General features: G+C 41.1%; 1 pseudogene; it reads left to right on the top strand.

Moving 5' to 3' along the window:
• Positions 1–25,949: 25,949 nt before the first annotated feature.
• Positions 25,950–62,160, top strand: LOC148035014 (uncharacterized; annotated as a pseudogene).
• Positions 62,161–72,089: the final 9,929 nt, after the last annotated feature.

The following is a 72,089-nucleotide window of genomic DNA, read 5'->3' as shown; positions in this document are numbered from 1 at the left end:
TTAGACAAAGATGCAACAGGTGTAGATAATCTATATCCATAAATGACTTCAAACGGTGCTTTCTTTGTAGATGTGTGCGGTGTATTGTTATATGCAAACTGTAATAAATGCAAATGAGTGTCCCATGTCTGAGGTTTAGAGATAGTATATGCACGTAAAAGATCTAGAATTGTGCTGTTTGTGGCTTCTGTTTGTCCATTAGTTTCTGGATGAAATGCAGATGAGAAATCAATCTTTGTGCCTAGATTAGCAAACAGGGTAATCCAAAAATTGTTACAAAATCTAGAATCACGATCTGAAATGATAACTTTTGGCAATCCATGGTTAGTAAAAACAGTTTTCAAAAATAATTGTGCTGCTTGTGATGCTGTTAAAGTTTTCTTACATGGAATGAAATATGCTTGTTTACTAAATCTATCTACAACTGTCCAAATCATATCATGGTTAGATTTAGTATTTGGTAAACCAGTAATGAAATCCATAGAAATTTGTTCCCAAGGTTTAGATGGAATAGACAAAGGCATAAGTAATCCATACTGTTTACCATGATGTCTCTTAACTCTTTGACAAATCAAACATTCAGAAACAAAGTTAGATACATCTGCATCCATATGCGGCCAATAAAAATCTTCAGTTAACATACGTAATGTAGATATGATACCTCTATGACCTTGATATGGGGGACAATGAATTTCATTCAAAACAAAAGATCGGAATGGAATAGTAACACACAGTCTCTTTTCATAAAACATAAATCCATCATTATATGAAAATGAATCAACAGGAATGAAATTATTTTGAACTAATTTATTCCAATCAGAATGAAAAGTAATATCCTGGTGATATGTATCTTTCATAGCAATCAAAGAATCAAAAGATATGACAGAAATATTATGAATGGCAGGTCTTCTACTCAATGCATCAGCCACTACATTTTCTTTTCCAGGTTGGTATTGAATGATAGGATGAAAACTTTGAATAAAGGAAGCCCATTTGATATGTCGGTCAGAGATTTGGGGTTGGCTAAGTAAATGTCTAATACTTTGCTGATCGGTCTTTATCATAAATTCTGAACCCATTAAGTAGTGTTTCCACTGTCTTAATGCTTGTACAACTGCTAATAGTTCTTTGTCATATGTGGAATATTTCAGCTCGGAGGGTTTCAGCTTACAACTAGAATATGCTATAGGATGATTGTCTTGCATAAGTACGGCTCCTATTCCTGATCCGCTAGCATCGGTCACAACTAGAAAGAATGGTCTATTAAAGTCAGGCAACTGTAGAACAGGCGCATTGGTTAATGCATGTTTCAGTAAGTCAAAGGATTTCTGTTGATTTTCGGTCCATTGATAAACAATTCCTTTCTTGAGAAGTTTGGTTAATGGTAAAGCAAGTAATGAAAAATTACGTACAAACTTCCTATAGAAACTAGCAAGACCAAGGAATGAGCGTAACTCATGCACGTTTTTAGGAACAGGCCAATTCAGTATTGCATCAATTTTCTTAGGATCAACTTTAATTCCTTCAGATGATACAATATGACCTAAATACTCAATTTTTGTCTTAAAGAATTCACTCTTTTCAGGATTTGCATACAGTTGATTTTCTTTCAATAACTGAAAAACCAATGACAAATGCTCATAATGTTCTTTCTCATTTTGACTAAACACCAAAATATCATTTAAAAAAAACAATTACACAATATTGATATTTCAGAAAGATACGGTTCATCATTCTACTAAAGGTAGCAGGTGCGTTAGTCAATCCGAATGGCATGACTAAGAATTCGTAATGACCAAACTGTGTTCTGAATGCAGTTTTGAATATGTCAGATTTATCTAGCCTCACCTGATGATAACCAGACTTAAGGTCAATTTTACTAAATATAGAAGATCCTTGCAGTTTGTCCATAAGGTCATCAACTCTAGGAATAGGATACCTATTCTTTACAGTGATCTTATTTAAAGCTCGATAGTCAATACACATACGATAGGTATTATTCTTTTTCTTGACTAACAATACAGGTGCACCGAATGGAGAACTGCTAGGTCGAATCAAACCTCTATTTAGTAATTCCTCAACTTGACTCTGGATTTCTTTTTGCTCTATCTGGTTGTGCCTATATGGTGCTTTGCAAGGTGGTTGTGTGCCAGGGATCAAATCTATCTTATGGTCTTCTGGACGTGAAGGAGGTAAACCTGGTGGTAGGTCTTCTGCAAAACAGTCCTTAAAATATGCAAGAAATTCCTTATGCCTAGGGTGCATATGATTTTCCTTTACTTGCAATTCATTTACCCAAATGAGATATGATTTACTACTCTTGCGTAATGCACGTTTTGCTTGAGTATGCGAAAGCAGTGGAAAAACATTAGGTGCATGCATACCATATAATGTAATAGATTTTCCTTGAAAATTAATATTCATTGTGTGTGTGGAATAATCTATATCTGGATTATGCTGGTGTCGCCAAGGCTCCTAAAATAATGTCACTCGACTGTAATGGAACAACTAAGAAATTTCTTCTTTCAGTGTATGAACCAATTTGAATCTCTAAATCTTGCACTTCCTGTGTACCATTATACCTAGTGCCTAAAAATGCAGCTTTTATGCGATAATGCGTAGGTACAGTCTGTAATTTCAATTCCTTTACCAATTTTGCTGAAATAAAATCATGAGTACTACCATCATCATGCAAAATAGTCTTTTCCTTTCCATGCACCAAACATTTCATAGTCAATAATGAATGTGGAGTAGGCATACCTGGCAAAGTATCGGAAGTAGTAATGGTGTCGTCCTCATCTTCAGTGAAATCAGGCATATCTTCATATTCGTCTTCGTCCATGGCTCCAAGATAGTTGATATGAGTTGGTGGCTTCTTTGAATGACAATTTGCTGCGAGATGTCCAGGCTGGTGACATTTATAGCATACTATTGGCTTGGCTTTGGTTACATTATTTGCAATGGCGGGAAGTCTAGGTACATTTGGATTTGGCTGTGGAATAGGCTTAGGATTTGGATTGACATTGGATGGTAATGCAGGTGGTTTAGCCCAATTCTTGCGGAAAGATGATGAAGAGAAACGACCTGGATTAAATCTTCTAAAATTGGAATTGAATTGTTTAGATCCATAATTACCATTGGCTTGGAATTGCTGTGGTCGTCTGTCTCTACTGTGTAACTTATCTTCAGTGTCGTGAGCTAGTGAAATGGAGTCTTCAAGGGTAGCAGGCTTGAACATGTTCACTTCAGCGTAGTAATGTCCAAGAAGTCTAGACATATACTTCCGCTTATGTGTCATCTCTGGTACGTCTTCAAGCATGCGTAGCTGTAAGAGTGCATTCCAAAAACGCTCTGTATACTGAGGAATAGGCTCATGATCCCGTTGTTGAAGTAGATCCCATTGCTTGATAGCCTTCTCATGAAATTGCGGTGGAAGGAAATTCTGCATGAACTTCTTCTTGAAATCTTTCCAAGTAGCAGGACATTCTATGCTCTTGTGTACTACAGTCCACTAAAGTGATGCTCTGTCTACGAAATGATTAGTAACACACTTGATTTTATCTTTTTCTGGATAGGTTTCCTCATGGAAATAGTCATCAAACTGACTAATGAATGATAAAACAGTCTTTCCTTCTCGTATGCCATTGAAAGTGCGAAATTTGAAACTTCGTTTACTTATCTTTGATTCCTTGCGAATGGTTTGAGCTTCAAGAGTGGCGTCGATGGTACGTCGAATCAAATCTTCAGCTTGAGGTTCTTCTTTGTCGGTAGACGCTCTTTGTAATTTTGCCAGTTGCGCTTGCAATGCTTGCCTAGCCCTTCATTCTTCTTCCAATTGCATCATGATTAAGTCCAGCTTTTGCTCCATCGTAGGCTCAGGTAGGTCGTCTTCAGCCATAGGATCATCCATATGTGGTTCCGTCATCCTGTAAAACTCAAAAGACCTTTCTCACTCAAAATCAGGTTAGCGGGATGAGCGTAGCTCAAATTCGAGGTTACAAGGCTATGTGTTTTTGGGTATTTCTTTCTCAATCTTCAGAAAATCTGTGAATTTTCCTTCTTCGTATGCTGAAAATGCTTCAGCAAACCTGCGTATGGGTAGAATACCTTCCCACGAACAACTTTGCAGTTCAGAGTTTCTGCACAGGAACAACCCTTCTAGGAGTTTTGAGCACAAGTCAGTTCTGACTCCAGTTGACTAGTCTGACTTGCAGAGTTGCGGGGGCGTTTTTGCCGCCGCGATTCTCGGGGTGCTGCCGCTTGCAAACAATTTTTTGGAATTGAAGCTTTCTTAAGCTTCTAATAAGCTTATTGATTATTAATATTAAGCTTTGAAGCTTGATGAATGAAGTTACTCTGTTTATCCACGACTTTGGTGAAGGAGATGAATGCGTGGTCCTCCGCCTGTACAGCCTGGTCCTTCGCGATCTGATAACAGAAACAGGGGTTCTTGATCGGCCTGTATCAACGGTTCGCGACGAGATTGACTGTAGAGCCCGATCGTTCCAGGAGCTCCGCCTTCGCACGAGATGGATAGCGATTGGAAGCTCTTGATCTCAGCTCCGCTCTGATACCACTGGTGCGCTGATCGGTCGCAGTATGCTCACGTAGTGAATCCCGGAAGGTCCCCAAGAACAATGAACTCTACCTTTTTGCACAAAATACAATGTAAAAAGCATGAACGACAAGAGCAAGAGACCAATTGGGTTCAATCTCCCCCCATGCCTTGTGTGAGCGCTTCACAAAGAATGTATTTTATGTATATTTCCATCTTCATGCTCAATAATAGCCCAATTTACAAAAATATGACAAGCTTTTAGCTTTTGAGTTTGCTTTTACAAAAATAGGAAATAAAGCTAATGGACGGTGCCCATAGAGTCTGGCACGCCCAACACAATGTCCAAATAGAAATAACATATCCGTGCGCATAGACGCATACAAAATAATAATAAATAATCGATGCCTCAATAGACATGACAAAATAAAGGCGTAGCGCCTATCAAAATATAATCCATAGGTCGAATACTCGCTAGACTCCAATGCTTTCCTCCGCCACTGCTACTATCTCTACACATCAACTGAAGCATTCACAATCATTAGTAAAATAATACAATTAAACCGACAAAAGTGAATACCTAGCAGTCTTCAGCTACATAAATAAATCAACTGGTTAGAAATAAATCCTAACCTTAATTTATTACGAGTGCGCACTCTAAACTCATAAACGTTTATTAATTTAATATGCATTTTGCGGAATCACCCGCTATGGAATCACCCATGTACACACTAAATTAATGAAATGCCCGAAAAGGACAGGCGTCCCCATCGACTTCTCGCACAAAGAATCCACTTTGTGTATGAGCCCCAGTCATCAAAGTTTACGGAATCCACCGTAAAACCTCACGGAATCCACCGTGGCATATGCCTCATGGCATCATGATTATGTACATTTGAGACAGTATCATTGAGAGAGAGAAAAGTGAGAGAAAACAATGTATCTACATGTGAGAGAAGAGAGAAGGACTATGAAGAAAATAAAGAAGAATACTATGTGATGTATTTCCAAGAAAAAGCGGTGTCTTTCTTTGGTGTTTTATTGTTCTTTTGATGGAGATTATGAAGATTATGAAGATTATGGTTGATTCTATCAAATCCGTGGGAGATCTACATGATACTACATGAAGATTTGTTGTGCATGGTGTTCTTTTCTTATTGTGATCATACAAAACCTATTTTCTTGTAGTAGAAACCCTATTTCCTTGGTGTTCCTCTTGGGGCTCCATGTTTTTGGTGTGCAGCCGGGGAAATACTGCCATCAACAAGCACAAACAGAGGCTGAAAATGCAAGAAGTGGCACTGTGGAAAAAGAAGTAAATCAATGGATAGTAGAGTTCCTACCACTATTGAAGAATTGCAAGCCTTCATTGCCAAGGCAACATTCTACAAAAGATTCATTCCCCAACGGAGAAAGCACAATGCCATTTTGATGAAGTCCCTCTTGACGGTCTGTTTTCACTACCCTCTGAAGCTGTAGAAAGTTGCATCACAGTTGCAAAGTTCCTCCCACAAAACTAAAGAGTAGAACAGAGAGAATGAGTATCAATGGAGGATTTGGCCTTCATTGAATAATTTTCAGACATCATCAAGTGGGAAATAGTCAAGAAGCTTTAGGAGTCGTGGCCTGTGGAGGCTCACAAAAATAAGAAGGAATAGAGCTGGGACTTGTTCGTAGACGCTCAACAGCAAGATACGTGGGATGCTTGGTGTTCTGACAATCTTTTGTTTGTCCAATTGGCAACCCATTGGAAGTTGGTAGACAGAGTGTTCTTTACAACATACACTATTGAAACCATCAGGAACTGGCATTACTATGATGATGGTAAGAGAGTCTTCCAGAGGGTGAAGCCATCTTTTATCCCTCTGTGGAGCACTAACAACATAGTGGAGCCAACCCCCCTCATGAATGATGCCATCCGGAGACAAGCAGTAGAACGACTTCAGAGGTATGTGAGAAGAGAGAAAGCAAGAATCAAAGCCAAGAACGAGCTAGCAGGAGAAGCCGCCTTTGATGCCCTTGCAGAACTCTTTACAGAAGTCCCAATGGCACATCAAGCCCTTCCTCCTCCTGCTGGAGGTCCACTTCGAAGCCAGATCCGTCCTGGAAATATTGATGATAGGCCAGTGAATGTAGTCCCATTGCCCGTTTTTAAGGGAGAGTACAATGAAGACCCCGATCTTCATGTAGCAGAGTTTATGGTAGCATGTGTGGCTAACAATGCCAAAACCCATGAGCATTGGTTAGCAATATTCCCCGCCACTTTCAAGGGCACGGCGTTTCAGTGGTATGAGAGACAAGCAGTAGGAACTTTTGGCACATGGGACGACCTAAAGTTGGCCTTCCTCACTAAATTCAGGCGTGAAGGTTTTGAAGAGCGGATGCGAGAGGAGTTCATGAATTTAAGTCAGTCCTCTGGAGAAAGAGTAGAAGCTTATGTCTTGCGAATGGAATCCATCCTGGAGAGATGGACTAATCATCATTTGGATGAAGCAATCCAAAAAGGAGTGTTTCTCAGGGGCCTACAACCAGAAGTTCGCAAGCTCGTGGAATTGAGAAGACTAGTCAATCTGCAAGCTGCAGTGGAAGGTGTAAGATTGTATGACGAAGTTGAAGCAAGGCTGTCAATGACTCCAGGAAGGGGAGTCTTACCTCCTCCCATGCCTGGAATGGTATACCCACCAAATGCAGTCCCAGGGACAGTTTCCTACTCCTATCCCCAGATGCAAACAGTGCCGCAGTATAATGCACCTAATCCAATGTGGTCACTGTAGACGACAGTGCCTCAGATGATGGTTCAACCACAACAACAGTGGCCTCAACCAGTTCCTCCAATGGCGACTCAACAACAGTGGAATCCTTCCAACTGGAATCAACAATCCCAAGTCTCAACAAGAGCTCTGAATCAAAGCCAGAACAGAGGACCTTCTGGATCTACCCAACCAATGTATGCAGTAATTACAGACACTTCCCAAAACCCTACCACAAGCACTTCAAGAGGTGAAAATCTGAAGGACTACTTATCCAACTCAGTTGCAAGGATCAAGAAAGAGCTTCTGGATGTGATTACAGAGCAGCTTACAGACGTTGAAGGTGAATACGGCCAATATATCCACTCCTGCGGGAGCTGGAAGAGATGTGATGCGCTCTAATACATGGGGTAGAAAGTGTCATCAAGCGGGACATTTAGCCACTAAATGTACCCGAAAACCAACCATTCCTGGAGCCTTCTGTTCCTACTGTTTGCGGAAGAACCATACAAAGGATATTTTCTCTCTGAAAGAGATGCATGAACGAAGACAGAAGGATGAAGACACAAGATCAACTTGCTGGAATCTAAAATGACAACCCAAGATATTGGGCCAAAGCCTAGAGACTTTGGTCCTAACTTCAGACCCAGAAGATTTCCATCCCAAAGTTACAGAGAAAGACAGTCTCGCGGTGGTCAGAGATCATAAGTGGAGTGTTACAGATACGGAGAAAAGGGACACATTTCACCAAATTGTCCAAATCCCAGAAGGTCAGTGGATTAAAAGCCCTTATGCAGTCGATGCAAAGGAGAAGGCCACACTACAAAAGACTGTCCAAGCCCAGTCCTAGTGAAAAACAGTGCTACTGATAATCCGTCCAAGGCCCAAGAGCCTACCTCCAATTTAGTGGAATTGAAAGTTGTTGCCATCACGCGTGCAAAGAAGAAGGAACCACCTGTCCAGAAAGAAAATAATCCTCCTGCCAGAACAGTGAAGTTCAATCTTCCAATAGAAGAACAGAACAGAACAAAGCCTGACAGTGCCGTACAAAGCACTACAGTGCCACAGAGAGTCACAGAGACAGTTCCAGAGACAGGACCAGAGGTCCAGGAGATAGAAGAGGAGGAAGTGCCACAAGTGGCAGAAGAATTTCCCATGATGCCCCTGTTGGAAGAAAAAAGGAAAATGAAAATGGGTGTCTCCCCATTCCCTAACCAGTTAGAGAAGCCAGTGGATCCTATTAAGAAATACGATCTGGTGAGAGATCTAGATACCTTTAAACCAAACCTCACATTTCGACAATTGTTGATGTTATCTCCCAGTTGCCGAAAAACGTTCAAAAGTATACTGACAAGAAGAGTGGCTTAAGGATTGCTCCCTCAACAGTAACAAAGTCCAACAAAGCTCCAGAGCCTGTAAAAGAAGTGGATGTGGCTAACGCCTTCCTAGATCCTAGTACCCCAGAGACTGGCATGTGGATAGAAGGCTACTTTATTGCAAATGCACTGATTGATGGTGGCTCATCATTGAACATTATGACAGATGTGACAATGAAGGATCTAGGCCTGCAAGGTATGCAACCAACTCAATGGCTCATCAGACTGGCGGATCAGAGCAGAATCAAGCCTTTGGGCATTCTCCCATATGTGAAGACTACAGTGGCTAGAAAAGATTATTGGCTAACCTATCTGGTGGTGAAGCCAAACTCTTATGGTACATCCTACCCCTTGTTATTGGGCAGACCATCGCTTTTTGAAGCCAGAGCAAGGACGGATTGGTTCAAAGGAACCTTGACCTTGGGTAGAGGACCCAATAAAGTGGTGCTGAAGCTATATGGTGCTCAAAAAGGACATGGATCCACCTCCTTGGAATTATCTTATGACTCTCCCAATGAGGCTACAGATGGAACATCAACAGAAGAAGATGCTGTCAAACAGATCCTTCCCAAGAAAATAGAGGCACATTCCCTAACAGTGGGTACTGTAAGCCAACTCCCAAAAGATGCAAAGCCATTATCAATGGGTGAATACTTCTTGCCTGAACCTGGAATGATTTCCAAAATCACTTCTGACAGTGAGATAGAAGCATGGATGTACTGCTCTCCCTATTGCATGGCCATAGCAGAGCTAGAGAGAAAGGCAGAAGGCGAAGCAGAGGACATGTTCTCTTACAAAGCGCCTACAGAGGCAGAGCCAGAGTCTGAAGAGGATGATGATGAATCTAAAGAAGGAGACTTTGAAAGCGAGACAAAAGAAATCACTCCACCCACAAAAGGCATAGATGAGGAGGGAGCTTGCTGTGGGACAGAATGGCAATGGTACCCTTTGGATTGGTAAATGGATCTTTCCATAGGCAAAGCCTATATAAGAAGTGGATCAAGCAAAATAAGCCGTCTTTTATCAGTGGTTCTTATCGCACCCATCCACACTTGTCAAGAAAGGATGATGATGATGCTCCTTGTCAACAAGTACCAGTCCCAAGGCCACAACAGAATTCCGAGAGCCCCTGTTATGTAACATTCCTGGATGCATCCTCTGAAGAGGAGTCCTAAAGCTCTAAGGTAATTAACATTCAAACCAAAACCGAGACAGCGCTGATCCCATTTCAGCATTTCAAGGAGCAACCTAAGTCCTTACTGAAAGAAGACGTTGGGTCTAGTGGGACACCAGAAGAGGACACCACCCCCTTGAAGGAGTCGGATCGGTACCTAGAAGCAGTCCGTGGGACCTTCAACCATAAAGTAGAAGGTGAAAGGCAGTTAACCTTTGTGGATGCAGATGGCACTGAACGCCACTTGAAGGTGGGTAGCAGCCTACTGGAAGAGGAGTTGTCAACCTTGTACAACTTGTTGAAAGAGAATTTGGACGTGTTTGCATTGTCATACAAAGACCTAAAGGGGATTGATCCCACAATATGTCAGCATCATATTAACTTGGAGCTTGATGCCAAGCCAGTACAGCAACGAGAGAGCCGAATGAACCCGAATTATTCCACACTGGTGAAAGCAGAGCTGCTGAAGCTTTTGGAAGTGGAGTTCATCTATCCAATGGCCAACAATGAATGGGTCTCACCCCTCGTGGTTGTACCCAAGAAGAATGGCAAGCTTCGTATATGTGTGGATTTCCACAAGTTGAATTCCAAGACGAAGAAGGATCACTTTCCTATCCCTTTTAAAGAACAGCTCTTGGACACAGTGGCAAGACATGAGCTTTACTCCTTGTTAGATGGCTTCAGTGGATACAACCAGGTCCAAATAGCAGAAGAGGACCAATCTAAAACAACTTTCACCACAGAATTGGGGACCTATGCTTACCGAGTGATGTCGTTTGGGCTCTGCAATGCCCCTGCTACCTTCCAGCGAGTCATGATGGCCGCATTCCAAAATCATCTGCACGACTTTATTGAGGTATATTTGGATGACTTCTATGTTTACAGTCTGATTCTTAAACACTAGGGATATTTGGAACAATGCTTTGACCGATGCCGGGAGTATGGGATCTCCCTCAACCCCGACAAATGCATCTTTGGAGTCTCTTCTAGAGTTCTGTTGGGCCACATTGTCTCTGCATAAGGGATATCAACAGACCATGCGAAGATTGAGAAGATCGCAACTCTGACAGCACCCATCAACCTCAAAGAGTTGAGGGGATTCCTAGGCCATGTGGGTTACTACAGAAGGTTCATAGCCCATTTTGCAACAAAGGAAACCCCCTTGCACAAGCTTCTAAGGAAAGATGCAGAGTTTATTTGGACAGAAGAATGTGACAAAGCCTTCAACACTTTGAAGCAGTGTCTGATTGAGGCACCCATCCTACAACCTCTTGATTGGACGAAGGAGTTTCATGTACACACTGATGCATCAATTGAAGGCTTAGGTGCGGTCCTATGCCAGAAGGGATCCTCGAAGCTAGAGCAGCCCATCTATTACGCAAGCCGAAAATTCACTGATAGAGATACAGTGACCGAGCTGGAGTGCTTGGCAATGGTGTTTGCCCTAGAGAAGTTTTGCCACTACCTACTATCTACCCACTTTAAATTTTACGTGGATCATGAGGCCCTGTCCTTCCTGATGAACTAAGCAGACGTGAAAGGACGAATGATGAGATGGCTCCTTCTATTCCAGGAGTTCGACTTTGAGGTAATTACCAAACCTGGTTGTTCCCATGTTCTGGCTGATCATCTGTCGCGTATCCCGCAGATTGCAGATGAGGGCAGGATAATCCAGACCTCCCTAATGCTTCCCTATTCCTGGTAGAAACTGTAACCCCCTGGTATGCAGACATTGCCAATCTGCTGGCAACCCAACAGTACCCTCCTGGCATCTCTAGTCGAGAAAGGAAGAAGCTTATGTTAGAATCAGCCCCCTACACCCTCTTAGGCGGTGCACTATACAAGAAAGGCAAAGATGAAGTGCTCAGAAGATGTGTTGCAGGAGATGAGATTGGGATTGTTTTGAAGGCTTGCCATGACAAGTCATGTGGAGGCCACTCTGCAGGAGAAGCTACAGCCAGGAAGGCTTTGCTAGCAGGTTACTGGTGGCCGACCATTCATAAGGATGCCCATGACTACTACAAGTGATGTGATGCCTGTCAGAGAATGGGGAAACCCACCAAGACCAGCGCTATACCACTGCAACCTATCCTTCCTTTGAAGCCGTTCGAGAAGTGGGGCATTGACTTCGTCGGCCCAATCGATCCTCCCACCAGAAGAAAACAAAATAAATACATCCTGGTATGTACGGATTATGTCACAAAGTGGTGTGAAGCTAAAGCCCTAAAGTGGGACGATGGTAACAGCGTAGCCCCGTTCATGTACGAGAATATCATCACTCGTTTTGGCAGTCCCCTAGAGTTGGTAAGTGACAGAGGCACTCATTTCATTAATAAAGTCATGGAAGAGTTGACAGAGCTGTATAAGATCCGCCAATCGCAAGTCCACTCCTTACTACCCTAGAGCCAACGGCCAAGTCGAAGTCACCAATCGCATCCTTTGCTCGATTCTGACAAGGATGATTGCCGCACATCGTCGTGATTGGGATGATTGACTTACAGAGGCCCTCTAGGCGTATAGAACCTCCCATAAAGCAGCAACAGGACAGACACCCTTCCAGCTAGTGTATGGTACAGAAGCTGTTTTCCATGTTGAACTGGAATTGCCCTCTTTGCGAGTGGCTATCAAAGAGCGTTTGGTGGATGATGATTCACTGCAACGTCGTCTCCTGCACTTGGAATGTTTGGACGAAACTCGCAGGATGGCTCTACAGTGCATGGAAGCCACGCAAGCTTGACGTAAGGCCTACCATGACAGCTTCATCAAGCACAAGGAGTTCAAAGAAGGTGATTTGGTCCTAGCCTATGATTCACGATTTGGCAAGTTTCCTGGCAAGCTTCAACAGTGGTGGATGGGCCCATATAAGGTACTTGCTGTGGTAGGTAATTAGATAACTAAAACAACCCCCAAGGGAAGCGTGGTGGATGTCACCAATGGGTCTATCCTACGAAAGGGTGCTCTCCGTTAGCCGAGAGCTTTCCTCAAAGGAAATGTTAATGAGAAATGTTAGGAAAAGTCGAACGATGACCTTAGACAATGTTGGCTAGAACTTTGATTCATACCGTTTTAGGGGACCGAAATGGGACTATGCCCTACGGGCAGAGAGGTCGAGTGATGCATCTCTCTTTTTTCCCATTCTCTTTGAACCAAGTGCGGTATGAGTCTGCTTTGGTCCAATTGTGTCTCTGCAAAGTGGAGCAGTTGTAGATTGACGCTAGAAGGCTGTTAGGAAGACCCGATTACAAGGAACTCGGACTTCAAGTCGATCCTAGTGGGAACGGCCGGATAAGTTCCATTGCGGGGCAGACTCGAGAGACCCTAGTTGGCAAACCCCATGTCATTCCTTAGGAGTGCCGGGCAGCGTCTTCGAGATATATCTCTCGATGGACTGCTAAGACGTATCCCGCGATTTGAGGAGCGGGCACGTTACAATAATTGTTTGGCTGTAACAAAGGGTTTTCCTTTGTAAGAATGGAACAAAGCTCTTCCTAATCCTCTAGGTGTCAGGACCATGGAAGTACCATGAACCAAGCCCGATTTCTTACTGTATGATGCTGTCGGAGGGGTTTTTTTGAAAGGTTGAATCCACCGGCGATCAGAGGTAGGAAGAAGTAGAGATAGGAGATGGAAGAGAAGAAAGAGAATACGCAAGAGGTAAACATGACAAAGACAAAACACAATGAATTGAGTCAATATTTATTGAAAGAACTTGGAATCGTTGCACTACTCAGAAGCAATCTCCAGGCATTAGATCTCCTGGAGCTTCTTCATAGAACAAAATGTCCATCAAAATTATAGCTCCTTCTCTACTGCTCAAAGCCCAAATCTGATGGCTCCATTGGCTACGAAAGGGGAGACCTTAGGATACTTGGTCATCACGGATCTCCCAGATCACTTCTTCTTCCTCTTCCAGTTCAAACTGCAGTTTTTAGCCTGTTTTCAGCGATCACGACGTGCGGGATTTCGCCAATCTGTCCTTTTTTATGAAAAATCTCATAACTAGTTGAAAAAGCAACTTGCTTTTTACATGCATCCTAATCTAGAAGGCTTTTTAACTTTTTCAGATTTTTACAATAAATAATATCCAAAAAATGCTAAAATTATCCAAAAATCTAGTATTTTTGGATAGTGTATGCAACTCACACTAGTACTAATGACTCTGATCACATTGACTCTCTAGATCAATAAAGAAGTCAAATGATGATGCATTCCATGCTTTTTCACACTGTGTCCGCATAGCAGCACGACATCCACCCCCTCTGAACCTGCACATCGTCCGGTAATGGCAAAATCTTAGTTGTCACCGGATTCTGAGTCCTCATCCTCTACAACCATATCCTTTGCTTCTTCATCTTCCATATCTTCTTGGCTAGCCCCTGTATCATGGCCACTATTTTCTTCCAATTTTTGCAACTCATAGGTAGTAGATTTCGGCCTCTTGAATTCTTTGATTCTTTTCCATGCTATTGAAAGTTTTATGGATATTCCATCCAGCTCATTTAATGTCAAGATTGTGGGAGAGAAGGAAGGAGTCTCACTTGTAGCTTTCTTGCTTGCACAATGGGGGAATACACACAAAGGTGGAGGCTGAAAACAGTTTTCCTCTTCTTAGTTGTGTAAGCCAAAAGAACTCTAGTACATAGAAATAGAAGAACCCTACATATGGGTCTCAAAACCAAACTCAACTAACTAAGGTGGCATACTAACTGAGCCACGAACTAGAGTAGATAAGGATAGCTGTCATCTAGCTATTATTCATGGGCGGTGTACCAACCGCATCTGCAACTGACAAGTCGGTGACATAAATGCACAACGGTCACCCTGGCATATCACGAGTGGAGCTCGATATCTCAACACTCCCCCTCGAGCTCAATCCCAATTCCTACACACCAAGCAGGTCTCTGAACTTGCGCAGCTTCTCTGCGCCCAATGCCTTCGTAAATATGTCAGCTACCTGATCCTCTGTGCTGACATAAACTAGATCAATAAGACCTAGTAAAACCCTCTCCCGCACATAGTGATAATGCACCTCAATGTGCTTTGTTCTAGCATGATAGACTGGGTTATTTTCCAAGTGTATACTACTCATGTTGTCACAATAAATGAAAACTGGCCCATCTGTAGGCTGATGCATATCATAAAGTAGCTTATGCAACCAAGCTACCTCACATGCAGCCATTGCTGCGCCCCTGTACTCAGCCTCTGTGCTCGACAAGGCAACTGTAGGCTGTTTCTTGCTGCTCCAAGTGATTGCAGCACTCCCAAAAGAGAACACATATCCACTGGTAGATCGTCTATCAGAAATACTACCAGCCCAATCAGCATTAGTGTATCCATGCAACTGTATCTGAACCCCAGTCTCATAAAGTAGTCCATACTGCAATGTGGACTTCACATACCTGAGTATGCGTCTAGCCGCATCCAAATGCAGTTTCCTTGGAGCCTGCATAAACTGACTTACCAATCCAACAACATAGCTCAAATCTGGCCTGGTAATAGTCATATAAATCAAACTTCCTACTATGTGTCTGTACATAGTAGGGTCTTCCAGAAGCTCACCTGCATCTGCGCTCAGCTTCACATTCTGCTCCAAAGGAACTGAAATAGGCTTACAGCCTGTCATCCCATATTTGGACAGCATGTCCAATCCATACTGCCTCTGCAAGAGCCGTATCCCTCTTGGTGATCTAATCACCTCAATGCCCAAGAAATAATGCAGCTCTCCCAAATCCTTCATCTCAAACTTTTGCCTCAATAGCATTTTCACATGAAGGATATCTTCACCATTATCACCTGTGATAATCAAATCATCAACATAAATGACAAGCAACATAATACCTTTCTCTGTTTTTCTCACATAAAGTGAGAAATCTGCCTTGGAAATCTGAAAGCCAATAGTGACAAGATACTGTCCTATCTTGTCAGACCATGCTCTAGGTGCTTGCTTCAAGCCATACAAGGCTTTCTTCAACCTACAAACAAACTTAGGATGAACAGCATGCACATAACCTAGTGGCTGCTCCATATAGACCTCTTCTTGCAAATCACCATGCAAGAAGGCATTCTTTACATCCATTTGATGTAAAGACCATTCCTTTGATGTAGCCATAGCAATGACTGCTCTTACGGTTGCCATCCTTGCAACTGGACTGAATGTTTCTTCATAATCAATGCCATATGTTTGTGCATACCCCTTGACTACTAATCTTGCCTTGTATCTGTTCACAGAACCATCTGCATTGTGCTTCACCTTATAAATCCACTTACAACCAATTGCATTCTTATCTTTAGGCAAAGGTACCAATTCCCATGTAGCATTTGCTTCCAAGGCATCCATTTCTTCATCCATGGCTTTCTCCCATTTTTCTTTTTCCATGGCTTGCTCAAAAGAAGTGGGTTCTGATTCCTGTATCAGTTTGACCATATAGGCATAGTGAATGGCTGTAAATCCATCATATTTCAGCCTATCCATTAGATACCTAGCTCTGGTATACCTGCGCAAAGTAGGTTCACTCCCAGGTGCTCTCAAAACATCCCTGGTCTTCCTTACTCCAGGTGTAACAAGAAGGAATACCCAACTCATCATCAATGCTCTGTTCTGAGCCACTGGATTCACCATCCACATAAGAGTGACCTGCATTCACATCAAACATGGGCTGATCTACCTTCTCTTTTCCTTTTCGTGAAACCTGCATACCACTATCTGCATTGTTTTGAGGAGATTCTCCTGATCTCAATCTGCCTATCCATGGTGAAGAATGTGAACCACTGCTAGAGGACACTCCAGGTCCACTAATACTTTGTGACTGCTGCTGTGAATTCTGTGCAACATTACCATTTTGTGCATCTACATCATCAATCACATTTACTGGTCCATACCAGCTACTCATCTCATCAAAAATAACATCTTTGCTCACTATAAACTTATGAGTAGAAGGGTTATAGCATCTATACCCTTTTTGCTGTAGAGAGTAACCAATAAAGATGCACTTCTCAGCTTTTGGATCCAACTTGGATCTCAACTCATCTGGCACATGAACATAGGCAATGCAACCAAAAATCTTCAAATGAGAAATATCTGGTTTCCTACCAGTATACCTCTCCTCTGGAGTCATCCCATGTATTGCTGCAGTGGGAGTCCTATTCATTATGTAGACCGCTGTAGCAACTGCTTCAGCCCAGTAAAAATTTGGCAAGTCTTTTTCATTGAGCATGGCACGAGATACCTCTCCAATATGCATGTTTTTCCTTTCTGCAATTCCATTTTGTTGTGGGGTATGACTGCATGAATATTGCTACTTTATGCCATGCTCCTGTAGGAACCTTGCAAACTCATTTGAGAGGTACTCTCCCTCTCCATCTGACCGTAGGCATTTTATTTGCAGGTCTGTTTCTTTTTCAACCATAGCTTTAAGAGTTTTGAAGTGCCCAAAAACTTCACTTTTCTTTTTCATAAAATACACCCAAAATTTTTTGCTATAGTCATCAATAAAAGTGACAAAATAATGACAGCATCCAAGAGATGCAGCTTTAGTAGTCCACACATCAGAGTGGATTAATTCCAATGGCTTCTTACTCTCTTGAACATGCCTAGGAAATGGTTTCCTTGCCTGTTTTCCAAATTGACAGGCTTCACATACCTTATGCATTTCTGCAACCTTGAATTTAGGCAATCCTGCAACAATATTTTGGGCCTGCATTGATTTAAGTCGCTGTACATTAACATGACCAATGCGTTTATGCCAGATATCAATATCTGCAACTACACCGGTCCCATGTGCAAACATTGCTGCACTCAATTCAGGCATGTCTGCATCCAACGTAAACATTCTGCCCTTCTTCTTTCCTTTTGCTATCAAGCGACCTTTATTTTTCATATCCTCAACAAAGCATCCATGAGGATTAAATCTGACCTGCAAGCCCTGCTCAACCATTTGACCAACAGAAATCAGATTCTTGGCGATATTCGAGACATGAAATACATCGGACAGGTATTTCTTTTTCCCATCCTGCATAAACAAAGGAATTTTTTCAATCTGCACAATAGGATGTGCAGTATCATCACCAGTCTCCACAAATCCTGGTTTTTCCATTTTTCTTGCATCCTCTATCCATTCTGCATGACCTGTCATGTGGTTTGATGCACCTGAGTCAACATACCATACATCGTTGCTTTCTTCTGCACTTGTCACAGAATTGTTCATGTGCTGCACCATAAACAAATGCTCATTTCTGTCATCACCTTGTCTACTAGAAGATGCATAATTCCCTTGTTGTAATTTTCCATTCATGATGTCATTCTGCTTTTTATAGCAGTCTTTAGCCATATGACCCATTTTACCACAGTAGTAGCATTCAACATTGATGTTTGCATTTTGGCCTCTTTGCCATCCACCACGACCTCTTTGGCTCCCCTTGCCTCTAGAGTTACCATGTCCTCCTCCATAGGACTGGTTTTCTTGAGTTTGCTGCATATTCTGATTTCTACCACGGCCTCCAAATCGGCCTCCTCTACGTCTTCCAACATTTGAGTAGAAGATAGCTTCTTTTGAAGTTCCTCCTGAAGAAGATGCACCACCATTTCTCTGCTCCTCAGAAATTAGAAGAGCAATCAACTCCTCAAAATCAAGAAATCTTTCATGGACGAAAATGGATGTTCGGAACTATGAATAATCCTTTCCTAGACCATTCAAGGTCACAGAAACTAAATCATCATCTTCCACTGGCGACCCAATGGAAGCAAGTGCATCTGCAATCTTCTTCACCTTCATGTGGTAGTCATTGATGCTCATATTTTCTGTTTGCACATTGTGCAACTCTTGCTTGAGCTGCATTTTCCTGGCTTGCGTATTTGTGCTATACATTTTTGACAAAGTATCCCATGCCTTCTTTGGCATACTTGCATCTTGAATATGCACAATCATAGAGTCTGAAATGCTGATAGACAGCCAGTACATAACTTTCCTGGCTCTCTCATGCCATGCTTTAAATGCCTGCATTTGTTGTTGATTGGGAACATCAGGAAGAACTGGTTCTTCTTCATTTCCTGCAACGAATTCCCAATATCCTTTTCCCATAAGGAAATTTGTCATTCTAAACTTCCATGCTTGGAAGTTGTTCTTGTCAAGCTTTTCAGTGACAATCTATGAAAGAGAATCAGACACCATTACAGAACACTGCAAAAAATTATGTCTCTGCAAAGAACACAGCTTCAGCCTCACAAGGGCAAATCTGCAAAACTGACAAAAGTGGTATTTGCCCACACAGTCACTTCCTAGTGACGATTTTGCATCAACAGGCAACAAGGATGATTCTGTAACTCCCAATGTCTCTGCGCACAAGCATACGATGCAATTTCTACAGTAACTTTTCACCGACCTGTAGAACAGTGGTCGCACAGCATAAAACAGGGCCTTTTCCTGAGTGCGTGCAGAAAACTTCCGCCTCCAAAACAGGCCCTGACATGGCCTCAAATCAAAAGAACAGAGCAACCGAGGGATAAAGCCCATTCCCGCAGCATATATTGCCCTCCTGCTACACCGCAAAGGGCGTCTCAATCTGAGACAATGCACTCTTGCACTTTCCGACTGTGCTACCTGTAGAGACTTGCTCCCAAAATAGAAAAATGAAAGCAACACTGGTCCTGTTACCAAAACACCGCGAACTTGGCTTGCTTACTTGAGCTCCTTACCACGAAAAAGGCTCTGATACCATGTCAAGATTGTGGAAGAGAAGGAAGGAGTCTCACTTGTAGCTTTCTTGCTTGCACAATGGGGGAATATACACAAAGGTGGAGGCTGAAAATAGTTTTCCTCTTCTTAGTTGTGTAAGCCAAAAGAACTCTAGTACATAGAAATAGAAGAACCCTATATATGGGTCTCAAAACCAAACTCAACTAACTAAGGTGGCATACTAACTGAGCCACGAACTAGAGTACATAAGGATAGGTGTCATCTAGCTATTATTCATGGGCGGTGTACCAACCGCATCTGCACTGACAAGTTAGTGACATAAATGCACAACAGTCACCCTGGCATATCACGAGTGGAGCTCGATATCTCAACAGTTAATGCATAAGTAGCATTGTCAAATACATGTCTTACTACATAGGGTCCAAACCATCTTTTGGAAACTTTATGCATGGCACTATACTAGTTGTCTAAACTGCTATCATAAACCAATACCCAATCCCAATCTTGTATGGGCATAACATTTACTTATGAAGCTCTGTCACCCAAAACTTGCAGTGGCATACCCTCTTTCTTTTTAGCATGTTTCCATAAGTATCCATCTTTTAAGAAAAACCCATAGGCTTTCCTCTTGATCTTCTTAAACTCCTGATCTGACCATTCATCTCTCCTTGTTAATGTACTATGGTACTGACAAATTTTCAGCCAATCTCCTGCATATTTGGAGCCCCAAGAGGAACACCAAGGAAAAGGGAATTCTCTTGCAAGAAAATCTATCTTGTAACATCAACAAGCTTGTTTATCATGTTTCATATAATCACAATGAAGAAAAGAACACCAGGCATAACAAATCTTCATGCAGCATCATGTAGATCTCCCACGGTTTTGATAGAATCAACCATATTCTTCAATATCTTCAAAAAATCCATCAATAGAACAAAGAAAGCAAAGGAAAACACCATCTTTGAATGGAAATACATCACATAGTATTCATCTTCAATATCTTCATAGTCTTCTCTCTCAATCTCTCACATACAATCACTCTGTTTCAGTAGAATTGGCTATCTCTGACTCTCTCTCTCTCTCTCCATCAATAATACATCATATCCTCACTACAATCTCTCAAAATCACTCTCAATAATCCTTCTTAGGTCGTGGATACCCCTCCCAAGAGGTATGTCTGATATGAAGAGTCACCAGAGCCACTACAGTGTCCTTTCATAGCTCACTACTGTCACTTCACTCTAGTCTTCACTTGAGTCTTTAGCAGCTACTTCTTCCACTTCTTTCAGCTCTTTTGTACTTGTATTCACTTCTTTCCAAGGCTAGAAAACTTTCCCAAGCTACACTCTCATCCATCACAACACATACAGAAACATACAGAACAGTCTACAGAACAGTACCAGAACAGTTACAGTACAGAACAGAACAGAAACAGAACAGAAGCAGAAGCTCTACAGAAGACCTACAGAAGGTTACAGAAGGTCATCAAAACCACATAACTCACTCTCAAACCATTCCAAACTCTCACAAACCATTCAATAAACTTTCACAAGATCTCAATCTTCATCAATCAATACTCCATCCCTCCTTACAGAAGACAATCAGAACAAAACAGACCAAAACAGAGCAAAATAGAAGGTATACAGAACCATTCAGAACCTATCAGAACATCACAGAACCACCAATAAACATCATGATCTTCCAAAACACAATCAATATCATCCAAAACACTCTCAAACCACTTCCAAATCAATCAATCATCTCATAAAATCAACCATTCAGCTCTCAAAAACAATAAAAATCAGCCAAAAAACAAGTCATTTCAACACTCAACATATCCCCACACTTAATAAGGAAGAGTCCTCGCGACCTAGAAAAAAGGGAATACAAGTTCATTGAAAAGCTCAACTTTGATCGTCAATATCTTTTCACAAAGAATCCATCCACCACGACCCCAACTTATAACCTGTTTCTAATATAAAAATACAAAGAAAGGAAAACCCTTATACATTAACACCTCTTATCAAACTAAAAATCATAACAAATTTTGTAAAGGATATAAAAGTTTTCTTCGTCTTCATCAGCATCAGTTTCAACTCTGCAACCACGACCCCAACACCACAATTCTCCAAAATGTAGCTCATACACGAAATCCAATAGGAAACCACCACGGTCGTATTACATAAATAAACTCACAACACAAACACTACACAACACAACCATCTGAATGACTCCTTCAAGAGAGTTTTTCATTAGAAAGTTTCCACCATACATTGGAAAGGTATCAATGAAGATGATCCCTCTTAAAGGTTTGATGTTTTCGGAAACGATCCATAGACAAGGATTCATCTACAAAGTTTTTAGGAGGATTTTGAAAAAATTGGAGACAGCATATTCTTTCCAACAGGACCAAGTATCTGCTAGGCAAACAGAGGGCATGAAAATACAATATGTCTAGCTGCTAGGAATCAATATTCACATTGACATTCATGCACAACTTTGGAATAGGCTTGGAATCATTATGAGAGTGCCTATGCATATACGCCAGGTACCAAGCAAAGTGAGCAGTTAATCTCACTGAGGGATCGGCAGACTGTGAATACTGCTGGGCAAAATGAACATAGTTCTGATAAGCTTGACTGGAAGCTGTCCATTCTCCTGGAATTACTGGCCAATTGATCTGTGGTCCTGTAAGGCAATCATCCGAACTCCATCCCCTTCTTCTGGAAATCTGAGTATCAAACCCGTCACAGTCACTAACCAACTGAGGTGGTTGAGATATGGAAGTGTTAGGAGAGGGTAGTGGAATAAGGAAGAGTGGATGAAGTGAGGGATAGGAAAAATCATAAAAAAAAGAAAATGTTAAAGAAGGAGTGGCAGAAATTTGTAAGGAATCACTAAGGAACGGTGTTAACTGATAAATAGGAAATGTGGAGGGTACATTAATGGATGGAGAAGGACAGGGCGGAGAAGGGGAAAATACCCTATCCTCAATAAAGGAACAATAAGTAAAAATGGGAATTTGAGGGAAAGATGAAGGTTGGAAAAGAAGGGGTAAAATAATTGTGGAATTAGATTGACAAAGGGAAAGATATATAGCATAGCGGTGAGCCATTTGTTGGTAATAGAGGAGGGTAGGAACAGAAGGTCCTAAGAGAGATCGTCTATGATAGGCATCAAAGAAGGGAGCATCAAACGGATTATGTGTTGAAAGATAGGCTAAGAGATCCATCCTCAGTTGATTAGTACTCAGGGCAAAGGTAGGAGCTATGTTTTGTCTTTAATTTAGGACCACAGAATCAATCATGGGATGCCACGAATTATCATGACAATCAGCCACTTTGGAGGAATAACTTTGAAACATGTCAGCTATGCGCAACTCCAAATGATTGACATACAAAATAGCCTGTAAGACCACATCTCCCACATGCCATGCCATATCCACCTCATCTGGAATTAACAAGTCTCCTCGTAGATACATGTATGACATCAACATGGTATCTGGCGTGATAGAATCTTCAAAGACCATTCTGACTACCTCTGTCAACAACTCAACAGACCAAGCCCCACTCCAGCCATCCTTTGGAAGAGGTAAATCCATCGTGGAAAGCTTCATATAGAAGACCAACTTCTGTAAGTGGTAGTGGACAAAGAAAGAATGGTCTGGTAGAACATATTCCTGAAACTGCTCAAAGGTAGACCATAAAAGTCCATTCTGGACTGCAATCTTTCCACTTTATTTTGGAATAGAGGGCACAAAGTAGCCTGTCTCTGAAGAGCAGCCAAGTCCTGCTGTGAAAGAGAAGGAATCAAAGGAACATTAGGGCTTGGAGGAACAGAGCGGGACTTTGCAAGTTGATCTTGCAACTGCTCGATTTGGGAGGCTTGGTTGGCCACTGTGTCATTAGTAGTCTGTAAAGCTGAAAGTTTGTCATCTAGGATAGCGTGGAACTCCTGTGCTTCTCTGGACATTTTCTCCTTCTCTGCTGAAAGGCTAGTAACCTGGGATTGAGCCTCGAGTAACTGGGTCTTCAATGAAGAAATCTCATCGCTTTGGGTGGCAACCAGTTGGGTTTGCTGTTCCATTTGCTTAAATAAATCTGCTAGGGTATCCTTAGCAGAAGCTAACTCAGATGTTGCCTTATGCAACTGGTCCTTTGACTGCATGAGCTCTTCATAAAAAGACGCGTACAGCTGTTGAACACAGGCTGTCACTGATAACTCAATGGAACTTTGAATATCCTTGCAGAGGAAAGGAATGGCATCTCCTGAAACTAGATTGTTCAGGGAGGGAACTGAGATGTCCAAGGATCCTTCTCGATGTGCTCGGAACAGGTTATTACAAGTGAGATACCCAGGGAGTTCACTGCCAGAGGTAGCAGGGATAGGTACTGAAGGAAGTACGGAAGGAGCTTTATCCACTACCCTCTTCAAGCGTTTGTGATGTATGACCAGGGGAGGCGGAGAATCATCATCCTCTATGTCAATAGGTTCTGACTCTTTTGAAGGTGGAGGAGGAGGTACTGGATCTGATGGAGGAGGCGGAGGCACAGTCTTCTGTAAACCTGAATAGGTCAAGAAGGCAGACAAATAGGATCCATATGTGACATTGGTAACATTCCCCCTGGTGACTTTAACGAAATGCTGATCCATTTTACTGAGGAGGTAAGTGCTCCAATCAATAGCAACTCCTTTCAACACCATCCGGGAAGCTGTAAAAAGCTCTTTGGACAAGTAGTGGGATGGCGTTTTGGCAGGCATAAACCTGTCCTGAAGAAACTGACAGATCGTCTTCCATACGGGATCAGTGATCATAGAAAAAGAAACTCCTGAAGAGTTGATCACCTTCTTAACATCGAGGATTTCCCTTGTCTGCTTTTGCAACAGCTTCAGAATCTCGTCATTAGAGAAAAGCTGACGAGTGGTCACAAAAGGTTCTCCTTTGAAGGGTAGAGACAGAGCCTTCCCTAAGCCTCGAGATGTCAAAGTCATAGACATGCCCTGGACTAGTCCTGTCTTCTTGCTGTAAGAGGTCAGGAACTCATCACATAACGACGGATCCTCTGGAAGCAGGGGAAAAGAAGTAGCCACAAAAGCAGCAAGTCCCGCCTTCGTGAGAGGCTCAAAAGGAAGTAGGGAAGAGTAATCCCTACTAACTAATGGGACGTACTGGATAGGGGGAGGAGCATGAGAAGGCGCCATTCAGATGGTTACACACACACCACAAACACAGACAATCAAGGAGAATGCCTGGAAGGGGTGTGTATGTAATGCAGAAATGCGCATGGAAGAGTCTCCCAAAAGAAGTGAATCCAGTAAAGGAAAAGTAAAGACCACTGATGAAACAACAAACACAACACCTTAGCGGATGTGTGGATTTGGTTTGTGTTGGTTTTTTATTTTTATTTTAGTTGATTGGATTTTATTATTATTATTTTTTATTTGTGTTAAGTTGTGATTATTTATGGTGGAATAAATGGAAAATGAGCAAGGGAGGTGAGGGGAATTGTTTAGAATTTTTCAGAATTTTTTTAGAATTTTTACTATTTTTAAATGAATTTTCTACATTTATTGGCAATTTGGGGGATTAATTAGGAAATATGTAATTTTCAGAAATTGTAGGGTAGGTAATTTCCAGCGGTCGGACAAACTCCCAAAAATTGGCAAAAAGCAAAGGGAATTTTTAGAAATTTTTCTGATTTTTTTTTTGATGGAAAAATTAATTTAGAAATTAATTAAATCATATAAATCATGTTAATCAGATAAGTAAATTAGAAGTAAGTTAGTTAAGTCTGGTTAGTCTGGGTAAGTCATGTTAGTCACAGGAAGTCAAGTCAAGTTAGGTTAGTCAGGTTGGATAAGTCAGTTAAGTCCAGTTAGTAGAAACTAACCTAAAGGGGGTTAAGTAATCTAAGGTGGGTTAGGGTTAGGGTTAGGGTTAGGGTGCTAGTTAGGGGTAGTGGGATGGTAACTAGGGTTAGGGTTAAGGTTAGGGTTAGGGTTAGGGTTAGTTAATTAACCTTACTAGTTGTTAATTAGTGGGAGGTTAGGGTTAGTGAATTAACCTAAGGTTAGGTTAAACTAACCTCAAATTAGTGAGGGAGGAGGAGGAGGTAGAGGAGGGTGGTGGCAGCTTCCGGCGGAGAGCGGGCGGCTGCCGGCGGACTGGCGGGCGAGAGGCGGCCGACGTGTGGCACGTCTGGCAGGCGTCGAGGAGGGCGAGGGGCAGGCGGCGACTGGAGGCAGGGCGGGCTCTGACGGCAGCGCGGTCCACACGGCGTGGCGGCAGCGCTGTGCAGGCGGCGAGCACCACAGGCGCGGGGCGCGGGCTGAACACCCGGCGGGCGCAGGCAGGGGGCCTTGGGATCTGCGAGGGCACGACGGCGAGGGGCCAGGCGATCGATGCTGGAGCCGAGGCGGGGCAGGCGTCATCGGGCGCTGCAGAGGAGGGCCGAGGAGCGGCGCTGGCTGCACGGCGGAGCGGTGGAGGGGCTGGCGCGGGCGACTGGCGTCGACAAGGAGGATGCGACAGTGGCGGCAGCGGGGCAGAGGAATGAGGAAGAGGGGAGGAGGAAGGAAGAAGGGGAGGAGAATGCAGGCGGGAGGAAGGGAAGGAGGAAGGGGAGGGAGAAGAGGAGGGACGCAAGGAGAGGGAGGCGGTTGGGGGAAGGGGTCGGGCGGTTGGGGGGAACGGGTGGGCAGGGACAAGGGGAGGGTAGGGCAGGGGGAAGAGGGGAAGAAATGGGCGCGTACCTCCGTCTCGCGCTCATGCGCGGGGCGGGGTAAAAAAATTTACCGTGACGGGATCGAAATGGCGCTGGGATGATGGTACGGGTCATGTGAACACGACCGGGGCACGTGGAGACACGTAAAATCGAAAAAGGACGCGGTCACGCGCAAGACGGAGTGCGTGAAAACACGTAAAAATAAAGAAAAATAAATAACTCCCAATCCGGACGTCAAAACGAAATAGCGTAAAAATAAAAAGTGGGCAGGACGGCAGGCGGAAGAGAAGAAAAATATATGACGGAGATTCCGGGATGGGTAAAGAGCGGTCACGTGCAAAAAACACAAAAAACGAACCAAAAAACTCAATTAAAAATTAATATCAAAAAATCCGTGCAGCGGAATGAGGTGCAGAAAAAAGAAAAATAGTGCAGAAAGATGTGCCCGACAATCCTATCACATCAAAACATAATTCCGACGGAGATAAGACGCGTTCACATGGGAAAAACCCAAAAAACAAACCCGAAAATGGGATCGGAAATTAATATCGGACGAACCGTTCACCGGAATGACATGCAGTAAGAAGGAAAAATGTTCGCAAGAAGGGGGGACACAGGGTTATCACATTAAACCGCAGTTCCGGGAGAAATAGGAGGGGTTCACATGCAAAAAACTCTAAAAATACTCCCGAAAACTCATTTAAAAATTAATAATAAAAAATCCAGAAGTCGAAAGAGGGTGGAGGAAAAAGGAAAAAGGTGGGGGAAGGAACGAAGGACACGATTGTCAAATCAAATTGGAATTTCAATGCAAAGAGGGCAGGTTCACATGGAAAAATGTGAAAAATACGCACGAAAAAGGTGTAAAAAAAACCGGAAAAGTAATAACGGACAAACTGTGTATCAGAATGACTCGGAGTAAAAAGGGAAAATGACAAGGGAAAAGTGGATGGCAGGACTATGACGTCAGAGAATGGTTCCCAAGCAAGAAAAGCGCGTTCACATGGAAAACCGGCTAATTTGCACAAAATGCTTCAAAAATTAATAACTCAAAAACCGTGCACCGGAATAGGGGTAGGTAAAAAGGAAAAATGGTCTGTTCAAAGGGAGGAACAGGGCTATAAGGTTGGATGTGGACTTCAGGGAACGTAGGATGCATTCACATGACAGGACCGCAAAATCAGGAAATGAAGGAAAACTGTAAGGGAACAGCCCCAAGGGTGGGGGGATCATAACCGGGTGGATGGGAAGGGAACCCATGAGGGTAAAAACAAGTCATGGCATACATGCATGAACAGGTTAAGGCATATGCAGAGGGGTATGCAATGTAGACGCGCAGGGACGCGTCCCCACACTTAAGACCTTAACGGATAGGGTTAACCGAGCAACAGGGACCTAGGACCATGCCACAGACCATCCACTAACGTCCCCACACTTAAAACATGACCGTCACTGAGAAACCAAAGTGGGAGGGTTAGAAAAACTTGGCCCGTTTTGTCAAGAAGCAAGGTTGAGAGTCGATGGCACGTCCAGTGTTGTTGTCGGCGCTGGAGGTACCAAAAAAAATCTTCTCGGCACACGTCCGTCATGGCAGGGACCACGTGGCAGTACCCAGGGAGGTAGCTGATGGAAGAAATCGCAGGAAATTCGTCGATGATGATGAGGGATACTACACTCAACTCACAGTCACTCAATTGGAATGAAAGAACAGTCACTCGCCCCATGACTAATACCACTCGAAGAAGAATGATTGAAACCCATATCTCATACCTGGTTAAGGAATCGACAAGGATGAATGGTGCAGAAGGGGTATGCCAGGGTGCACAGTTGATGGTGCAGTAGTGCGTCCAACTCGTCTGGCATAGGTGCAAGGAGGAAGGCAAGGGAGCCTTACAATGCAGTGGACAGAACAAGGTGGCGTGTCTGGTGATGACGGCAAAGTCCCATTCCGTGGGTGCACAGGGAAACGGGGAACATACCTGACTCCAAGTGTCGTAACGTCCCTCAATCTCACCTCTCGGTAATTGATTGAAGAAACTCCAGTCACACTCATCCCACCCTCTGTCTCACGCTCTGTTGATAGAGACAGGAGGGCAGCCTTTTCCTGAAACCCATTGATGTAATCCTCACAGTCACTTGTGCAAAGGTTGTATGCCTTGTGCGCATTGGATGGTGCAACTGTGCATCCCGCCTTGTGCCGGCATACGGTGCGAGAAGGAAGGCCAGGGAGCCTTATGGTGCAGTGCACAGAAACAAATTGTGCTTTGTGCATTGAGAGGCCCATCCCACGCGTGCAACACTTCATTCACACTTCTCACCTCTCATTTGATTTGAAGGGAAAAGACTGGTCTCTCGACCCACCCTCTGTCTCACTCGTTGTTGATAGATACAGAGGGTAACCATACTCACTTCCCCATCCGGTTAGGATGAAAACTCACATCACTCAATTGTTTGTCGATGAAGATCGCATCATCAGTTGTTGAAGAGGCGTACCCAGGGAGGTAGCCATCAAATCGAATATTTTATTTGACAGGAACATGTCATCTCCTAGAGGACAGGTAGTCACTTTACAGAGAGACCCAGGACACAGCGTACCAAGGGAGGTAGCTTCGGAATTGGATCCTAGGGATATCAATTAATGAATCCACTTTCTAGACTGCTGGGTGTTACCACCTTTTCCACAGCCAGCTTCTCGCCCAAGGGTGTTTACCACCTTTTCCTGGAACGAGGCCTGCTATGACAGGGAATTGCTTCCTTTTCTCTCATAACAGATTTGTTTTTTTTTTCTTTTTTTTTTCTTGTTTTCCCCTATTCCCGAGGGTGTTTCCACCTTTTCTCGAAGAATAGGTCGGCATGACAGGGACCTAAGTCCTTTTCTCCCATGACCGATATGTTTTGTTTTGTTTTTTTTCTTTTTTTTTCCTTCAAATTGAGCAAGGGAATGGTAGAAAAACCATTTGTCAGAACCAACCTCGCCACTGATGCTGGTGGAAAATAGAGGATAAGAGATCAAGGCTGGAAGGGGGGTTTGAGGGGACAGAGGGTTGCGTCCACTTCATCAGGAGTGACTGAAGAACGGCTATCAGAAGTAGCATCATAAGAAGTACAGTGCCGTGCCAATGAGGGAAAAGATCAAGTGACCATAATTGTCAAGATCCCCAAGGAGGGAAGTACTTCTTCAGGCGATATCCATTGATCAGAAAGGGATCATCAGAGGCATCAACCGTCTGCACTTGGACAGAACCATTAGGGTTGACGGCAAGTACCTTATAGGGGCCCATCCACCGCTGCTGGAGCTTGCCAGGAAACTTGCCAAATCGTGAATCATAGACTAGGACCAAATCACCTTCTTTGAACTCCTTGTGCTTAATGAAGCTGTCATGGTAAGCCTTGCGTCGAGCTTGCGTGGCTTCCATGCACTGTAGAGCCATCCTACGAATTTTGTCCAAACATTCCAGGTGCAGGAGACGGCATTGCAGTGAATCATCATCCCCCAAACGCTCTTTGATAGCCACTCTCAAAGAGGGTAGTTCCAATTCAACAGGAAAAACAGCTTCTGTACTATACACCAGCTGGAAGGGTGTCTATCCTGTTGCTGCTTTATGGGAGGTTCTATACGCCCAGAGGGCCTCTGTAAGTCGATCGTCCCAATCACGACGATGTGCGGCAATTGTTCTTGTCAGAATCGAGCAGAGGATGCGATTGGTGACTTCGACTTGGCCGTTGGCTCTAGGGTAATAAGGAGTGGACTTGCGATGGCGGATCTTATACAACTCTGTCAACTCCTCCATGACTTTGTTGAGAAAATGAGTGCCTCTATCACTTACCAGCTCTAAGGGACTACCAAAACGGGTGATGATATTCTCGTACATGAACAGGGCCACGCTGTTACCATCGTCCCGCTTTAGGGCTTTAGCTTCACACCACTTTGTGACATAATCCGTACATACAAGGATGTATCGGTTCTGTTTCCTTCTGGTAGGAGGATCGATCGGACCTACGAAGTCGATGCCCCACTTCTCAAACAGCTTCAACGGAAGGATAGGTTGCAGTGGCATGGCACTTGTCTTGGTGGGTTTCCCCATTCTTTGACAAGCATCACATCTTTTACAGTAATCATAGGCATCCTTGTGAATGGTAGGCCACCAATATCCTGCTAGCAGAGCCTTCCTAGCTGTAGCTTCTCCTGCAAAGTGACCTCCACATGGCTCATCATGGCAAGCCTTCAGAACAATCCCAATTTCATCTCCTGCAACACATCTTCTGAGCACTTCATCTTTGCCTTTCTTGTACAGTGCACCACCTAGCAGGGTGTAGGGGGCTGATTCTAGCCTAAGCTTCTTCCTTTCCCGACTAGAAATGCCAGGAGGATACTGTTGGGTTGCCAGCAGATTGGCAATTTCTGCATACCAAGGAGTTACAGTTTCTACCAAAAATAGGGAAGCATCAGGGAGGTCTGGATCATCCTGCTTCTCGTCTGCAGTTTGTGGGATACGCGACAGATGATCAGCCAGAACATGGGAACGACCAGGCTTAGTAATCACCTCAAAGTCGAACTCCTGAAATAGAAGGAGCCATCTCATCATTCATCCTTTCACGTCTGCTTTGTTCATCAGGAAGGACAGGGCCTCATGATGCACATAAAATTTAAAGTGGGTAGCTAGGAGGTAATGGCAAAACTTTTCCAAGGCAAACACCATTGCCAAGCACTCCAGCTCTGTCACTGTATAGTTCCGTTCCCTATCAGTGACTTTTCGGCTTGCGTAATAGATTGGTTGATCCAACTTCGAAGAGCCCTTTTGGCAGAGGACAGCACCTAAACCTTCAATTGATGTATCAGTGTGTACATGGAACTCTTTCGTCTAATCAGGAGGTTGCAGAATGGGTGCCTCTATCAGACACTGCTTCAGAGTGTGGAAGGCTTTGTCACATTCTTCCGTCCAAGTAAACTCTGCATCTTTCCTCAGGAGCTTGTGCAAGGAGGTTGCCTTTGTCGCAAAATGGGCTATAAACCTTCTGTAGTAACCCACATGGCCTAGGAATCCCCTCAACTGTTTGAGGTTGGTGGGTGCTGCCAGAGCTGCGATCTTTTCAATCTTTGCAGGGTCTGTTGATATCCCTTGTGCAGAGACAATGTGGCCCAACAGAACTCCAGAAGAGACCCCAAAGATGCATTTGTCGGGGTTGAGGGAAATCCCATGCTCCCAGCATCGGTCAAAGCATTGTTCCAGGTGTTCCCAGTGTTCACGGATCAAACTATAGACACAAAAGTCATCCAAATATACCTCAATAAAGTCGTGTAGATGATTTTGGAAGGCGGTCATCATGACTCATTGGAAAGTAGCAGGGGCATTGCAGAGTCCAAACGGCATCACTCGGTAAGCGTAGGTCCCCCATTCTGTGGTGAAGGTTGTCTTGGATTGGTCTTCTTCCGCGATTTGGACTTGGTTGTATCCGCTGAATCCATCCAGAAGAGAATAAAGCTCATGTCCTGCCACTGTGTCCAACAGTTGGTCTGTAAAAGGGATAGGAAAGTGATCCTTCTTTGTCTTGGAATTAAGCTTTCGAAAATCCACACATATTCGCAATTTGCCATTCTTCTTGGGTACAACCACGATGGGTGAAACCCATTCACTATTTGCCACTGGATAGATGAACTCGGCTTCCAGAAGCTTCAGCAGCTCTGCTTTCACCAATGTGGAATAATTCGGGTTCATTCGCCTCTGTCGTTGCCGTACTGGCTTGGCATCAGGCTCCAAGTCAATATGATGTTGACATATTGTGGGATCAATCCCCTTTAGGTCTTTGTAGGACCATGCAAACACGTCCAAATTTTCTTTCAACAAGTTGTACAAGGTTGACAACTCCTCTTCTGGAAGGCTGCTACCCACCTTCAAGTGGCGTTCAGTGCCTTCTGCATCTACAAAGGTTAACTGCCTTTCACCTTCTACTTCACGGATGAAGGTCCCACGGACTGCTTCTGGATACAGATCCGACTCCTTCAAGGGAGTGGTATCCTCTTCGGATGTCCCACTAGAACCCACTTCTTCTTTTGGTGGAGACTTAGGTTGCTCCTTAAGATGTTGGAATGGAATAAGAGCCGTTTCGGGTTTGGTTTCAAGATTAATTACCTCTTGCCTTGAAGACTCCTCTTCTGATGATACATCCAGGAACGTCACATAACAGGGACCCTCTGATGCCTGTTGGGTTAGTTGGATTGGTGCTTGTTGGCACGGTGCATCATCATCATCTTTCTTTGGCAAAAATGGGTTAAGACGGCATGAGCCACTATTGAAAGACGGCTTGTTCTTCTTAATCCATTTCTTATAAAGGTTTTGCATATGAGAAGATCCATTTACCAGACCAAATGGTACCATCACCATTCTGTCCCATAGCATGAGCTCGCCTGCTTCTGAAGCTTCTGGAACTTCTTCTCCAAATATATCCTCTTCAGCTGGGATGGATTCTTCCGTTTCACTTTCATAATCTTCTTCGTCCATATCATATCCATCCTCTTCTGTCTCTATCTCTGCTTATGCTTCTGCTTCTGCTTCTGCCTCTGCTTCTGTCTCTGCTTCTATCTCTGTAGGAGCTCTGTAACAGAAGAACAGATTCTCTGTTTCCTCGCCTACCTCTGTCTCTGGCTCTGCTATGGCCATATAGCAGGGAGAGCAGTACATCCATGCTTCTATCTCACTATCAGAAGTGATTTCAGAAGTCATTCCCGGTTCAGGCAGGAAGAATTCACCCATTGATAATGGCTTTGCATCTTTTGGAAGTCGGCCTACAGTATCCACTGTTAAGGAACGTGCCACTGTTTTCTTGGGAAGGATCTGTTTGACAGCATCTTCGTCTGCTGATGTTCCATCTGTAGCCTCATTAGGGGAGTCAGAAGATAATTCCAAGGAGGTGGATCCATGTCCTTTTTGAGAACCATACAGTTTCAGCACCACTTTGTTGGGTCCTCTACCCAAGGTCAAAGTTCCTTTGAACCAATCCGTCCTTGCTCGGGCTTCAAAAAGCCATGGTCTGCCCAGTAGCAGAGGATAGGATGTACCATAAGAGTTTGGCTTCACCACCAAATAGGTTAGCCAATAATCTTTTCCAGCCACTGTAGTCTTCACATATGGAAGAATGCCCAAAGGCTTGATTCTACTCTGATCCGCCAGTCTGATGAGCCATTGGGTGGGTTGCACACCTTGTAGGCCTAGATCCTTCATTGTAACATCCGTCATAATGTTTACTGATGAACCACCATCAATCAGTGCATTTGAAATGAAGCAGCCTTCTATCCACACGCCAGTCTCTGGAGTACCCGGATCTAGGAAAGCATTAGCCACATCCACTTCTTTTACAGGCTCTGGAGCCTTGTTAGACTTTGTTGCTATTGAGGGAGCAATCCTTAAACCACGTCTTCTTGTCAGTATACTTTTGAACCTTTTCCGGCAACTGGGAGACAACATCAATAATTGTCAGAATGTGAGGTTTGGTCTAAAGGTATCTAGATCTCTAACCAAATCGTATCCCTTAATAGGATCCACTGGCTTCTCTAACCGGTTAGGGAATGGGGCAACACCCATTTTCATTTTCCCTCTTTCTTCCAACAGAGGAATTACAGGAACTTCTTCTGCCACTTGTGGCACTTCCTCTTCTTCTGTATCCTGGACCTCTGGTCCTATCTCTGTAACTGTCTCTGTAACTCTCTGTGGCACTGTAGGGCTTTGTACGGCACTGTTAGGCTCTGTTCTGTTCTGTTCTTCTGGTGGAAGATTGAACTTCACTGTTCGGGCAAGAGGGTTATTTTCTTTCTGGATAGGTGGTTCCTTCTGCTTTGCACGCATGATGGCAGCAACTTCCAATTCCACCAAATTGGAGGTAGGCTCTTGGGCCTTGGACGGACTATCAGTAGCACTGTTTTTCACTGGGGCTGGGCTTGGATAGTCTTTTGCAGTGTGGCCTTCTCCTTTGCATCGACTGCATAAGGGCTTGTAATCCACTGACCTTCTAGGATTTGGACAATTTGGTGAGATGTGTCCCTTTTCTCCGCATCTGTAACATTCCACTTCTGATCTCTGACCACCGCCAGACTGTCTTCCTCTGTAACTTTGGGAAGGAAATCTTCTGGGTCCGAAATTAGGACCAAACTCTCTAGGCTTGGGTCCAATATCCTGTGTTGTCATTTTGGATTCCAGCAAGTTGAATCTTGCGTCTTCTTCCTTCCTTCTCCTATCATGCATCTCCTTCAGAGAGCAAATGTCCTCTGTATGGTTCTTCCGCAAACAATAGGAACAGAAGGCCCCGGGAATAGTTGGTTTTCGTGTACATTCAGTGGCTAAATGGCCTGCTTGATGACACTTACCACACCAAGTATTTGACCGCATCACATCTCTTCCTGCTCCTGCAACGTTGGATATGCTAGCGGTATTCACTTTCAACGTCTGTAGTTGTTCTGTAATCACATCCATCAACTCCTTTTTGATGTTGGCAACTGAGTTGGATAAGTAGTCCTTCAAGCTTTCTCCTCCGGACATACTGGCAGGAGGGTTTTGAGGAGTCTCTGTAATCACTGCATAAACGGGTTGGGCTGGTACAGAGGGGTCTCTGTTCTGGTTCTGATTCAGAGCTCCTGTTTGAACTGTTGGCTGTTGGCTCCAGTTGGTAGGATTCCACTGTTGCCACTGATTTGACATTGAGGAAATTGGTTGGGACCATTGTTGTTGTGGTTAAACCATCATTTGAGGCATGGATTGTGGCCACTGTTGATTTGGTGCACTGTACTGTGATACCAAGGGCATCTGTTGGTAGGGATAGGAAACAGTCCCTGGAACTGCATTTGGTGGATACATCATTCCTAGCATCAGAGGAGGTAGGACTCCTCTTCCTGTATTCATCGCTAATCGAGCTTCCACTTCATCGTACAGTCTTGCACCTTCTGTTGCAGCTTGTAGTGTGGCTGGTCTTTGCAGCTCCACAAACTTACGGACTTCTGGTTGTAATCCTCTGAGAAACACCCCCTTCTGAATGCCATAATCTAAATTATGGTTAGTCCATCTCTTCAGGATGGATTCCATTCGTGAGACATAGGCTTCTACTCTTTCTCCAGAGGATTGACTTAGGTTCATAAATTCCTCTCTCATCCGCTCTTCAAAACCTTCACGCCTGAATTTAGTGAGGAAGGCCAACTTCAGGTCGTCCCATGTGCCAAAAGTTCCTGCTGCTTGTCTCTCATACCACTGAAACGCCGCGCCCTTGAAAGTGGCGAGGAATATTGCTAACCAATGCTCAGGGGTTCTGGCATTGTTAGCCACACATGCTACCATAAACTCTGCTACATGAAGATCGGGGTCTTCATTGTACTCTCCCTTAAAAACTGGCAATGGGACTACATTTGCTGGTCTGTCATCAATATTTCCAGGACGGATCTGGCTTGGAAGTGGACCTCCAGCAGGAGGAAGGGCTTGATGTGCCATTGGGACTTCTGTAAAGAGTTCCGCAAGGGCGTCAAAGGCGGCTTCTGCTGCTAGCTCATTCTCAGCCTTGATTTTTGCTTTCTCTCTTCTCACGTACCTCTGGACTCGTTCTAACGTTTGCCTCTTTATTGCGTCATTCATCAGGGGGTTGGCTCTACTAGGTTGTTAGTGCTCCACAGAGGGTTAACAGAAGGTTTCAGTCTCTGGAGGACTCTCTTGCCAACATTTCTTCTACTTCTTTCTTTTCAATGTCCCTGAATTCTGCTTTCATGCCACTGCACAGGGGAAGATATTCGGTTCTGAAGGTGTCAAAATGCATACGTCTGAGCATTGTGGTAGTGCCATCATCATATAATGCCAGCTTCTGATGGTTTCAACAGTGTATGTTGTGAAAAACACTCTGTCTACCAACTTCCAGTGGGTTGCTAATTGAACAAACAGAAGATTATCAGTACACCAAGCATCCCATGTATCTTGCTGTTGAGCGTCCACGAACAAATTCCAACTCTTTTCCTTCTTGTCTTTGTGAACCTCTACAGACCAAGACTCCTGAAGCTTCTTCACAATCTCCCACTTGATGTTGTCTGGAAACTTTTCAATGAATGCCAAATCTTCCATGGATGGTCATTCTCTCTGTTTCTACTCTTCAGTTTATTCCCAAACAGTTGGCCACCAAGATGCAAGTTGCTGCTGAAGCAACAGGAAGAGGAAACTGTCCACCATATAGAGCATGCATCATGATGGTGATGTGTTTCCGCCATTGTGGGATGAACTTCTTGTGGAAAGTGGCTTTGATTATGAGGAATTCAAACTCTTCAGTGGAAGAAGGAACTTTACAAACATCCATTGAATTCTTCTCTTCTTGGCAATGCCATTTCCTTCATTTTCAGCCTCTTCTGGTGCTTGTTGATGGCAAGTTTCCCCGGCTGCGCACCAAAAACATGGAGCCCCAAGAGGAACACCAAGGAAAAGGAAATTCTCTTGCAAGAAAATCTATCTTGTAACATCAACAAGCTTGTTTATCATGTTTCATATAATCACAATGAAGAAAAGAACACCAGGCACAACAAATCTTCATGCAGCATCATGTAGATCTCCCACGGTTTTGATAGAATCAACCATATTCTTCAATATCTTCACAAAATCCATCAATAGAACAAAGAAAGCAAAGGAATACACCATCTTTGAATGGAAATACATCACATAGTATTCATCTTCAATATCTTCATAGTCTTCTCTCTCAATCTCTCACATACAATCATTCTGTTTCAGTAGAATTGGCTATCTCTGACTCTCTCTCTCTCTCTCCATCAATAATACATCATATCCTCACTACAATGTCTCAAAATCACTCTCAATAATCCTTCTTAGGTCGTGGATACCCCTCCCAAGAGGTATGTCTGATATGAAGAGTCACCAGAGCCACTACAGTGTCCTTTCATAGCTCACTACTGTCACTTCACTCTAGTCTTCACTTGAGTCTTTAGCAGCTACTTCTTCCACTTCTTTCAGCTCTTTTGTACTTGTATTCACTTCTTTCCAAGGCTAGAAAACTTTCCCAAGCTACACTCTCATCCATCACAACACATACAGAAACATATAGAACAGTCTACAGAACAGTACCAGAATAGTTACAGTACAGAACAGAACAGAAACAGAACAGAAGCAGAAGCTCTACAGAAGACCTACAGAAGGTTACAGAAGGTCATCAAAACCACATAACTCACTCTCAAACCATTCCAAACTCTCACAAACCATTCAATAAACTTTCACAAGATCTCAATCTTCATCAATCAATACTCCATCCCTCCTTACAGAAGACAATCAGAACAAAACAGACCAAAACAGAGCAAAACAGAAGGTATACAGAACCATTCAGAACCTATCAGAACATCACAGAACCACCAATAAACATCATGATCTTCCAAAACACAATCAATATCATCCAAAACACTCTCAAACCACTTCCAAATCAATCAATCATCTCATAAAATCAACCATTCAGCTCTCAAAAACAACAAAAATCAGCCAAAAAACAAGTCATTTCAACACTCAACAATATTTGTCTTCCAGAAACACTTCTATACAAGATGCAAAACATGTAAAGTGTCTTATCTTTGTTGTCCAAGCTTCTATTAATGTTATAGCAACACCTTGCATTGCTAAATTCACTGTTGCATCATCATTTTCAGCCATAAGAAAGTCATCTTCTTCCTCCTCATCCATCATCTCATCTTCATTCTCATAACATGATCAAGATAACATGTATGCTACTAGGTTATCTCTTTCTGCAAAATGTTGAAATTCAGGGCTCAAAGATTTGATATATGCGATCCACCAGAGCATAGCAATGTCTGGAGTAGCACCACCAGTAATCATACCCAATACCGGAAAACAATCGGTCTCAATGACTACATGAGCACCCATAAAATACTCCTTATCACATTTAAGGGCTGTCACAATTCCCCATAATTCTCTTTCTACTTGTGGATATCTTCTCTGTCATTCAGACAATACTTTAGCACCAAAGCATATTGCATATCTTTACCCTTCCTCATCATCTTTCCCAATCGCACATCGAATCCCAATTGGACTTGTATCAACAATAATAATGATAGGCTTTCCATGTGAATAGTCAATCTTAATCAATGTAGGAGCAGTTTTTAAGAGCTACTTCAATTTCTTCATTGCTTTCTGATGCTTCCTTTCCCAATGAGATTTCTAACCTTTCCTCATAAGCTGATATAGAGCATTAGCTACATGTGCAAGGTGAGAAATCCATATCAAATAGAACACCTATACACCTAAGAATCTTCGCACCTCGGATACATTCGTGCATACATCTTACATTCTATCAATCCCATCTATTTTTGTTGGTGATGGTCTTCGCCCATAGGGCCCACACATATGCCCAACAATCAAAACCTCTTCAACTCCAAAGACATACTTTTGTCCACAAAGAGTTAAATTCACTTCTTCTAGACGCGTCAAAATCCTCTCACAATCCACAATATGGTCTGCAACAAACTGTTTGCATCCATGAGCATCCATCTCTTCATTCTTTTCATCCAGTGCACACCCTTTGATTGGAACATCATCCAAGAAGGGCATTGTCAATTGTGGTATAAAATCCTTGAGTACCCTATTCATAGCATTTTCCATGTGTGCCACTAGGTTTGTTTCACCCTCTAGGAGAGTACACATCCGTACTAACCCCAAGGGAGTCTTCATGGTTGTGATATCGGTACTTTCAATTGCAAGCTGAAACTAATCATACCCCGAGTAAAGATTACCCAAAGAATAGACCGCTCTGCTTGCAAAAGCCTCTGCAATTTCATCAACCACAGGACCTGCACCCACATTTCTTATGGTCACTTTATTGAATAAATCTCAAAGCCCCATTCTTTTTGGGCATAGTAAACCAACGATTTGAGTACGGGGGTGAAGAGGGCTCCAAGATCTTCATGTGGATCTTTTCATTTAGCAAATCCATTAGCTTTGGCAAGTAAGCTTTAGGCATTGGAATAGGCATCAAGTTACATGGTACATGTGGCACAGTAAATATTACCATAGCAGAGATAACATTTGGATCCACACCACCTATTTCACTTGGCTGAAATGCAAATGCCTTTCCATGCCTAGCCAAGATCTGCATAAAACAGTCTCTCTCAGCAGACAAAAGAAACCCTTCTACACCAACTTTCAATTCCTATAATGTTTCAAATGTAAAGTGATGACCTATATCTTTAGGATCCCCTAAGCTTGACTACGTTGTCACTTTTTCATACAAACCCTCACTCTTTGGTGGAAGTGGCAAAGAAATTGGTTTCATCTTTTAGTCAATTGTCTTATACTTTGTTTCCACAAGTGCTTCAGCCCATTGTAATCCTTCTTGCTGAGAAAACAATGATATAATGTCATACATGTCCAAAGAACATACTGACAACACTCTGTTTTCAGCCTCATTTTCTGCATGTATAGTTGCTGAAATTTCATTCATAGTGTCATTAATATTCAGCCCATAAAAGATGCTTGAAATGCCTTCATTTTTAGCTAACAATCCCAATGCTTTCAGTTCCTTAGTATCTCGTTTCATAGATATGCGTTTAGCCTTGCACATAGCTTCCATAGGCTTAAACCAACATGAACTGTTTGCTGTAAACTGAGAATAACCAATAGTAAATACATACTTTATTCCCTTGCATTTGGAGCCAAAGGAGACTCTCGAAGTGTATCCCAATTTCTAGGATGATTAATACAAACAGTAAGAAATTGGATTGCTTTCTTATCATCCTTGCTTGTGACTCTTGCATATGCATAACCATCATCAAGCACCTTTGTTTCCATACGCACTCCTGTAATATAGGGCTTTCCCAAAATCACTACATATGAGGAATTATCTTGCACAAAGAAGTGTTGCTCTTCTTGTACATCACCAATTGTCATATTTACATTAGGACATGCAGCATAAAGCTCTCTCGAAGAATTATTTGTAGCCCTCATACGCCAACCATGATCAATGTCTACAGGCCATGCACCATTTTCATACAATCCATGCTCAATGACATTTATCTCCGACCCACGGTCAAGTAAAGCAACACAAGGAGTTTCACGCTTCCCTATTTTCACTACCGTTTCAGTGGTAGCTCTAGCCCAATGATTTCTTGTGTAGTGACTTTGAGGAATAAATCCTAGAGTCTCTTCCCAAATTGTTGCATCTACCTTACTCCACCATGTATATTGCTACAAGACAATGCATTTTTAGCCAGTTTCTTCTCTTTTCCACATGCTGTCCACTAATCAGTAGCATCGTGCATAGATAATGCATTACTTACTTCATGCTCATATTCAGCCCAAATACCCAACAAACCAGTTTCCTCTTCAAATTACAGCAATGCACTAGCGGTATCACCAAGAATTTGACGCTTCCCTTAATTATGTCAATGATCTCATCATGAAATTCTCATTTGGTGATGCCAAGCACCTCTCCCAAGGTGAATTCCACCTGACTCTTTAAGATCTGTTCTTCTAGAACCTTCTTAAGATTTATGGCTATCTCAATGTCAGATTGCAACTTATATCCTGGCTGCTTGCCCTTCTTTTTGCCCTCTTGTTTGTTATCCTGTTTTTGCTCCTGACTGACCTCTTCCATAACATGCTCGGGAGGTGGCTGATTTGTAGCTTTAGACTGATCCACGCTTCTTCTTGTAATTCTTTTAGATATCCCTGCATTATCTTCATCTCTTTTTTGTTTTTCTTCCACAAGTACATCTATGTTTTTTACTTTTGCTAAATATGCATACACTGAATATACATCTACCGGTGATTCCCAACCAGTTATGCCACGAATGTCTTGCCCTACATGAGACATTTTACTATTAGTGACGTTTCTCTTTTCAGCTGCATGTAAAGCATGTGTCCGTATTTCAGTCTTTGGACCAACCATCACTTGGTCATGCATTCTATTCAACTGTAGACCAAAAGTAGAAGCATGTACCGCCACATAAGCATTTCGAATTGCCAAGTCTTCCAACAACTTCTCCATATCTCCCTTTTCGAAAGTCAAAGTAAGAGGCAATCCCGTTTCTTGTGCATGGATCTTGCCATCTTTCCAAAAGATGAGCTATTGTGCCAAGGCCTCCTAATAGGCAGCAAAGGGACTGCTGCCCGTCCCCTATCCTCTTGTCCTTTTTCATCCAATTTTGCAACCTTCAACTGAAGATCCCGCATGCCTTTCTCCAATTCATCTAAGATAGCTTCCCTAACAGAGGGAACAATAGCAGGTACAGCCATAGGGTTAGCGACAGAAGTAGGTGGCTTACTGGATACATCAATTGTCTTGCCCATAAGAGTGGGTAAGCTAGAGACATGCAATCTTCTCTTGCTCTATGCTTCTTCACAAGTGCAGTAACAACTTCCTTGACATGTCTTCACTCTGTTTTAAGACCTGTCTCTGTAGTCTGATCCTCTAGTAAATCATCAAGCTTCTCTTGAAGCTCAGGATCACTTGCCTATAGAAACAATTCAATTTTCTGAGTTGCAAGAGCTTGGTGTTCTGCAAGATCCAACTACTCAAATCAACTTTCAAATTCTCTTAACAATTCTATAGCCACAAGACCCTTATTAGGTTGTAAAACCCCACTCCTGAAAAGTCTTGCGCTTAATCAAACCAGTATCTTCAATGTAAAATTCTTCCTTGAGTGTCTTCTTGAAAGCTATTCAATTAGCACCTTGCAAGTATAATTCAGTAATCCGTGCTTTCAGTTCATGTACTGTAACACATACAAAATACTAGCTCCATGCATATTGAGCCACCCCAAAGAATTCCATCTTTTGAGCATAGGTATGTACATATGTAGACACATGCTTGCCATTGAATAACTTCACCTCATGCTCAACTACTTCCAAAGCATTCATCACAATACTTTCTGTTTGAGCAAAAGCTTGCATCACCTGTTGTTGTTGTTGTACCTGCATAAGCATATTTATATTTTGCAATAATTGTTGCAAAATATTACTGGAGATTTTGTTCGAAGATTCTCCCATCTTGTATTTCCTTCTTCTGACAACCTTTCACATTGGTTTCACCAATGTTGGAAGGGTCTTTGTCGAAAGGTCCAATCCATCGGGGATCAGAGGTAGAAGGAAGTAGAGATAGGAGATGGAAGAGAAGAAAGAGAATAGACAAGAGGTAAACATGACAAAGACAAAACACAATGAATTGAATCAATATGTATTGAAAGAACCTCGAATCCTTGCACTACTCACAAGCAATCTCCAGGCATTAGATCTCCTGGAGCTTCTTTGTAGAACAAAACGTGCATCAAAATTACAGCTCCTTCTCTGCTACTTGAAACCTGAATCTGATAGCTCCGTTGGCTCTGAAAGGGGGATAAAACTCTAGGATACTTGATCATGGATCTCCTAGATCACTTCTTCTTTCCCTTCTAGTTCAAAGTGCAATTTTCAGCCTATTTTCAGCGATTGTGACACTCGAGATTTCGCAAATTTGTCATTTTTAATGAAAAATCTCATAACTGGCTGAAAAATCAACTTGCTTTTTACATGCCATCCTAATATAGAAGCTTTTCTAACTTTTTCGTATTTTTACAATAAATAATATCGAAAATACACTAAAATTAACCAAAAATCTAATATTTTTGGATAATCCATGCAACTCGCACTAGTACTAATGACTCAGATCACATTGACTCTCTAGATCAACAAAGAAGTCGGATGATGATGCATTCCATGCTTTTTCACACTGTGTCCGCATAGCATCACGACAATGCGAGAAACTCATCACAAAGGGTTGGATCATCTGGAATGAGAGGGAGAGGAGCAACCACAAAATATGCAAGGACAGCTTTTGCAATAGGCTCAAAAGTCAGTAGGGAAGAATAATTCCTATTGATCAATGGGACGTACTGAAAAGGAGGCATACGAGGTGCCATTAAGATAGTAAACACACAACATAACTCACAAACAAAAGAGATGCCTGCAAAACCAGCAGAGAAGATATCAACCAAGGTTTTAAATGGGACTTGACCAACTATCCCCAAGCAAGGCACATCCTAGAAAATATCCGACATGACCTCTAAACATATGCGATCGAAAGCTTTATGCTATGCAACAGACATGCACCCGAGATCTCACCAGATAAAATGAAAAATAAATTCAGACCATACCCTTAACTATATAAATCAACCAAAGCAAGAACCACACACATCATAACCAAAACACCATCAACCATCAGACGAGAAAGACCATTCTGAAGACTACACGTGCATATCCTACAAAGCGTGTTTATTGAAAAAGGGAAAGAAGAAAGTGCAATGAGGGAAATGATTTTAGTAAAGGGTTCATTTTAATAAATTATTAAAAATGGGTGAAATTTTATTAGGTTGTAAATCTTAATAAGAAAACAACGGTTTGTTTTTAAATTGTTATTTAAAATTTATTAAGGTAAAAATGTGCTTTTAATGAATCTCGGACTCCGATACCCAGAGTGGGTCTCTAAATGCAGATTCATTAATTAAGAATTTAATGTGTCTGAAGTGCTTTTCTTCTTCATCGCATGCATTTTTGTGACGACTAGTTTATTTTTATTTAATTTAAAAAATGTCTATTTAGCATGGATGCACGTGCCATGGTGGTGATTAAGGTTCATTTTAGGAATTAATATGTAAATTTTGGGGTAACTGAAAAATACACGAGAAGGGAAAAAAGAATTACCTGAGAGAGTGTGTGTGTGTGCAAAGATACTGAATGTGCACGTATCAGTCCGACAATGCAAATGAATCTCAAAAGAGAAAAGCCAACAACTGAAAAAGATTTGAACATTGTACACTCATATAAAAGAACAAACCAACACCTCATTAAAATAATAATAATAATAATATACATGTGGTGCCTGGTTAGATTTTTGGCAAGACAATACTAGATTTTTCCAACATCTTTCCTTTTATGTTTGGCATTTAACATGTTTTTTTTCAAGAATTTCACCCAAAAATAAAAATTTGACCCTTGTGTAAAGCATATTCTATTTTTTTAAAAAATTCAAAATTTAAAAAAAAAGATGAAAGAAAATTTTATTTTTTTTAATATGTTTGTTATGTTGATGTATTTTTAAACAAATTTTTGCAAAATTTTAATGGATTTTAAATGAATTGTGAAGTGTTTAATTTTTTGTAATTTTTTCGTGGAATTTAAACTTTGAAAAATGATTTTTAATGTGTTTTTTAGGGGTTTTACAGTTTTTAAATGAAAAATGGGATACCCAACTGCGTGTGAAAAACAACTTGTGCTCAAACGACATACATCACCGTACGGACAAGTCTGGACGCACGTCGTCACACGTGAACATGGATGCACGACTCCTGAACTTCGACATGAGCACATCTGTGATGTGTGCGAACACCCTCATGGACACCCGCAATCAAGGTGGTGGGACAAGGTTGGGGGTGTGGACCCGTTGGTTCACGTAGAGGGAGGTAGTGGCGTAAGTAGGGTGGCCACAGATTGCTGTGAGAGAACGGGGGTAAAGGGGGCTCGAAGAGTGCAACGAGGGCCAAGGGAGGGTTTTTTTTTTTGGTGTTGGGGGGGGGGGGGACGTTGGGAGGGCAAGGGGTTTGGGCAAGGGGGAGTGGGAGTGGGAGGGGTGGGCAGGCACGGCTGGTGGGTAGGGTTAATGGGGAGGGGTAGTGGGTAGGAGGGTGGGTGGGTTTGGGTAGGGGTAGTGAAAGGGTGGGCGGGGTGGTGTTAAGGAAGGCGCGACAGCGGCAGCTGGCGGCATGACGACACGATCGACGGGCATCAACTGTGGTGAGGCCGTGGTGACATGGGTGTCAGCGGCAGCAACAAGGACGGCTGCGGGAAGTGGAGGGACCAACGCATTGGCGGTGTGGAGGGAGGAAGGGGGAGTGGCAGCCATGGGAAGGACAATGGACTGTGGAGGGGCCAGTGGTGCAGCCAACAAAGGGTGGGCGTGCAGGAGGAAATGGCGATGGGAGGCAGAAAGGAGGCAAAGGCAAAGAATGAGATATGGCATGGAGGAGGAGATGGCATAGATGGAGGAGGGAGACAAAGGTAGGCAAAGGGGAGGAGGGGAAAGGAGAAGTGGAGGAGGAAGGGAGAAGGGAAAGGGGTGGAGGAGATGGGGAGGAGGAAGCGACGGCCAGAGGAGAAGAAGGGGAGGCGACGACGAAGGAGAAATGGAGGAGGAAGGGAGAAGGGAAAGAGGGGGAGGAGATGGGGAAGAGGAAGAAAAAGGAGGAAGGAGGGAGATGGAGATGGCAGGGACGGGAAGGAGGGAAGAATAGGAGTAGCGAGAGAGGGGAGAGAGAGGGAAGGGTCGCGGAGAGAGAAAGAGAGGGAGAGAGAGAAGAGGAGAGAGAAGGAGGAAGGAGAGGGGAGGGAAAACCATCGGGGTGGGTTAAATGGTTTTTATTTAAAAAATGTAAACAAAAAAAAGAAGAAAATAATAAAAAATTAAAGCAAGGGAGCCCGCCCCCTCATCCCGCACATAAGTGCGGGACAAGGAAAAAATAATTGCAATGGCGGGAAGCAACGGGGGTTGGGACAGCGGCACGGGGGCAAGCTGATGCAACGGATGCGACATTAGAAGAAAAAATCAAAAAAACGACGCGCACACGTGACACGAGAGGCACAACAGGCGTAAATTGGACGGAAAAATTCAAAAACCCAATCCGTGCGCCAGAACAAAATGCAAGAAAAGGAAAACTAGGTTGAAAGTCGAAGGGAAGACAACAAAAAAGTGCTATGAGGTGTCGGAAAACAATTCAGGGTGTTCATATGGGAAAAACGTAAAAATCGAGCTCGAAAATGCATACGAAAATTAATGTCAAAAATCGGATCGCCAAAATGAAGCACAAAAAAATGAAAAATGTGGGAAAAGTCATGCCGAACAGGCCTATCATGTCAAAACACAGTGCCGACAAAGATAAGACCTGTTCACATGGAAAAAACCCAAAAATCGTATCTGAAAAGAGATTCGAAAATTAATAGAAAAAGATACGGGCACCAAAAAAAAGGACAATAAAAAGGAAGAATGGCGGGACAACAATTTTCCATAGGACTGGCACATTGGAATGCGTTGTCAGGGGGGTTAGGGGACATTCATATGGAAAAAATAAGAAAATGTAGCTTCAAATCTTCAATAAAAGTTAATTTTAAAAAATCCAGAGGTCAAAACAGGGTGGAGGAAAAATGAAAAATAGACATGAAGGGTGGCTAGACAAGGCTATCTAGTCAAAATGGAATTTCGAGGAGAATAGGGCAGATTCACATGGAAAATGGTAAAAAATGTATGCGAAAAAGGCACGAAACCACGCAAAAATTAATAACAGACAAACTATACATCATAATGACATGTGGATAAAAGGAAAAATAACATGTGATAGGTGTAGAATAGGACTGTCATAGCAGAGCATTGTTCCGAAGCAATAAGGGGGTGTTCTCTTGGAAATACATCCAATTGGAGAGAATTGCTTCAAAAATTAATAACCCAAAAACAATAAACCATAATAGGGGGATGCAAAAAGGAAAAGTGGGTTGTGGGAAGGGACAAACATGGCTATAAAGTTGGATCGGGAGTGTGGTGAACGTAGGGGGCAATCGCATAGAAAATGGAAAAAATGGCACAATAAAAGCAATCGCAAGGGAAACGGCCTTGACGACAAGGGGTACGAGGGTGGATGCATGGGGAAGGAACCCCATTAGGGAAGAAATAATATGTGGTAGACATGCATGATTGGACAATGACATATGCAAGGGGTATGCACATCAAACGCGTAGGGATGCGTCCCTATATTGAAGACCTTACCGGTTAAAGTAGATTGATTGACATGACCTAGGACGTGTCCATGACTAGATGCTAATGTCCCCACACTTAAGACATAACATGCACTTGCAAATAGAATGGTAGGGTTAGGAACACTTGGCCCATTTCGTAGATGGTTGTAGGGAATTATCGTTGTTGATGCAGGAAGATCGAAGCCATTAGCAAGAGATACCACAGCTCGCCACATAACATGTCCAGCAAGGCAGGGACCATGCAATAGCACCTAGGGAGATAGCTTTGTCGGTAGAGTCCATCGATTCAAATGTCGATGATGAAGAATAGAATTCTCAGCTCACGGGCACTCTCGGGAGGATGATAGAATAGTTGCTCGCCCCATAACGTACATCGCTCAATGAATAAGCGTGAAATCCCATAAGTCACGCTTGGTTTAGAATTGAACAAGAGAAAAATGATTTGGAGGGAGTATGCCAGTGTGCACAATTGATGGTGCATTCGTGCATTCCAACTATCTGGCATTGGTGCAAGCAGGAAGGCCAAGGAGCCTTGTCATGCAATGTATAGAACAGGATGATGTGGGCTATGATACTGGCAGAGACCCATCGCGTGGGTGCATAGGAAAATGAGAACGTACTTGACTCCAATTGCTATGATGTCCCTCAATCCTCACCTCTCAATGATTGTATTAAGAAATACTAGTTAGACTCTGTCCCCCCTCTATCGCACACTCTATGTGAGAATACAAGAGGGCAACCCATTCCTTACACCCATTGATGTAACCCTCACAATCACTTGTGTAAAGGTTGTATGCCTTGTGCGCATTTGATGGTGCAACTATGCATCGCGTCCTCTACCGGCATACGGTGCAAGAAGGAAGGACAGGGATCCTTTAGGTGCAGTGCACAAGAACAGATAGTGCTTTGTGCATGGAGAGGCCCAACTTGTGTGTGCAGCACTCCATTCACACATCACACCTATCATTTGAATTGAAGAGAAAGGACCGGTTACTCACCCCACCCTCTATCTCACGCTCACTGATAGATACAAAGGGGAGACCTTACTCACATCCCCATCCAGTTAGGATGAAAGCTCCCATCACTCAAGGAGTTGTCGATGAAGATCGTTGGTTGGTTGTTGACAAGGTGCTGATGAAAAGGTGTACCCAAGAAGGTAGCCAACAGATATGGTACTTGATTTTATATGTAGAGCATTGCGTCTTTGGAAAAGGTAGTCTGTCGTAGGGAATCAATCCTTCAAATGAGATGGCTGATATAGTGCACCAAGGGAAGTGGCTCTGGAAAGTTGCATTTGAAAAGGTTTGACTAGTGATTCAATTGTTCTAGACTCCGGGGTGTTTCCACCTTTTCCACAACCAGCTTCTTGTCCAAGGGTGTTTACCACCTTTTCTTGGAACGAGGCCTACTATGATATGGAATAACTCCATATTTGGGATTTTGGGAAATTCCCATCAACATGGGAAAACCAAATCAAAATGGATTTCATGAATTTTAGAAATTTCATTAGTTTGGAACTTGGTGCAATTAAACATATTACTGCTTATGGTTGTTTCCAAGAGATTGAAAAAAACTCAAAAAGGTGGTGTTAATAAATACCTTAGTTTTAATATCCTTGAAATATTCAAGGAAAATCTTCAGTCGATGGATTCTTGTAGACTTTCTTTAGCCTTCAATACAACCTTTGGGGGAATTTTTATTAATTTTTTGGGAGATTTTGTACCTTTCTTCATCCAAGAGAAGACAATGCTATCTATTGTTTCCCATCATTCAGGATCCTTTTTGTTGCACATCCAATATTTATCCCAACAATTAAAATACACCTCTACATTTGTAGCATTTTGACGACTACAAACTGGTGCCCAATATTGTATACATACCTTGTTGAAGTTTTTGGAATTTCTATTTGTATCGACCTCACTTTGTACAACACCAAGCCATATTGGATATACTGGATCTGAAGGTCTAACAAGCACAAAGTCATCTTTCTTAACATCAAGCATTGGTTCAAATGCACATTTGGGTCATTTGCTCAGAGGACCATAATAGTGATAATTCAACTCTTCCAATCCAATGAAGTCATCTGCATTATCTACATCTATATTGGTTACATCACTTTGTGATCTTGGCAAAAAATCTATGAAAAATAAATCTTCTTGGACATTTGGAGTTTGAAGAGCGTAGATCATATGTTTCCAATAATCAATCACTAGTGTTATAAACTTTGTGAACTCTGCTTGAGGTCCTTGTACATTTGACCATCTTTCCCAATACTTCAAATAATCTTTAACTCCACTTACTACTTCTTGATGATCCTTAACGTACTCAAACATGGGAAACAACATTGGAACACCCTTTGGAAGAGTAGGCTTTCGTCCAAGGTCTCTCTTTCATAATTCAATGCCACCTTGTCTTGGTAACCAAACTGGGGACTTTGGATGCATCTTGTATTGCATGACAGGTGTATCCCCTTACATATAAAACCAAAATTGAAGAGGTTTTGAGTGACCAAAAAGTGTATCTTTCGAATCACACAAGTATCCCTCAATGTATCTCTTAAAGTCAGGCACATGTGTCAATAAGAAAGGTGTAGGACTTGTCATCTAGCATGATTGAAAATGTTGCATAAGATGAGGAAAAGTGAAGGTCATGCTCATCCTTAGCTTCTCTGAAAATTTGCTAAACATTGCATCGATATCTTCATGTGTATGACCCACCATGAGAAACCCAAGCTGGATCATCTTGAATGTTCCTCGTGCAACAAGCAATGATAGATATGCAAAGAGATAGAGATTTTTATTTTATGATCCACAATTATCAAGTTGAAGTAGTAAGTTCTTTGGCAATCGTTTGAAATGATGATGGTCATCCTGTGGTGTTTTATCTTCCATGCATGATTTATTTTGTGCAACACCTTGATGGTGGTCTAGTGCTTTTTTCAAGTTAAGGGCATTTAGTAGCACAGAGGTTGATCTTGGCATTCCATCTACTTGTAGATCACCATTTGCATGCCTGTGTAGTCGCTCCAAGTTCCTAAAGCACGATGACAATGAGGCAATTGTGAAGTTAGGATCATGAGGCCATAGATCGAGTGAGAAATGTCCATATCTACCTTCTCCATGTCCATGTGTAATCATGCCTCTTAAAGAAACTAGTAGTTGAGTAGATCTTTGAGTCTCTTTTGATCGAAGCCTTAACCTAGGGAGAGCTGTCTTTTGCTAGTCCATTTTATCATGTATGATGCACAAGTTTTTATCTGGATCTAATGCTGACGCTAAGCACCAACTGTAGTATATGTTCCGACAACTTTGTTGCTATAGCATGTGACATTGATGCTTCGTTAGAAGCATATTTCTCTCTTGAAGACACTTTGTTGCTGCAAGTTGCTCTTTGATCTCTGAGCAAATACTACATTTGGAGAACTCACTTGTCTTTGCTAAGGTTACATGCTTGAACTTTGTGTTCCAAATACGATTGAAGGTGGACAAGGACATTTGCTTACATCCAATACCACTCAATGTTGTATTTACTTCTGCCCATATATCTATCTGCTTATAAACATCTGGGATGACCAATTGTGTCTCCCTTGATCCATCTTGCATTGCTCTACTCTTGTGTGGCATTTGCTCTGCTTTCTTCTTAACAAAGTCTCTAAGGATGGCTCTTCCCATCTCTGTGTGATCCCAAGCTGCTCTTATTACCCCCTTGTTTCCATACATTGCCATCCTCATGCCATGCTCAAATTGTGTTTTGTACCTGTAAAAAGATGTCTTTGGGATTCCATGAATCTCATACCATGCCGTTCCACATACCACTTGTCCATTGAAGATAAAGTTGTACTTCCTTGTTCCCAAGTAATCAATCCTGCATGATGATTCAAACTTGTCATAAACATAGTTTGTGCGGTCTTCAAATTGCAATCCCCAAAAGTATTTACGTAATTGCTGCATTGCTTCTCTATCAGCAAACTGACAACACTTTTCTTGGCAACAATCAATCATGGAAACCTGTAAAATGGAGTCCATAGATTTTTTTGCAAAAACATAATCTTCATTGGTATCTTCCATGTTTTTGGCACAAGCATTTGTAGAGACAAATTGCATGTATGATTGTTGTTGTAGCAGTGATGTTCCATCATCAAAGGTGACTTGTTTAATAGGCAATCTTTCCAAAGTGACACACTGGAGGTTGTCATCTATGTATGTTCCTGTGGTTTGATCAAAGGCTTTATCTACCACCACACCAACATCCTCTTCTCCTAGCAATTCAAAGTTTATCACATCATATGGAAAAGCCAATAATATAACCTTTGTCCCAACACACATAGTGTTGCCTTCTATCCATAGCATCACTCTACATTCTCTCCAACTTTCATGAATGCTAAGCACATCAACACCCTCAGAAGGTAGGACATGGTTTGATTCGTAATCATCTCCTTCGTCATGAATTGTTATTGTCAAAACTCAAGCCAAATACATACAACAAGGATAAAAGTTCATTGTGATCTTTATGGGAAAAGATTTAGCTAGATGGTCAACACCTCTATTGCAACTATTTTACACAAGACTTAGGATTAAAATTCTTTGTGATATCCACAAGAAAAGATTTAGCCATATGGTCAAAACATGTATTTAACCTAGATGATAGCAAGAATAATAATTGTTTGTGATGTCCATAGAACAAGATTTAGCCAAATGTCCAAAACCTTTATTGTATGTCGACAAGGATAAATAATCTCTGTGATCTCCATTAGAAAATATTTGATCAAATGATTAAAACCTTTATTTCATGTATTCCACATGACAACAAGGATAAATATATTTTATGAGAAACTTTGACCTTGTGCTTAAATGTTGAAACCACAATGACCTCTAAAGAATAGGAGATTTCATTCCATATGACACAAAGTTATAAAGATTGAGGAAATTTTAGCATCAATTAGAAGCTATTTGAGAAGGAAATATAATTTTTATCATGGTTAAATATTTATAAATCTTATACTACCTACTTGTTGATAATAGTAAAATGTATCATATTACATTTTATTTTTAAGTTATACTATTTTAGTATAAATCATGTTATATTAGCATATCGTACTATGTGCATATTATGGAATATATTATCAAAATATATTATATATATATATATATAATTTATTAATAATTAATAAATATAATTTAAATATATTAAATAATATTTTATAAGATTATGTATATTTAATGTATCTAATATATAATGTGTAATATCATTGGGGATTTTGAAGCCACCTTAGTGATAGTTCAAGAGTAGAATCTCTAGCAAGGTAGAATAGAGAGTATGTAGGCAAAATCTCTAGTTGTGGAAATAGGGGCAATATCCCAATGGTGGGTTCTTAAGGAGGGGCGAGGGGAAAGGAGCTGGTCTAGGAGAAATGCCCCTTGTGAGAGTTTGAGGGCAATGTCTTCCTCCGTGGAGGTTTGGGAGCAATGCCCCCAGTCGCGATTTTGGGATAGCGCCGTTGTAGGGATTTGGGGGCAAAGCTCCCCATGAGGGGTTTAAGCGATAGGGCCCCTTGGTGGGGGTATGCGGGAAACACCCCTAGTAGGGGGTTAGGGGTAGTGTCCATTATGGGGGTTTGGGGGCAACGCCCCCAACGGGGGGTCCGGGGGGCAATGCCCCCTTGTGGGAGTGTTGGGGTAGCGCCCTCGGTGGGGATTCGAGGGCAATGCCCCCAATGGGGGGTTCGGGGGGCAGAGCCCCCTTGTGGGGGTCTGAGGGCAACGCCCCCAGCGGGGGTTCGGGGGTAGCGGGCCCAATGGGGGTTTTGGGGCAACGCCCCCAACAGCGGGCGACGGTATAGCCATTACATGATTTTTAAAAAAATTACGACTTGAAATCTTTAATAAAATTAAAAAATAGACACAAAAATAAAATCTAAATCTACTTGCATTCCGTAACAAGTTATGGTTATTCGAATAGCGTGATACATTAAATGATCCATTTCATGAGTCGATCTTTACAACTAATCATGACGTTTTTGAAAATGAGTTTCTCTTCCCCTCCCTCTCTCTTCCACGTAACTCTCTAACCTGAGTGTTTTCTCTGTTGCGTTTTTACAGTTGCAGGTTTCACATCTCTGATCCTTTGCATTTTTATCTCTGGTCGTGTCGCCCCTCTCTTACTGCAGGTGTTGCAGCCCTAATCTTTGGCGATTCTATCTCCCTCCTCTTCTTTGACTACTCTCCACTGTTTCATTTTCTCAAACTGAAACAGATTGTGCAGTGCAAATTCTGGTTCAAATCAGGGTATTATGACTAAAACTACCTGCATCTTCAAATCAGAAATCTTGCTCCAAGGCTTCAGCAATTCAACAGGGTAGTGAATGATCGCCAATGCACACCGTGTTTGCTCTACTTCACGGGTGATTTTTGTTACGTTGGCACACATTACTAACCTACTAATTACAACCGATTTTCAACTTTTTCCTACTTCATTTTTGATTTTGAGTTAAACTACATTGATTATGACCATTTCAATCCATACAATTACTACAAATCACACTACTACTCTTTTGTATGATTAGTATTGAATAATATTAAGATCAAACACCAAAGCATTTTCTAAATAAGAATCATGTATGAAAACTAAATGCAATAAGATCAAACTCACTCTTGAGAATTCAATGTCTTCTTCTTCTTCTCAATTGCTTGATTGATATCTTGGAGCGCTTGTCTTTTTTGTTGTTCAACCATTACCTTGCAAATGATAGCTTCACTCTACGTGCATATTGAAAACACGATTTCTTGCATTGTTGAAAATACTATTTTTGCTGTGAATATGAAATATATGATTTGTGTAATGTTGAAAAAAGTCTCTTAGATGTGAATATGGAATAAATGGTTTGTGCAATGCTTTTATCAATGAGTGCTTTTAAAATACTAGCCTTTCTTTCTATTCTATGATGCTATATACCTTAAGATTTCGCCTCAACGCTAAACCTAGCCTTATATTTCTTGTATCCTTTCGTAATATAAGAGCATTTTATCAAGTTCTTATACATCGTATTATGCTTTACTATATAGAATTTTCCATTATACTGTATTTTTGTAGTAAAAGCATTACCATTAGATTTTATGGTTACACTCTTTATAATTTTGCAATAAGCATATGGCTATACAATACTTACAAATACTCAATATAATTTTGCCATAGGATGTAATTTGATCTTCTAACAACATATATCATGATCTTTCATCAATTTATAGATTACACCATATGGTCAAAAAATTTCTTGCAATATAAGAAGTACTTTTTGTTATTTTATTCAATACAATTTGAGATTTGGCGATGAGGTCAAATCTTTTCTTATAATATAAGATGTAATTTATGCTATTTTTTTCAATATACTGTGAGATTTTGCCATGCGACCAAATCTTCTCCTTAAGCCTTGGCCAAAATAAGGATTCTTGTAGTATCACAATATCTTGCAACCAATCAAGCACTTTGTTCATTTTACTACAAGAATGACATTTTTCCATTTGGTCAAATGCTTTCTTATATTATCAACCCTTGCTTACTTCCAAAAGGAAAGGCTAGTTTTTACTTAGAATTCCTTACTTTCTATAATTTGGCCATATGGTCAAATCTTGTCTTGTAACAAACAAACCATTTATTTGGAATTTGATCCTAAAAAACTAAGACTAAATCTATGTTGGGTATGCTAGATTTGGTTGTATGGAAAAATGTTCTAAGAAAAATATATTCTATATTATCTCCAAAAAGGAAGACCATGTTCTACTTGGAACTCCTTGATTACCTACTATATTTATAGGAAGTTTTGCCATGTGGTCAAAACTTGTCCTGCAACAAACAAACCACTTTGTTTCCATAAACCATTTCTTTCATTTCAAATTTTCATAACTTCCTATCTATATGTTCATATATAAATATCATATCATTTTGCCACAAATTAGCCACTTTTGCCATTCCACTACAAAATAAAAATTGGCCATATAGTCAAATCTTTCATTTTGTTATCAATGCTAACATCCAAGAATCCCCCATTCTTGTTTCGTTCAACCATATGATCAAATCTAATCTCATAAATCTTGCAAACCATGAGACCACTTTTTCATTCCACTATAAAACAATATTTGGCTATATAGTCAAATCCAATTTCACAGCATGTTGCAACAAATGAATCACTTTCTTCATATGGTTATGAAATTGGATTTGGCCATATGGTTAAAACTAGTTTATAGAAATCGTCTTATCTTGTAGTTTTTGCCATAAGGTCAAATCTTCACCTTTCAAGTATTTTTCACTTTATCTGATATTGATATCTATGGGATTTGCTACATAGCCATATTTGTTTATATGTGAGGCTCATATCACAATAAACCACATCCTCTCTTTAACTAGCCTTTAAAAACCCTATGGTAAAAAACCATGGCAAAGTTTCTAATATTATAGATAAGTCTTATGAATAAATAGGATTTGACCACATGGCTAAAACCAATGACAATGTTTCTACAATATAGCTCCTTTCAAGGAAAACTTACATGTGCACTAATTAAAATGTTAACTTTGGGCCAAATGGAATCGTGAGATTGCTACATAACCACATTGATATATAGGTGGATCTCATATTGGAATCGTGAGATTGTTAACTTTGGGCCAAATGGAATCGTGAGATTGCTACATAACCACATTGATATATAGGTGGATCTCATATTGGACTAAATCTGATTCTTTGATTAAATAGGATTTGACTACATAGCCAAAAATCTTAGCAAAGTTCCTAGAGTATGATCTTTGCATAGGAAACTTACATGGAGAAGAAATCCAATGTTAACTTAGGGACAAAATCATCCATGACATTTTCTACATAACCACAATGATTTTTCACTCTATCTCATACCACAGTCACACTCAACATTCCATTATCACTTGACCATTTGGTTAAGCCCATGGCCAAGTCTCACTATTAATAGAATTTGATCTTCTCACCGAAGTCCATGGCAAATTTTTTACTATATGATTCTTGCAAGAGAAACATAATTAATGCTAACTTAGGGCCAGGATAATCCATGAGATTTGATACATAAGCACAAATATTTATGGTTGGATCTCATATCACACTTAATCTCAAATTTTAGTATTTCATTTTATGGAAGAGTCCCTTTGGAGTACATTTGTCTTGTATTTCGTAAAATCTTGTGTTGTTGTGTTTTCAATTTTCAACTTAGAAATCTTATACATTTATTTGGGTTTTGTCAATTTTGAATATTTTTAAATTCACTTTTGTCTGACAACTTTTTCTCTTTGTAGAACTATTCAATGGCAAAGAAAGATAGCACATCCAAAAAGGAGACCCAAACCATTGATGGAGTTAGTGGTGATTTTGTGTATCCATGGTATATGGATGTTTATGATAGTCAAGGAAAAAGGGCTGACAATGTTCTCTTATTCACTTTAAAGAGTGAAATTGCATTTTTTTCAACAAGATGGTGTCATAGAGAAGATAACAGATGGATGTGCTGGGAAAGAGGGAATACCATGTAATCTTGTTAAGATCAAGGGGAAAAATGTAGTATACAAACTTGATCCTTTCTCATTTCACTTTGCCTGTATTAAAGAGGATGAAGAATACTCTTTGAAAACAATGGGATGGACCTTATTTGAGGAGGTAAAGGGCACAGAAGACATTATATTAGCATTCCAAGCTGTTCAAAATAGTGAGCTACTTTCCCTATTAAGAAAAGGTGATCGTCCCAACAAAAGAATGAGGCTCCAAGATACACAAATAGACTTGAGATCTTCACCTTCTCCTCAAGAAGAAAATAATTCATGGAATCCCACAAGCTCAAAGTCAAAATCACCTCAACAAAGTTCCTTGTCGGAAGCTCTTGTTGTCAGTATGGTTGCTAACACTACTAAGAATGATGCCACTTTACCTTACATGCTAGAAGTTACACCTGCAAAGCCAATAATTTCTCTTGAGGTCAAGGGAGTAGAAAGAACATTCGATTTTCCTGAAATAGTTAAGAATAAGGGAAAGAAGGAAGAATCAGGATTTCACATGTTTGAAAAATTCTGTCCATTTGGTCCAACAACACAATTTCCTATTCTCGTTAATAGGTGTGATGAGTCACCTCCTTTGTATGCTTATAGGTCACTATGTTGGGATTATGTAGAGAAGCTAACCACCTCTTCCATAAAGAATCCCATGAGCCCAACAGCAGCAGCATATCTTATGCCTTTTGTACAAGACAACAATGAGAAGAGACCCATGCATGGTGATGAGGTGGATGCTAATAAGTTGGACACTTATAGTTATTGGATTATATCGGGGCTTCACTCAATTCATGTAGCAAAGATATATATTTAGAGTAATACTACACGTTGTCTAGTAACCAAGCATTTATACACCACAAGAAATGCTAGAATATTAGTTGATTGTCCTACGAAAACATGCATTGAGCTTTCACGAATGACAAATATGGAATCACATAATGTTATGAAGATTGCTCCTTATGTTGAGCAACTTCAACAATTAAGAGATCAGTGGCTAGCATTTGGTTTTCCACCAAAACCCCAACAAGGGCTTTCTAAGACAAGCTCTCAAAGAGTACCATGGCAGGTAATCACATATAAGCTTACCTTCTCTTTGTATGAAGATTAGTGTGATGCTCTTTCTTTTGTTCTATGCTCACTATTTTGATCATTTTTTTGCAGAGATTTGTGGCATACATTGGAGAAAATTGTGCATCTAGAGATTGCCATATGATTGTTAGCTCCTAAGAAATATTTGATAGTTGGATCAAAATCATGAAGAGATACTCTAGAGGAGAACTTATATCCCAAGAGGAGAGTTCGAGAAAAAAGAGAAGACAACCTTCTCCTGCTGCATTTGGTTGTCTTATGGGTTTAAAGAATGGAGACCTCCTTACACTACAAGAGGATATCAATGAAGGTCATATTCTTTTTCTTAGAAACAAATGGGATAAGGAAGATATGATTGGCATGGAAACAAGGGCTAAGCAAATCAAGCAAGATAGGGTCCTAAAGGAGGAATTAGTCACTCTTTTCAATGCTTCAGTTGTAATATATCAAATGGATAAATTTAAATTTTTTTTATTTTCCCTCCCCAAAACCGACTGTCGTGTTGTAAGGGGAGGGAAATAGAATGGAGGACTAAGCTCCTTGGTGGAGCTTGGTGCCTTCCACCGCCATGCACATAAGGAGGGGGAAGTTTCCCCTCCCTCCCCTGTTTAAGAGAGGGGGGTTGCTGCCGTGAAGGAGAGGAGAACACGAGAATGCTGTCAGAGGGAGAGAGCTGAGAATTCTGTGCCAGCCGCCTGCTGCCGTGAGAAGGGTGGAAGGAGAGGGGAAGTTGGTCGTGTACTGCGCCGTGCTAAGGGAGAGCTGTGGAATCGGAAGGGGAGGAAGAAGCTCCTATCTCCATGGAGCCACCGTGCAAGAGGGGGTTTCTAGTTGAAGCATAGAAGCTTCTTAAAAGAATCTTCTTAAGGGGCTAATTAAGCCCCCCTTCACACCCCCCTCGTGTCCCCTTTATTCCCCTCCCCCCCCCCCCCCCCCCCCCCCCCGGTTTTATCTTCTTAAGGGCCTTTCATCCCCCTTATTGTATCTTTTAAAACCCCTAAGCCCTTTTCACCCCGTGTCCACATCCCCCCCCCCCCGTGTCCTACAATCACTTCAAGTCCCCCCTTCCTATACCTTTCACTCCCGTGTCCAAAAATCTCACAAGGCCCCCTTCTTATGCCTTTGGAACCACACACACACACCCCCGTGTTTTAAGCCCCCTCATCCCATGGATGTTGGAACCCCATAATTTAAACCTTTCCTCCCCCGTATTTAACCCTTAAGCCCCTTTCTTTTGGGCTTGTTATTTTTCCCCCCTGTGTGTAAAACCCTATAGGGCCTTTTCCTTGGGCTTTGTAAGCCTTTCCCTCCCAAAAGAACTAAGACCTTAAAGGTCTTATTACTCCCTCCTCGTGGTTAAACCCTTAACTGTTCCTTGCCCTTCCAAAATACCCTTGGGACTTGGTTTTTTTTTTCCCTACTCGAAAAAGAGAAGAAGAGTATTGACGTGCAAGGGAGCGACGGTGGAATTCCAAAAAGGAGTGTAAAGCTGCTTCCACATTCGAAGGACTACAACTGCGATGCCTCCTAAGAAAGTCCAAGGAGTAGTTGCGGGAGGGTCATCTCCTGGTATCCATGTGGATATCTCACCCCAAACCCAGGTTTTTCCTTCTTAATTTTATATCGTTGTAATTCAATCGTGCAAGATAAATTGTTAGGGATAGGATATATTTTGTCCTAGTTGTTCACGACGAAGGAATTTAGCTTGACGGAACATGCAAAATAAATAAGGTATAAACGTATTTTTTTAAAAATAGCATTATGCATTGAAATGAATTATGAGCAAGATTATTTACCCATTAAAGTAGCATACTTCGGTTAAGCCTAAAAGGTATAAAACTGCATCTTGCACTATTAACCCTATTCTTTTTACAACGAATCATCATGGAAAGTGCAAATCATGAAAGGATTCTTACGATGCTTAAACCCTAGGAAGTTATCATTGCTAACTGCATAACTTAGCAAGGGAAAGGTTGCTGATTTGGCATGAGCTTTGTTCGCAAGGAAAAAGGAAGATTAATTGAATTAACCTAACCTCAAATCGATAAAGTTTAGGATTGAAAAATCAATTGACACATAGATAACAAATCATGCGGAGGTGATCTCGATATTACCTTCTAAAGTTAACAAAATTAATATAGACTTAGAAATACCTATGCTACGAAATATTCATTGAAATGAATTAAAATCCAAGAAACGTTTATACCTTAAATACTTGCCCACATTCCTTGATTGTAGGGTCAGTAAATTATAAATGTAAAAGAAACTAGGGTTTGTCCCTGAGTTTCTTAAAAGAAAATAATAAAGCTAAGAAACCCTAGGTCTGACAACGTCACCTTAAAGAAACTGAAACGGATTGTTTCGTAACTCCATTATCGCATAGTACGATGCAGGACTTGCGCGGCAAGTACGAAGTCATATGGTCTTGTGATTGAATCACAAGAAGAAAGGCTAAATTCTCGCAACAAGGATGGCGGGTCCTTACGCAAGTTATCTTGTAAGAGGATGTATACCTTGATATCCTTTTGAGTAAGGAAGGTTAAAAAACCAGAAACTGAGGTATCCAATGAATGTTAGGGTTTGACCAAGTTGGTTTAATAGGGTACGCCCTAACCCAGAATATAAGGGATCTTGCCAAGTTGCAAGACACCCCGGATCGAGTGCTGGATGCATTCGAAATGAAGGATTCCTTCCTTAGCAGTTTGCCAACAACAAAAATCGATCAATGGAAATGTTTGTGCTTGCTAGAGATTTTAGAGCACTGTTTGACTTTTTTGACCAATGAATTACAAAATAAATAAGCACCTATACTTCAGGTTGAAGGCCTGAAGGTGAGAGACAGCTTCAGTTACCCCCCACTGCCTGCCTGACCCTAACCAAGGGGGTTGTTGACCGCGCTAGGAACGTGGACCGAACCCACTGCGAGAGGTCTCTCTGTTGAGCGCTACTTGGAGCAGGAGGATGCTTGGGTGCCAGGGGGGGCTCTGGCCATAAATCCCTCGCCTTCCGGGTCCTGCGCAAGAGGCTAATATGACTCGGGATTGGATCTCGAGGCTCGCATACTAGTCTACGGGCGGAAACTTGGAATAGTGATCCATGTGGATTGGGGCAGAGAGGTTGAGCTTTGCATTCGTCTCGTTTCCCATTCTCCTTGAACCAAGTGCAGTGTGAATCCACTTTGGACCTGGCGTTTCTGCGTAAAGTAGTTCGCTTGGGTCCGACGCTAGTTGCTATTAGGAACTAACCAATCAGGAAAACCCTAATTCAGGTCGATCTTAAGTGGAAAGAGCCGGAATACTTCCGCTACGTGGCAGAAAGCCCTAGATCGCAAATCCCGTAACATTCCATGGGAGTGCCGGGCGGAGCTTTCTAGACATCCTTTCCGATGGACTGCTAAGATGTGTCTTGGATGATACTAGTGGACACCTTACATCAGTTCCAAAAAGTAGCGCTGTGATGAAGACTTGGGAAGAGCTTATTGATGATTATGATATCAATGATGAAGTCTATACAAAGATTTTAGGCATTTGCAATGATTGGGTATCAAAGAAGCTCACACGTGGAGCTGATGCAGGGTCCCTACCAAATGGACAATAAGATATTGTGAACTTCGTAATTGGAAAAAAGAAAAATCCTCTTCAATCCTCCACTACTTCCCTTTGGCGTGTATATGTTGTCAGATGCAATCTAGAAACCTTTGATCTTATACATAATGTTTATAGAGATCCAATTACCATTGGGGTTGTTGTTCTAGATGCAGCACATGAGGTTGAGGGAATGAAATGGAACTCTATAAAGTTTAAAAAGGTTGTATCCACTCTACTACAAATGACATGTGAACCTAAAAAATTCATGTTGTTATCATTTCTTGATCGAAAGCAAATGGTAGCTTTGCAAAATGCTCTTGAAAGCATTTCTTGCAAGTATCACATGCTAGTTGGTACTGTTGACTTCCTGCCAATGGATAGAACGTTTGCTTTTGGATCTATAGATTCTTTTGTGGTTTTGACATTAGTGACCATGGAAAAAAGCTTCATCAATTTTGAGCGATATATAAACAATGTCAACAACCCTTCCATTTTGGACTTTGAAGGCTTGGACAAGGAGTGCAATGATGAAGATCTTGAAGAAGAACAAAGGATTGCAAAGGCCGTTTTGAGAAAGAAAATGAAAGTTATGAAAACTACAATCAAAGCATTCAATGATGCTCATGAGGTTGTAGTTGATGTATATGCAAGTGGAATTGTGTCTAAGGTGGCACTGGTAAATCATATGAAGACTATTGTAGTGGTTTGCAACACTCAAGAGCAAAGAGAGGTTGAAGCACAATTGTGGACGGTCCATGAGAGTGCCAAACAAAATTCAAACTCCCAAGAGGTTCCTCCTGAAGTTTAAGTTCTTAAAGTACCACCTGAGGGCATAGAAGAATTAATACATTGATGTAATTTTGATTTTTTTCTTGAGAAGTTAATTCCATTAGCATTTGCAATATTTTCTTTCTTTGATGATATTAATTAAAGAAACTATGTCTTTACTTTTTTATTTTTTTACAAAAAGTACCAAGCATGTTTGGTTTAAAAATCTATTTAAGTAAATATTTTGCCAAATCAGTATTAAAGAGCTCATTAAAATTTATCATCCTTTGTAAGGATAACTGTTTAATTGTAATCTAGTGTGTAAGAATACTTATCATAATGAAAAGTTTGAGGTAGCTATGCAAAATTTACTTAAGTCTATTTTAGATCTTATTTCAACTAAACTCTTATATGTGTTGTGTTATGATCTTGTCATGTTAGTTTTGGTTAGATTTGTCCACATGGTCGAATCTCTTATCTCTTATGGCCTCTTTTACTACATCGCTAGTGTATGTGTATGCATGTACCTTAGGATAAGAGAGCCAACAATATATTGCACACCCCAAAAAAGATTCATTGCACCTCCCAAAGGAGTTTTACCTCAGTAGTAAATATTGCAACAAAGATTTCTCTCCAATGTATTTTTTGAGATGTGTATATGGAATATTAAGGTAAAAGCCTTGTTACAATTCGTGAGTTTAAATATCTATGGGATATAACTAGTTCAAAAATAGAAAGGTTAGTCCTTAAGAAGAAACTATGAAAACTTATCCAAATAGAGTATAACTTATCTCAATTAAATTTTCATGTGTCACTTATATGTGACATAGTTTTGGTCATATGGTCAAAAGTATCATGTTTAAATTTTCTTTTAATAATTAGGACTAATAAACACCTTCTTTGTACATGCCATTTTGAAGGCCTTTTTAAAAATTGAGTATGTTAAATACTATAATGATAATATAATTTGTGCAACTAATTACAAGAATCTATTGTCAGTATCTCAAGTATACTTATAATTAGCGATAAAAAGTAGGTATGGAAAAATGACTTTATTAGAATAGATTTTACTTCAAATAAATCATCATATATATATATATTCACCTCATGATATCACTCTTGATTAGATTTGACCATATGGTCAAATGTCTCTTTTCTTAAAACATCATTTATTAAGTAGTACCTATTTATGTATTTATCAATGTGAAGTTAAATTGCTTTAGTGTTCTATGCCAGTTTATAGCTCAAACATTAGGTAGAATGATGAGGAAGTAAATGAATCTAATGTGCTTCTTTTTCTTTTTTGTAACTTCAACTAAGACATCTATGGTTGGATATCTAATAGATTCAACAATAGTAGAGCACGATGATGTGATTGATGTTTCCTTGATAAGAAATGTAACACAATTATGTGTAATACTTGATCTCAATGGTCTTCTTTTACAATGATGCTTTGCTAAGTCTAAAAGGTTTCAAAGCTTTCAAATGGGAAAGCAATGGCTTGTTCTTCGACTAGGATGTATGGAGTTTCTTGAAGCCTTATTTGCAAGATTCCAAGTGGGAGTTTGGTCAACAGCTTTACATAAGAATGTCATGGCAGTTATTAAGTGCTTGGAGATCCATGCAAAAAGGAAGTATCCTTTCTTCATGATTTGGGGCCAATAACAATGTCATAGACATAAACTCAAAATCATATATAGGCTAGATAAGATGGGAGTAGAAGCAATGTTCAAGCCTCTAAAGTATGTATGGGATCAATATGGAGATGTTTGTCAGCATACCAAGACTATTCTCATAGATGATAGTCCTTACAAAGGATGTCCAAATCCTGTTGAGAATTACATTTATCCAAAAAAATTTGATATTGATCGTGAAGACTCTATCTTGATCAAAGAACTTCTACCATACTTAACTCGCGTAAGCAAATACCATGATGTGCATGAAGTCATCAAGTTTGATCGATATGGACATGATCCAGTTCAATATGGACATGAATTGTATGCTCAATTCAAGGTTGTCATTGATGAATGGACTAGAGCAGAGAATGATAGTATTTCATCTTCATCATTAGGACTGCACGAGACCATGATTGATAAAGATGGTATATATGTTCAACCTTCAATTACTTCTTGCTTCAAGAGACCATCTATTATACAAACATCCTCAACAAATGCCTCACATCATCCATCTCTTACATTGAACAGCTCACAATTATCCATGTTGAAGTAGACTCCTTTAGTCTCTACTTTGAAAGATATGGAAGTAATGCAACTTGCTCATGAGTTAGGATATCACAAACATTTCATAAATGGTAGTGCAACTAAACTTTTTATACAAAATCTACAAAATTTGTATTTTCCCAATATACATGATGTAACAAGAAGGCGCTGACTCTATATGGACTAATTTTGACTTTCATAATAAATATATCCCTTACATTAAAGGCTTTTGCATGGCTGCAAAATATATGCTTGTTAGAAATTTAAAGTGTTTTATGTAGTTACCTTGGTGTTTCTAAAAACCACCAATATCAATGAGAGAATCGACTTGATGTTTTTTATTCTTTCAATAACATTAGTTAATTGTGTTGAAATTTCTTATAAAGTGGTTTAAATCCTATTTTGTACTTTATGACAGTCTACTATACAAACATACTCAACAAATGCCTCATATTATCTATCACTTACATTGAACAACTCAGAATTATCCATGTTGAAGTAGACTCCTTTAGTCTCTACTTTGAAAGATATGGAAGCAATGCAACTTGCTCATGAGTTAGGATATTACAAACACTTCATAAATACTAGTGCAACTAAATGTTTTATACAAAATCTACAATATTTGTATTTCCCCAATATACATGATGTAACAAGAAGGCACTGACTCTATATGGACTAATTTTGACTTTCATAATAAATATATCCCTTACATTAAAGGCTTTTGCATGGCTGCAAAATATATGCTTGTTAGAAATTTAAAATGTTTTTTGTAGTTACCTTGGTGTTTCTAAAACCACCAATATCAATGAGAGAATCTACTTGATGTTTTTTATTCTTTCAATAATATTAGTTAATTGTGTTGAAATTTCTTATAAAGTGGTTTAAATTCTATTTTGTACTTTATGACAGTCTACTATACAAACATACTTAACAAATGCCTCACATTATCTATCACTTACATCGAACAACTCACAATTATCCATGTTGAAGTAGACTTCTTTAGTCTCTACTTTGAAAGATATGGAAGCAATGCAACTTGCTCATGAGTTAGGATATTACAAACATTTCATAAATGCTAGTGGAGCTAAATGTTTTATACAAAATCTACAAAATTTGTATTTTTCCAATATACATGATGTAACAAGAAGGCGTTGACTCTATATGGACTAATTTTGACTTTCATAATAAATTTATCCCTTGCATTAAAGGATTTTTTATGGCTATGAAATATATGCTTGTTAGAAATTTAAAGTGTTTTATGTAGTTACCTTTGTGTTTCTAAACACCACCAATATCAATGAGAGAATCTACTTGATATTTTTTATTATTTCAATAACATTAGTTAATTGTGTTGAAATTTCTTATAAACTAGTTTAAATCCTATTTTGTACTTTATAACCATTTACTATACAAACATACTCAACAAATGCCTCACATCGTCTATCACTTACATCCAACAACTCACAATTATCCATGTTGAAGTAGACTTCTTTAGTCTCTACTTTGAAAGATATGGAAGCAATGCGACTTGCTCATGAGTTAGGATATCACAAATATTTCATAAATGGTAGTGCAGCTATCTACAAAAGTTGTATTTTTCCAATATACATGATGCAACAAGACAGTGACTCTATATGGACTAATTTTGACTTCCATAGTAAATATATCCCTTACATTAAGGGCTTTTGCATGGATATGAAATATATGCTTGTTAAAAATTCAAAGTGTTTTTTGTAGTTACCTTGGTGTTTTTAAGCGTCACTAATATTGTAATATCCCGAAGGCACGCGTGAGATAATAGAATTGGATAATTCTTTTGTTTTAGCAATTTTTTTAAAAATTATTTCCCCTCTCCTCCAGTCGACTGTCGAACTGGAGGAAGAGGGGAATAGCAAGAGAGGCAAGCTCCTTACTAGAGCTTGCCTAGGCAGGGAGGCATGCCTGTCGACGCGTGGACGAGGGAGGATCCTATCCCCTCCCCCTATTTAAATCACGGCTATTGGTGGCTATGGTAGCCTTGGGGAAGAGAAGGAAGAGAGGGCCGCCATGAAGCTGTATGTCATTTTGATTCCGTGAGGTAGAGAGAGAACAGTGACGCGACGCTGTGCCGTCCCGACGCTCTGAATCCGTGAAACCCTGCGCTAGTGCCATCCCAATGGCCGACTGTCTGCCTCTTTTTTCCCCACGTGCAGAAGCTCCAGAGAGCTTCCAGAAGCTTCTAAGGGGGCTTCATAAGCCCCCCTTTCCCCCCAATATAAGTTTGACCTTAAAGGTCTTATTCTCCCCCCCTCCCCCCCCGTGTTTTAAATCCCCCTTAGGTCCCCTTTCCCGTAGCCTTTACGGCTACCCCTTTTTCCCCCTTGGAATTTCCCCCCTAAGGGACCCCCCCCTTAGCCCTTTTTCCTTTCCCCCCCCTCAAATTTCCCCTGAAGCCCTATAAGCCCTTTTTCCACCAAAAGATGTTACCTTAAAGTCTCTTCCTTCCCGGATCTTAAATCCCTTTAAGGGCCCCCTTAGGCCATGCAAAAAATAACCCATCTAGCTCTCCCATACCTTATTTTTTCCCCCACACGTAAAAAATAAAGAGAATGTTGAGGATCTTTTGACACCTTCCTTTCCCACTCAAAAGCCCTCGTAAGGGATTCTACACCTTTTATTCCCCGTTCGTGCGAGTCTTTACAAGGCCATTAAGCCTTTCCCATGGCTTCAATGGGTCTTATTCATGAAAGATTTTGAAATACCCCCTTTCAAAATCCCTACGTCAAGTAGGAAGACTTCTAAAACTGCTTTCGACGGACATTGCAAGTTATTGCAAAAGGGAGCCACGGTGGAATTTCAAAAAGGAGTTGTAAATCTGCATCCACGACGGAAAGACGGCATTCACGATGCCTCCTAAAAAAGCCCAATGCGCAGCCGCACTAGGAGGGTCGTCTCCTAGCATCAACGTGGACATCTCACCCCAAGTCCAGGTTTTCCTTCCTCATTTTTATTTGGTATTGTTATAACTCAATCATGTAAAGGATAATTGTTAGAAATAGGATGCATTTGTTGTCTTAAATAAATTAGCTCACGACGGAGGAATTTAGTCATTAATATTTTCACTAAAACAAGCAAAATAAAGGGAGCATAAATGCATTTCTAGTAGATAGCTTTATGCAGTGCAATGAATTAAAATTAGATTAATGTCCATTGTTATAGAACGGAATTAAAATAGTATACCTCGTTTAAGCATGGAAGTATAAATTGCATAACGCATTATTAACCCATATCCTCTTCGCAATGAATCATCATGGGAAGTGCTAGGAATCCTTAGGAAAGTGCAAGGCATGAAATGATTCTTATGATGCATAACTCTAGGCAATTATCGTTTGTCAACTGCATAAATTATCAAGTAAAAGGTTGCTTGTTTAGCATGAATTTTGTTCGCAAGTTTTAGGAAGATTAGTTGGAATTAACCTAACCTATGCCTGACCTTAATCGATAAGTTAGGGTTGAAAAATCAATTTACGCGTAGACAACGAGTCATGTGTTTATGAAATGTTAACGTAACTATCTTCAAAAGTTAAACAAATTGGCACAAACCTAAACACCTAAACCCCGGAGTACTCGTTTAGAATGAGTTAAATTCCAAGAAATTCACTAGGAATTAATACGTGACCTAATCGTACGTATTGCTAAAACTGAAACTCCTATACCTTAAATACTTGCCCACATTCACCGAATGTAGGGACAGTGAAACATATTTGGAAAATGAACTAGGGTTTGTCCCTAGGAATCTTACGAGATGGAACTTGGAACCCTAGGACTGACGACATCAGCCTAATGTAACTGGGAACAGCTTGTTTCGTGACTCCATTCAATGAGTAGTATAGTCTCATAGTTCAATGCAATGCTTATGCAACAAGTGCAGAGCTATATGGTCTTGTGATTGGATCACAAGGGAATGGCCAATTCTCGCAATGAGGTTGGCAGGTCCTTATGCAAGTTATCTTGCAAGAGGATGAATAATCATCCTAATATAGTATCTTCTTGAGTAAAGATAATTGTTTGGAAGCAAAAGACCAGCCGATAAACTGAAATAATCTATGAACTTAAGGTTTGACCAAGTCGGGTTAGTAGGGTACACCCTAACCCAGGATATAAGGGATCTTGCCAAGTCACAAGTCATTCCCGATCGAGTGCTGAACGCATTCGAGAGGAAGGATTCATTTCTTAGCAGTTTGCCAACAAAAAAATGACCAATGGAAATGTTTGTGCTTGTTACAGACTTAAGAGCACTGTTTGGTTTTGTTTGATTAATGAATTAAAAGATAAATGGATATCTAATACTTTAGGTTGAAGGCCTGAAGGGACTGCCTGCCTGACCCTAACCAAGGGGGTTGTTAACCGAGCGGGCAAGTGGACAGATCCCGCCGTGAGAGGTCTCTCCGTTGAGCGCTACTTGGAGTAGGAGGACACTTGGGTGCCAGGGGGGCTTTGGCCATAAATCCCTCGTCTTCCAGGCCCTGCACAAGAGGCTAACATGACTTCGGATTGGATCTCGAGGCCCACATACTAGTTTACGGGTGGAAACTTGGATTAGTGATCCCTGTGGATTGCTGGATAGCCTTCGGGCGGATTGTGGATAAGCCTACGGGCTGAATTTTTGTATTTCAAAGATAAATATGATAACCTGTTAATAAGGACGATGTTTGACATTGTTTTTCTATGTCAAGTGATATGATTACGTGAAAGAACCAGTCCTATCAAATGTAAATGGGTTTATAAAAACCAAGACCAAAGCTGATGGCTCGTTTGATAAGTTCAAAGCACGACTTGTTGCAAAAGGTTACTCGCAGATTGCAGGAGTAGATTATCAAGAAACATTTTCTCCCGTTGTGCGCTTCACAACTGTTCGTATGCTTTTGGCTTTTGCAACACTATTTGATCTAGAAATTCACCAAATGGATGTTAAAATGGCTTTTCTCAATGGATATCTTGAAGAAGAAATCTATATGGAGCAACTTGAAGGTTTTATGATTGCAGGAAAGGAGCATCTTGTATGCCAGCTTCAGCGTGCATTATATGGATTGAAGCAAGCCTCTCGTTCTTGGTATATTAAGATTGATCAGTTTCTCACATCTAAAGGTTTTGTTGCATGTTTTGCTGACCCAAATCTTTACATCAAAAGGGAGGACAAATGTTTTATTATTCTTGCTCTATATATTGATGATACTATTCTTGTGTCAAATTATATTACTTTCTTGGATGCTATGAAGAAGCTTTTATCGATTGCATTTGAAATGGTGGATCTTGGTGAGATACATTCTTGTTTGGGTATTCAAGTTCAACGACACCGACAACAAGGCATTCTTCTTCTTTGCCAGAGAAAGTTTATTAATGATATTGTTAAGAAGTTTGGGTTGACAAATGCGCACTCTGCCAACACTCCCATTCTTTCGAGCTCTACCAAGGGTACATCTACAGCATGCAATGAAGAATCAACCATTCATCAACCTTTTTCTAATCTTGTTGGTTGTCTTCAATTTATTGGTTTAAACACAAGACCATATATTTTATTTGCAGCTAACTTTTTGGGACAGTATCTTTCTTCCCCTGCCACTATTCATTGGAGTGCTGCAAAACGTATTCTTAAGTACCTCAAGGGTACTAAGGAGTTTGGTCTTATTTATCATCGTCGAGAGGATTCTTCTTCATCTTCTTCAACTTCTCTTGACCTTATTGGATATACAGATGCTGATTGGGCAAGTTCACATTTATCCATGCGATCTACAAGTGGGAATTGTTTCTTTGTAAATGGATGTTTGGTTTCTTGGTCCAGTAAGAAACAACAATGTGTTGCGATTTCTACAACTAAGGCCGAATATGTTGCTGCATCATTAGCAGCTCGCGAGCTAGTTTGGCTTCGACAACTACTTGCAAATTTGGGACATCCTTCATCATCTAGTACACCTCTTCAATGCGACAACCAAAGTGCTATTAGTCTTACCAAAGACTATATACAACATAGTAAATCAAAGCATATTGCTATTCATTATCATTATGTTTGACATAAAGTCAAGAAAGGTTTCATTATGGTGGAGCATTGTCCCAGTGATCAAATGGTTGCAAACATCTTCACAAAAGCTCTTAGTGAAGCTTGCTTTAGTTCATTAAGACATGCACTTGGTATTTTTCCAAGTTCTTGTCTCACTGATTGAGGCATGTATCATTGTATTCAAGAAAACTTTATAGTAAATCATTTTTGTATCGTAGGTATGTATAGGGGCTCGGGTTTTTCCCTTGTTCTCCCCAAGGGTTTTTTCACTCGCAGCCAGAGACCTTTGTTTGAGTGGGGATGTTACAACTATATATATCATCTCTCACTCGACTTGGGTCTCACCTATATATACTAACTCTACATCAATATGAATCATTCTTTGGGAGCATGTCTTGTGTATCTCTCTCCTACTCTCTCTCTCTCTCAACATATAGAAGGTCCGTGCTATGTGACATTCCTGGACGCATCCTCTGAAGATGAATCCCTAAGTCCAGAAGAAATCACCACTCAAACAGAAAAAAACAAAGATTTGATACCCTTCCAACAATTCCAACAGACAAATGAGTCATTTGTTTAGAAGGAGGGCATTCGTTCTAGTGGAACATCAGACGATGACACTACTCCCTTGAAGGAGTCACACCTCTATCCAGGATCAATCGGTGGGACTTTTATCCATGAAGTGGAAGGTCAAAGACAATTAACGTTCCTGGATGCTTATGGTATTGAATGTCACGTGAAAGTGGGTCTAAATCTTCCAGAAGAAGAACTAGTGGTCGTGCGAGACCTACTAAAGGAGAACTTAGATGTGTTTGTATGGTCATATAAAGATCTAAAGGGTATTGATCCCACAGTATGCCAACACCAGATTGATCTAGAGCCTGATGCCAAACCTGTGAGGTAGAAACAAAGGCGTATGAATCCCAATTATTCTACTCTAATGAAGGCTAAATTATTGAAGCTCCTTGAAGCTGAGTTCATTTATCCCGTGGCTAGCAGTGAATGGGTTTCGCCCATTGTGGTCATACCCGAGAAGAATGGGAACTTCAAATATGTGTGGGATTTTGAAAGCTAAACTTCAAGACGAAGAATGATAATTTTTCTATCCCTTTCACATACCAATTTTTGGACACATTGGCATGTCATGAGCTCTATTCCCTCTAGGATGGATTCAACAGATATAACCAAGTCCAAATCGCAGAAGAGGACCAATCCCAAACAACCTTAACCACAAAATGGGGAACCTATGCCTACAAAGTAATGCCATTTGGGCTCTGCAATGCCCCAACTACTTTTTAGAGAGTGATGATGGCTGCCTTCTAGAACCATCTGTAGGATTTCACTGAGGTGTATCTCGACAACCGCTATGTCTATAGCCTAATCCGTGAGCCTTGGGGACACCTAGAGCAATGTTTTGACAGATGCCGAGAATACAAGATTTCTCTCAACCCTGAAAATGTGTCTTTGGCATCTTATCAAGAGTTCTTCTAGGCCATATTATCTTTTCACAAGGGATTGCAATAGACCCGATAAAGATTGAGAATATTTTGACCTTGAGAGTACCAACAAACCTCAGGCAATTGAGAGGATTTCTGGGCCATGTGGGCTAGTACAAAATATTTATTGCACATTTTGCTACCAAGGAAACCCCTCTACACAAGCTCCTAAGGAAGGATGCAGATTTCCTTTGAACTGATGACTACAAAGAAGATTTCAATACCCTAAAACAATGCCTCATCAGAGCACCCATCCTACAGC

The sequence above is a fragment of the Lygodium microphyllum genome, chromosome 6 (assembly GCF_053477565.2).
Source record: "Lygodium microphyllum isolate KBCC chromosome 6, Lygodium_microphyllum_v1.1.10, whole genome shotgun sequence".
Taxonomy (NCBI): Eukaryota; Viridiplantae; Streptophyta; class Polypodiopsida; order Schizaeales; family Lygodiaceae; genus Lygodium; species Lygodium microphyllum.
Note: the sequence above shows the minus strand (reverse complement) of the source record. Positions and strands in the feature narration are given on the sequence as shown.